The 72,089-nt window shown below is 36.3% G+C and overlaps 1 pseudogene; it reads left to right on the top strand.

Annotated features, from left to right (window-relative positions):
• The first annotated feature begins 45,423 nt into the window (after positions 1 to 45,423).
• LOC101392372 (FACT complex subunit SSRP1 pseudogene) lies at positions 45,424 to 47,614 on the top strand (annotated as a pseudogene).
• The last annotated feature ends 24,475 nt before the right edge of the window (positions 47,615 to 72,089 follow it).

Below are 72,089 nucleotides of genomic sequence, written 5' to 3'. Positions count from 1 at the left end.
GCAACAACATGGTTTAACAGTCTAACCCATATAGATGGGTTAACAATCTTAATATTTAAAGAAGAAAAAAAAACATAAAGATCAAGAAGAAAATATAGATGAGTATTTATCTGATCTCGAGGTGTGGAATCACTTAAGCATAGAAGCTAAGGAAGATACAATAAAGGCAAAAGCAGAATATTTTAACAACATAAAAAGTAGAAACCTCTGAATCAGAAAAAAAAAAAAACAAAAAGAACATTAATAGGAAATGAGAAATTAGAAAAGCATTACAACACATGTGGTAGACTAGTGGACACAGTCCTAACTAATAAAGAACTACAAATACATAAACAGACAAACACACCAACAAGATTATACACAAAAGACAGGAGCAGACAACTTTAAAAAAAAAAAGAAATATAAATAGTCATTCAACACATCAAACAAGGTTCAATTCCATTTTTAATCTAATAAATATACATTAAAGTGAAATAACATTTCTCACTTTCTCTTAGGAAAATCTAAAAAGTAAATGATAATACTCGGTGTTGTTTGGGTAAAGCAGACATTGTCATGCTTCATGCCGGAGTATAAATTAAAGCATTTTGAAAAGATAAGTTGCCAATATGAATCAAGATCCTTAAAAATGTCTGTGCACCTAAGTTCAGCAATTCCATGTCTGAGAATTAATCATATGGAATTAATTTAGAGATACACACTAAGATTTATGTATAAGGACAGTCATAAGAACTTTATTTATAATAGGAAAAATAAAAACTCAATATATAAGATGAGCTGAATAAATTACAATACATATATTAAATGCAATATCCTACAACCATTATAAATCATATGTTCAAAGAATATTTAGTGACATGCAAAATACCCGTAAGAAAATCAGCACACAAAATGCATATACGCTGATTCAAATTTTGTTGTTATACACAGAAACACACAAACATAAACAAACACAGAAAAATACTATACTGAACTGTATCAGAATGTTAACACGGGTTAAGTATCAATCTTGGATTTAGTCGATTTAAATTTTCTTCTTTACCTGTTTCTGTATTTTCCAAAATATCTACAATGAACGCATATTGCTTTTCTAACTTGAAGACAATAATTTTATTAAATCCAATGTTTGATACCATAGCTTCACCAGCTATGTAAACGCAGTTAGGTCACTTTACCTACTTTTAAGGTCTTCATTTATGAAGAGACTACATCCTAGCTATACTTTTCAGAGGTAGATATACAATGTGTTTAACAGTTTAGAAAAAGTAATAAAAGGATTACACATATTTAAAGTTGCTTTTGTTATTTTATAAAATAAGAGGGCATTTGTTATTAATTTCTGATTCCTTTCTGAAAATTAGGGTCAAAAGTTCAAAAATGGTTTGGGCTAGATAGTCAATAGAATCGTTGTGGAAGGTTTATCTAACTCTAGTTCCACATTATGGATGCTGATGGCAAAATGTTGACATCCTCCACCAACTAGTAAACTCAACCAAGCTGAAAGAAAATGAGTGTCGGTATGAAAAAGAAATCTTTCTACAGGGTTCTAGATATTTGTGTTAATATGAAATATGAGTACCTCTACTAAGGAAAAGTTCAAATAGATTTCTGCATTGCTTGCACTGACGCATCATTTCTGAAACACTGGATCATGATTGATCCTGTTTCTCAGTCAGGAATCAGGGTATACTAATGTCTAATAAGGATGGTTGAGATCGCTTTTGAATTTTGTAATCTCTCATTGCTCTTTGCCAATTTCTAGCCAAGTGAAGGTTAAATTATTGTGTTGGTGATAAGAAAAGGGAGAGACAGGTGACGGATGTGTGGGATAAACGTGATATATGGAAATAGAAAGAGGAAGGTGGGATTGTTGTGCTTCAGAAGATCCACAGTTGCATTTAACTGGAAGAACAATAACGTTACAACAATAACAGCAAACAACATTTTTTATGCTACTGAATTTCAGTCACCTTGACAATAAGGACTCATATGCTGAAAATTATAAAACGTATCCCTTCATTATACTGTTCTAGCTTTTTTAAATTTAATATTTAAGCGAAGTTGTTAATATTTAAGGAAAAATATTTAATATTTCAAGTTTTTTAATATTTAAGGAAAAATATTAATCTCAGTGGTCATTTGTAATCTACCAAGAATCCTTTCACGTTTGAGGTCAGAGGGTTTACTATTGGGTAGAAAAAATTGAAAGCATAGAAATTTCTGATATTTACATTTTTAGGTAGGAAATTATAGAAACTAGGTTTCTGAAGTTTTGAAGATTCACCAAGCTTAGATTTCACAGAGGATTTAGAAATGTTAGAAACTCACCTTTGTTGAATATAGAGTCATATTCTATCTTTAATAAAAATTGGTGAAATGTTTTGCATGTTAGATGAAAGAATAAGCCATTTCACTTTTATCATCTTTGTGATAGTCTGTTATTCAGCCAGTAACTTAGAACAGCAGTAATTTCTAATGGCAGTAACTCACAGTGGTAGTTACAACCTTAACCCTACTTTGGTGCTCTAGTACAAGCTGGTCATCTTTGTTTTCAGAAAGATTAAGCAAGCCATGCTTTATTATTATAACATCAACCTCAAAGTGTACTTCTTTGATGAACATATTTGAAAAAACAGGAAAAAATGTCACGTTCTGTTGTTCCATAGAATAACCTTCTCCCCTTTAAATCACTATATTTCTTTATGTTTCTTCTAGAAGTTGAGAAAAAGCTCCCACCAGGAGTGACCAACGTGATCAGAGTACCAATGTATTTTCAAGAAAAGCAACAGAAAGTTGGTGGAACTCCTCCTATTCAGAAGCTCTCCTCTCAGCCGCCTTCTCCCTCCATTTTAGTGAAGGAAAACGAATTCTCCTCTCAGGGTTACCATAGGCTGCTTCTCTCATCCACAGGTTGGAGACTTAAATTCAACACAATATATTTGCACAGAGTTACATACAGTATGTATAAAATTTTGTTACTCTTGTACTCAGCCTTCTTTTAAGAATGTAAGCATATTTGTGCTACAGATACCTATGTCTTTTCTTACATGTAAGGGTGGTAGAGGCTTCCAGGTGTGTCCACCACTTGTATTTGGACACCTGAGGGGACTTGGTATTGCAATGGCAAGTTCAGAGAAAATTTGGTGAGCAGTTAATCAATGTGATGATAACGATATTCAATGATAATGAAAGGACTTTTTATTACTTGTGATTATTGAGATTGACGGTTGAGAGACAATCAGTAATGTTGGAAAGAATACGGACCTTGGAGCCAAGTAGTACCTTCATTTAATCTCAGCTCTAATTTACAGGCTCTGTGAGAAGATGCACATTACTTAACCACTCTGATCCTCAGTGTCTTCATCAGTAAATAGCTATGTTTTGGGGGCAGGGGTTAAATGTGATAAAGTATGATAGAGTGATGCATATGTAACATATATGCAATAAGTGGGAGTGGGTTTTTTTAATACTTCCTTAAAATACACTAGAAATTATTTAACAGTCTATACTTCCTGTCCATTGAAGATGTGTAACCTTCCTATCAAAAGTACTCAAAGCATGAGGTGATTTTTAAGCAAAGGTATCTGAATGTTCAAGATCTAAATAATAATTAAAATATATAATTGTTACTTCATTTCTGCATTTTTCTTATTGGTAGGCTGAAACTCATTATTTCTTTCTTACTCACTTCTTTAACATCTCTCTTTGCCTCTAGACTGTAAGCTTCATGAGGTTAGGGACCCGCTCTGTTCTGCTCCTCATTGCTTTCCCACTGCCTAACACACAGTAGGCTTTCGATAAATATGTGCTGATTGAATGAATAAAAACTAATGAACCTCCTTTAAGAGATAGTGAATGACGAATGTGATGAAGGTACAGCCAGCCCCCCTGGCCTTACTGACACACTAACAGCTCCGTAGAGAGGAATGGAGCTCCAAGCAGAACACAGTCCTCCATACCACTTAATCTCTGCCGTCCACTAAATCCCTATTATCGTTGGTACAAATAATATACTAAATTAAATTCATTTTGCATTTATAAATGGCTTTGTTACTTTATTGCAGAGCTGGGAAAAGAATAAGAAAATATTCTTGTCTATAAAAGAGGTCATGGGAAATGCCCAATATTTTGTTTGGCTGCACTTGAGACCTCTGTAATGAGCCCATTGGAGGTATTGGCAGTGTCCTGTGCAAGAACAAATCAGATTTTCCCGCTCTACCTAAACGTTAGGCGGCCAGCGAGTGGGAAACCTGAGGAAGGAGTAGTTGAGCTTTATATTTTACTATCTGCCACTTCTTTTGAACAACCTGGGTGGTGCTTGGGGCCTCGCACTGTTCCCAGAAGCACTGCCCCTGCCAAGCAGAATTTGCACCTTCACAAGTGCTGATTGCCTGTGATAGAAAGATACAGGTCCCGCTTGGAAGCAGGTTTCTGGGAAGGATATTACATCTCCAGTCTGGTTGTGGGGAGGACCCAAGGAAAGAGGACTATTTGGTAACAGTAGGTAGCAGATACTAATTTGATTCTTTTCTCATTACATGTGTTCAATCTACCACTTATTTTGAAGACTTAAGTTCCCTAGACACAGATCATAGAAAAATAATAAAATATGAAAGCAGTGGAGTTTCTTGTTTTCTTCTTCTTCTTCTTTCTCTCTCTTTTTTCTGTTTTACAGAGTATTATAAAAAGTTTGGTTTTCTGGCTAACGGCAGCAAACGTACAAAGCTTTCTTCGTTAGGGTTTGCTATTTAAACCATCAGCTCATTCTGCGAGAACATCAAACATATGTCTACCAGATGCTGGGAACAGCACGGTCCTAAGGACCTGACTCAAGTGAACAATAATCTGTGGACAGCGGGTGTGAACCTGAGCTGGGCCAACACCTCATCAGACCGAATGGCTAATTGATTTCAAAATTAGACTTGGTATTTCTGAACAATAATCTTAAAAGGCAGCAATAAAATACATCAGGATCCTTTGAGCTAGCCAAGCTTTCATCCAAATGGCTTATTACAAAGAGCTGGCACACCTGAACTTTGGCACAGTCAAATAAATCCAAAAACAGCAAATGGAAACCACATTTGGCACTGGAGGTTTGTCAGGAGAAGTTTGTATTCATGAGGAAACATGATTTTTGGTTTTGAAAATAATTTTTGTGTTAGTAGGCAGGAAGCAATTCATTGAATGTGCTTTACTTTGACACCTGTGATTTATGTAATAAATATGCATAATAGGTATTTGAAGGCTTTGGGGTGTCACATAATCTTTGGAACACCAGGAGCAGCCAGGGTGCAGCAAGGGTTAGAGTAGTTCCATTAGCGATAACTTAATCGCATGTGTAGGCCTACCCCTTTGAACTCTGAATAGCTGTTTTGTGGCATCAGGGTCCAAAAGGGTTTAAATCTGACTGCACTGCAGTGACAATAAATTATACCAACTATTTTAGAAATGCTTGGAATCTTATCTTGCCTTCAGAGTGAGCAAACTAAGATTACAATCCCTGGTTTAAAAGATGGCATAAATTCTGAGAACAAACACCTAAGATTTACACGATGTCAATGGTGTATGTATTTCAGTACTCTTCCTCTGCGGCATTTTATGAGTACTTCTACAGATACAAATTGATAGGACCATTTAAAAAAGAGAAAAAATAGAAAGGAGGCAAACAATAACATATGTCTGGGTGGATAAATGAATTACAGAATTGATTAATGCACAATCCATGTCAAAATGCAATTCTTATTTTAATTATCTGGCTATTTAAGGAGAACAGCTTTTGGCATTTTCTTTACACTTCTTATCCAAATAATTGACTCAATTTTTTTAAATTAAATCTATGTAAAGGCAGTCTGCTTAACTGGAAGGATTTGTGAAGCCTTTTCACTTACTTGCTAGATTCCATCCAAAGATAACAAAATGTTTCATGGAAGGAGTAGGGAGAACAAAAAATGTTAAGGAAAGGAAACTGCCTCGCCAGCATTGGTTTAACTCAGAAGTCATACAGCAAAGAATTATCGCGAGAACAAGGAGGGAAGAGAGTGACACTGGAGAATTGATCTCCAATTGAAAACGTTTTTCCCTTCATTGCTCTCTCCCTTTTCTAGGGCAGTATCTCTCTGATTGTTCAAAAAGAAAGCTGACAACCTAAGAGCAATTGTGATTCTGACGTTTTAACTAAGAAGTCACTCCCACCCACAGCCTGGGCTGAGGTCATTAGAGGCTGACTGCCACTTGGGAATAATTAGTAGTCAGAGATCTGAAGAAAGAAAGTCAGATATGAGTTCTATTCTCTGATGATCTTGGGCACATCTTCCTTTCTGGACTTCAGTTTCCTCATTTTTAAATGGTGAGAATTGGACTATATGATCTCTAAGGACTATTTCAGTTCTAAAATATTATAAAGCTATAAAATAGTTCCTTCCAAGTTGTGATAAGCTTGGTGCATGCATTGCTTGAAAGAAAACAAAAGAATAGAAGTATTTAGGGTGTGATATTTAATGAACTAAATTAGGACAGTTTTCAGCATAATGAATAGAGAACTAATCGACAAAAACTTTGATGAGAAAATACTATTTGAAGTGGAAACAATTTTTAGAACTAAGTAGATGGAAAAATCACTTCTTAACTCTACTAGTGCAGGGTAATCACAAAATTCTCCAAAATAAAATTAGTTTCTGGGAGCGCATCCCTCAGATCATATTCTCTATTTATCTAGTTAGCCAGCATATTTAGTGTTTCTTTTATAAAAACAAACGAATGCTCAAGATAAACAAGTTCTCTAGAGAATTACTAATGCAGAGTGTTGAATTCTGGAGAGTTTTAGAGACAATGAAGACTAACTACTCGGTATTCTATTTACTTATTGTGTCAGTATAAAATAAAAGAGTAAACCATGTATTTAGTTTCAAAATGTTATTGACTCTTTGTAATCCAAAACAGTGCTTAAACTAGTAAAACTCTTTTATGTTCTACACTCAAATCCAAAATTCTTAGGGTTTACCTTTCAATACACACGCAGTAATTAAAATTTATATTAAGATGACTGTGTTATCTATACCTTTAAATAATTTTATCTGGAATCTTAACTAAGGTATTTTAGAGGATAACTATTTTTATTTTGTTGCATATGCCTTTTGTCTCATTTACATAATTTTCCAGTTTTTGTAAGATGGCATTAATAATGACAATAATATTTAACAAATGTATTCTAGTGTGCCAAGTGTTTTAAATGCAGTAACTCATTTAAATTTCACGATAAACTTGCAAGGTGGCTACTGTTGTATCTATTTTACTGATGAAGAAAACAAGTTTAAAGAGGTTAAGTAACTTGCCCTAGTTAACACAGTAACTGACCATTACTTACCAGTTTCTGTTGTCTACAATAGTCACCATTGATGAGTGACTATTGAGTGCAATCAATTCATTTATTCATTCGTTCTGCAAATATTCATTGATGGCCTACTAAATGGCAATCACTAGACATAGAGGACAGGACGGCAGTGAATTTATTCTAGGGTGGGGGATCCGGAAATAAATAAGTAAATATGTAAATAAACAAGATTATTACAGTTAGAAGATAAGTGCTATGAGGGCCACTGTGTAAAGGCATACCAAGTTGTGGCTGAGTATTGTTTAAGAAAATAAAGCAGAATGATGCAATGGAAAGTGACTGGGGAGTGATTTTAGATTAAGTAGTCAGAGGGGGCTTCTTGGAGGAGGTAGCATTTGAGCTGCGATTTAAATGACAAAAGCATCCAGCCTTGGAAAGATCTTGGGCAAGGGCACCAGATAGAGCAAACAGCTAGTACAAAAACTTTGAGGCAGGAACAAGTTTTCTGAGGACAAGAAACGTAAAGAACGCCAATTGGAGCTCAGTGAACGGGGGAGGGGAGGCAAGACGAGTGCAGAGAAGGGGGGACTGGACCATGTGTGGCCTTCATGTAAACCTACCTTTTAAACTATTGTCATTAACATCTGTTTTAGTGACCTAAAGCAGAAGTTTGTGAACTTTTCTGACTCAGAATGCTTGGAGATTTCAGGGGGAAAAAAAAGCTATGGGCCATCTCCCTGGAAAAACGCACATATTCAAAGAAATGTGCACACTATTTCAGGAATTAATTGGGTTCATGTTCCCCCAAGAGCTTATATATGGTCTCATGGATTTAGGGTTAAGAAAAATCACCAAAATTATTTAACAGTGAGCTAAATGAATTGTGGTAATTAAATCATAATTATAATCCCCACCTAAGTAGACAGTTTTTCCCCTAAAAATTATATAGTCCAGACCATAACGTACTCTGCCCTACACAAGGCTAAGTTTCCAGTTTCAACCTCAGGGTTGTATTTATTTATTTTTTTTTTGCAGATCCATAATCTCCTGTCTGCAATTCTGACATGCAAAAGCCAAATTCTTAAAGCTGAAAAAATTAATTTAATAAATCAATTACCAGCAAAATTTGACCTGAACTGATAGGTTATTTATGATTTATGTTAATTCGTACCACTCATATGTTTTGTGGCAGAGATAATAATGTGTTGGATTAGAGAGTGATGCCTCGGCCTCCACTGGTTATGTTAATAGATAGATAGATGGTAGATGGACAGATAGATAGATAGATAGCTACATCAAAAAAAAAAAAAAATCAAAATTCTGAACCACATGAGGCCTTGAGATTTGGGGGTAAGAAAACATGGACCTGTATAACTTCTCTTCCTTCTGACAACTTTCTTGAGTATTTTACACATCTTCCCTTTGTATTTGAGATACCAAACATAAGTCAGCATACAGGGCTCCAACCACATACATCCAGCTGGTATTCTGACAGGTTTTAGCTGACAGCCTAGTGTTTCCTCAGTGCAGACCACCTCAGGAGTAGGAAGACCACAGGACACTGTGAATGTTCTCCCCCAGCGAAGAAAAGAAACACCTGTACCAAATTAATTTGTGCTTATCCAGTGTGAAGTTCACAGGGTCCCTCAGCCTTTCTTATCTATGAAGGGTGGTCTGTTGACTTAGCTGCTGTGTGAAACAAGCCCATGCCCTGGCCTCTTTAGGGGCTTTTCCAGGAATTATTCCTAACATGTTCCCAAGCTTGTTTCTTTCTTTGTCTTCTCCATTCTTACTTAACCTTTATTTATATAGTGTAGTTTTGTGTTTTCGAGGCATTTTACCATCGTTAAATTGCTAATACATCCCACATTGTCTTAAAGTAGGCATTATTCTCCTGGTGCTGTGGAGAGAACCAAAGATGGGTTAAGTAATTTGCTCAAGGAATCTGAATGTGAGTCAGTGGTTAGGCCTCAATTAGAACTCAGAGTTTCGTACACACTGTTCTTTTCTCAGGTCTCTAGGGCACCATGTTATTATCCGGGAAATGTTCCCATAGACCAAACTAATTATCCCTAAATGTGATGCTTCTGCCTAACATATAAACACTTCTGGGAGCAGAAGAAAAAGGAAGAACTGTAAAGAAATAGATTTCCTAATTTTCCATAATGTATTAATGTATTGAGTATAATGAATGTATTAATTCATTCAATCTTTGTAAAATCATTTTCCCATTACTTTAATATATTTTAACATGGCCATTGGAAACCTAAAGCAAACTGTACTTTAAGAAATAAAATATTAGATTAAAACTTTTGTTGAGGTACATTCATTTATTTATTTTACTTTACGTTCTCAATTGAAAAGTTAAGATTCATTGTTGCAGGTAGTGCAAAACCAGAAAAGAATGAATCTTTTATCAAAGTTTCTAGCGAAGATCAGCCAAAATTAAAATATTTCTTTTAATCCAATCCATATTTTTTCAAATATGAAAATATAACATATGACCCAATAAGGAAAGGAGAGCAAATTAGGAGGAATTATACTTCTCTAGCTTTCCCCAATTCTTTCTCCCTCCTACATTGTCTTGTGGACACCCCTTAATTAGCTTTTTTCTTCCCGTGCTCCTCCCTGGGTCCCTATAACTGACCTATTTCCGTTTACATGCAGGTTGCATCCAGGTTTTTCTTAACCTGTACCTCAGCCCCTTAGGTTATTGTAGGATCTGCTATTGTGCACATAAATTTCCATCTGTATATGTTTCATGGCTCCAGAAGTCCAATTTGACAACTCAATTCTGTATTACACTGCCTCACTTCTCCATCAATGCCAGGGACAACTCTCTTGAGTCTTTGGACCAACTCCTTTTTCAGATATCTTTTACAGAAAAGTAACACATTTCTACTCATAAAATGTTACTTTGCTCACATTTCCTACTCTCTTAGAAGCCCAGTAATAGCTCCATCTCTCTGTGGGATTCCCCAGATCACCACCAACATGATTGCCCAGTGTTCATCATTCAGACAGCATCACTGCCATTCCGAAAAACCTTTCAATGGCTCTCAAGATTATAGCTCTCACAAATGGGCTATATAAACCATTCCATTCATTCCTCAAACACCACATTTATGTATACCCTGAAACGATTCAAGGTGTGCCTCCTTCTCCTGTCATGGCCCAGTTTGTTGGTCTCTGGGGATTTGGCAGAATTCCCTCTGAACATTCCCTAGCTTTCCACTTACACATGTAATAGCCTCTTCCATTCTGTTCTACACATTGTAATTTTCTTCCTTTAATCTTAAACTCTTCTCATTCCATCAAGAAGTCTTTCCTTATTAACACTACATGCCCCAAATCTCTCCATTTACCAGTTGTGTATTACTACTGTTTTCATACTTTAGCTTTTTAAATTCTCATTTGGCAAATTCTTCTTGTTATTCTCACATCTGTCTTGCCTTTTCTCAAAGAACACCATCTTTATAGATTGGTACCTATTCAATCTCAAATAGGTAATGCCAATTCTGCGCCATGCCCTTAATTATCTTTTGGCTATTCAACATACATATATTTTTTAAAAAAACAGAGATACTTAAAATTAATGTACCTTTTTCTACTAGAAAAAAAAAACTCAGTGTGCTATAGTGGAGGTCAGTAAAATATAGGATTTCAAAAGGCAGTTGCCAGAGCCAGACTGTCTTGGATTATATTCCAGTCCAAACCATGGTTATCAGCTCTACGCACTCAAGTAACTTAACATTTCTGTGCCTCAGTTCCTCATTGATTACACTGAAATAATCATAGTGCCTACCTCTTAAGATGGGTGTGAGATTTTAATAAGAAAACATACTTAAAGAATTTAATATAGTCTGGTGCATAGTAAGGGCTCAATAAAATGTAACTTGTTTATTTAAAATTAGATTGAGTTCATTATGTGACTTTCAACTTGCTGACTATAGGGGGAGGGGGTATGGAGAGCAGACTGAAAAAGAACATACTACCAGTTTCAAATAAGTTGTAATATAAAATATTTAGTGTGGTTAGGTATTAAAGTTACAACTTTAAATATACTGCATCTATCCTACCAAGAAATTTCATATTTTTAATCATTCAGGTAGTATAGTGAGCATTTGTCTAGAGACAATCTATGCACACGGATATAGGAATTTTCCTATGTGTTCTCAGTATTGAATAAATGTAAATGTGAATGTTCTCTGATCTAGTCCTCTCTGCCAATCCAAATAGAAAGTCCTACAATATAGTGTTGTCACCCAACTCTAACGTTAGCCCTAAAACTTCATTCACAACAATGTCTTCATCTGTCTCCCAGCAGCCAGATATATGTCCAAATTTTCCCAAAATTTATAATCAGTGGAATTATAATAAATGAACCCAGAAATATAACTCCCTAGTACCACTCTTGCCCATGGCAAATCATTAAGCAATATTCAGTAAATTTAATTGAATAATGTTTTGCTCTAAATATAAAATGAAAACCAACATGGCCTGGTTCAAATTTGTGAAAACAATAGTTATAGCAGCTATACATACACTTACATAACTGGATAAAATAAGCCTTGTAAACTCCTAATAAATTTGGAGTGATTTTACTAGTTTGAGAGCTGAGAGTTATTTTCTTAGTAAGAAGATCAGGAAAGGCTGCCCATCAAGATTGCAAGGTGGGTTCACACTCTGAAGCATCTCCTGCTCATGGGATACACACCAATAACAGAAAATATAGAAATTAAAACTTAAAAGGATAAAGTAGGACTCAAAAGCACAATGATCATCCATAGTGGATTAAAAACAGCGCCAAAGCACAAAACTATGAGTCAGGCTGAGGCATGGCCTAGCAGCAAGCAGGAGAAGGTGGGAGAGGACACGGTCTGAAATGTGCTTGAAAGCGGGGTTCAGGTGTAGCTTTCCTGCCCTTGAGTGGAAGCTCAAATAAGCCACTCAGGGGCCAAGACTGACGGGAAGATGTGGAACCAGGGGGGCCTTGATAATGCTGGTGCTGCGGGTGACTAGGACTGGAACCAAGGCCTCCCTACCACCACCTTGGAAGTTTAGGGATATTATACCCCTAACATCACTAACGGTTGAGGGCACTAAACTCACAATATAAGGCAGGAGCGTATACTCTATAAAGGCAGCCACATATCTATTAGAAAAGGTGAGAAGGGCAGGGAAAGAGAGAGAGAGAAAGCATTGAAAATTTGCCTTCATTTTCAAAATTCCAAAACACATGAAGAAGTCTTATGATTGGAAAGACAGCTGACAAACAGAATACGAATTCACATCACATGAAATTAAAATAATATAACATCCTGTAAAAATGTTTTAAGAATACTTAAGCTTCCCAAATAGATACGTGAAAGTACAACACACATGAAAATTTGTGAAAGAAAAACAGGCAGAGAAAAAGAAGAAGGAAAGAAAAAAAGAGAAGAAAAAAGAAGGGATTAAAAAGGTCAAATAGATTTGAAAATCAAAATCATAAAAATAAAAAAATAGTAATTGAAATGACTCAAAGGAATAGATACATGCTAGACTGGACACAGTAAAAGAATTAGATAGGACTTAAGTATTTTCATAGAAATTGGTACAGAGATATAGAAAATGTAAAAATGCATAAATACACGTTTAATAGAAAAGTTAAGTGATATGGAGAATAGATTGAGAGCTCCAATCACCGCTTATTAGAAGTTCTAAGAGTAGAATGGAGTAAGTGGTAGATAAGCAATATTTTAAGTGATGGCGTCTGAAAATTTTCCAAATTGGATACATAGAAGAAATAATGAATTGTCTGATTGAAAATGTACTTAAACTCTGAGCATGATAAATAAAAATAATAATTATACTAAGACATATAATAGTGTAAATATAGAACCAAAAGGATAAAGACAAAAATCCTAAAAAGCTATCACAGAGCAAAAACATTATGTTAGAGGGAAAACGAAAAACAAAAAGTATGTCAGCATCAATAGATGCCAGAAGGCAACAGAGTAATATTTTTAAAGTGCAGAGGAAAAAATAGTTCTTAAACTAAAAATGATTATCCTGGTGATCTGTCCTTGAATGACAAACATAAAAATAAAATAAATAAAAAGACAACATAAAAATATTTTCAGAAATAGGATAAGGGAATTTATCCTCCACAAAGCTCTTCCTTAAATGCAGCAAACAGCAAAATAAAAAAGTAAAACATCGAAGGAAGGAATAAATAAGAAATACTTTGAATTGTTTAACTTCTTTAAAAAGTTTATTGTTTTGCATGCATTTCAGAATGTAACAATAAAAATGCAATCAATATCTTCTAAACCAGGAAAAAATAATTGTTTAACTCTATCAGTCAAGCATAAGGCAGGTGCTGTGGACTAAATTTTGTTCCTCCAATATTCATATGTTGAAGTTCTAACCCCTAGTACTTCAAAATGTTATTGTATTTGGAGATAGAGTCTTCAAAGAAGCGATAAAGTTAAAATGAAGCCATTAGGGTGGGCCCTAATCCAATCTAACTGGTGTCCTTATAAGAACAGGAAATTTCAACACAAAAGACAGACACGAGGGATGTTGCACGCACAGAGAAAAGACCACATGAGGACAGAGGGAGACTGCAGCCTCCTGTAAGTCAAGGAGAGAGGCCTCAGAAGAAACCAAACCAGCAAACTACTTGATCTTGAATTTCTAGCCTCCAGAACTGTGAGAAAATTAATTTTGTTGTTTAAACCACCTAGTCTGGTATTCTTGTTATGGCATTCCTAGTGAGCTGATACAGCAGGAAAGGAGAGAGGAAAAGAGGCAAATGAAATCATTGATAAACATAAATCAAATTGATAATTTGATATAAGTTGATAAAATAAGTTGATATAATGAAATTAATATAAGAAGTTGGCAATAATGTTGATATAAAGAAATCTAAATATATAAGTAATTCATGTAAATTAACCTGACCTACTAATGGAGATTATCAGATAGATTTTTTAAATCCAATGTATGATGGTTACAAAACACACACACATACAGGCACATACACAGCTATATCTAAAACAAAACTACATAGAAAATTTGAAAATTTGGTGATGAAAAAATATACCATGCAAATATTAGCTAAATGAATTTAATACAATATTAATATCAGACAAAATAGGCATAAAATGAAAAAAATCATTCCTATGAATAAATAATGGCACTCCATGATTACAAAAGGAAAAAATTCATCAAAAAGATATAATCATCAAAAATATATTTCTACCCAAGGAAAACTGGACACAATTGTGAGGAGAAGTTGACAAATTCACAGTTATAGTGAAAGGTTTTAGCACACTTATACAGTAAACAGAGAAAACAAGACATAAAAGGTTTAAACAATGAAATTTTAAAGACTCTTGAAACCAATAGATAGAAAAAGGATATTTATTTTCAGCAATTTGAAACACTTACAAAAAAGAGTCACATACCTATTTTGAAAAGAAAGATTCAACAAATTTCAAAGAATTAATATCGTGCATAATATATTTTTAGCCCAAAAAGTAATTAAATTAGAAATTAACTATAAAGCACTAGTTTAAAATTAAGCCATATGGTTGGAAACTAAAAAGTAATCATAAATAATTCATTAGTTGAAGAGGAAATTGTAATAAAATTTTAATTTGTTTAGAACTTTATAACAAAAAAAATTTACACAGCAAAATTTCTGGAATATAACTAAAGCAATATTATAGGTGAATGTATAGCTTTAAATGCATTTGATAAAAGCAAAAATTTGATTTAAATAAATGAATAAAATATTCAACTTAATAAATTAGGGAGAAAAACAACACAGAAAACTAGAACAAAAAGTGATAAAAAGTTTATTACTAGTAAACCAATAACCATCAATAAATTTCAATGGGTAGTCAAATATGTAATTCACCCAAATGACACCAGGCATAAACACTGAGATAGGCAGGAAGCTAGAAACCAGCTGGGAGCAAGGTCACTGCACCAGGTGCAACGTCCTAATTACGCGGCTCTTCGGATGTGCAACACTCCCCCCTGACCCTGACCAAGAGTAGCCCCGAGCCTCATCATACCCTAATTTGCATTGCAGTTTTGACCCCTCTTGTGGGGGATCACCGCCATGAAAGTTCTGGAGATGCCTATGTAAGGGAAAAATCTCCCCCTCCTGAGGTGGGGGTGGAGACAATGCCCCGACTGGTCCACATTCCAAGACCCTCACCCGCCCCCAGGACCTCACTTTCCAAAGCCACCGACCACCACAACTTCAGGGCAGCTGCTCACCTCGAACTTGCCTTCCCCTTCATTGAGGGTGTACTTTCGCTTTGCTAATAAATCCTCCTCTGTCAAAACTTCTGCTGTGTGTCCGCTGTCAAATTCTTTTCTGTCTGTGGACCAAAAACCTGTGACCTCACTGCACTGATCTGACCGCTGCCAGTGACAAACACTAAGTCAATTTTACCAAAATTTTATGGGATAGAAAAATCTCATCTCATATAATCTATTTCAGGAAAAGAAAAAGAAAAATAGAAAGGAGAATCAACCAGTCTTTTTATGAAGCTAATATAACATGGATCCCAAACCAGAGGGGAGCACAAGAAACAACATTGCAGATCAATTTCATTTATAAACATAGATGCAAAAATGAATAAATTTTAGTACATAAAGTTCAATGGCATAGTAAAATGCATGATAACTAAAGAGAGTTTATTCCAGAAATTGTAACTTCTGTTCTACATCATAAAATCTACATATCTATCTGTCTACCTACCATCTATCTATCTATCTACTTCAATATATACAGACAAAGTAATTTTGTAAAATTCAACATTCATTAATGATTTTTTAAAGTTCTAAACCAGAATAGAGGAGCAGTTCCCTAATATGACAAAGTCAATCTATCTAAAAACTACATCAGAATGTATTTCCAAGATGATAGCATAAGAAATGTGATAACCACTCACCCAAGCAAAAACCATTTACCTGCTGAAGATTATAAAACACATTTAAAGTCTCTGGAAATTTGCCTAAGGACATATAGTAAATGAAGAAACATCTGTTCAAGAAAATCTACTGAGTCTCAGTAAGAACAGTGAGCATCTGTTGCATTTAAGCAACGACCCACTCATATCCCCTCTTCCCAACTCAGTGTGAAGGAAATTGTATTCCAGGCATGTGCAGCCAAGAAGGCAGGGCTCCTTTTCCACCTCGTTCCCCATCTAGGAATATGGTTTCACCCTGGCAGAGGGCAGACCACAGCACTTCTCATCTCCAGCCCTCAGTTCCATTATTGCAGAAGTGCTATTCCAGGCAGGCACAAACAAGAGAACCTGTCTCCTTTCCTCAACTCAACTCCCACTCATAGAGAAGAAGTTCTACACCAGGGGCAGTGGACTGAGAATACTGAGCCTTAAATTCTTCTTCCCAAGCTCACTTATAGCGTGAAGATTCCATACCAAGAGGAGCAAATTGAGAAGATCAATGTCTACTGTCCCCCCCAGAGTTCTGCTTATAGACCAGAGACATCACTCTGGGAAAAGTGTGCCACTGTCTTAGCTGCAATTCCAGTGTAGTGGCACAAAAGTTGTGCCTAGAAGGACAGACAGATTAAGAGAACAAAGAACACCACAACTCTGCTTAAGGAGACTGACTGTATTTGGAACAGAGTAGGGGAAGTCCATGCATAAGGGTATTGTGGAAAACAACGGAGATCTTCGTGGAAAGCAGTTAAGAGGTGGCTGGTAGCTCCATGAGAGAAACAAACTAAAATGTAGATGAACTAGAAGTTTAACAGAAAGAACCAGAGAAAGATAGAGCTAAGAAGAGAATTCCTGGAGTTCGAACAAACCTTAAAGACAACCCTGTAGAGAGGACCAAATTTATTGGATCAGACTATGGAGCAATTTATGCCTCAGGGTATTACAAAAACAGTAGAGGAATCAGCCATCAGTGAGTGGAGGTTAACAACAACTTGTGATATTGACAGCAGTAATCAGCTAACAGAAATCAGGGATAGAGGCAAAGAGAGCCCTGCTAAAAACCATTGTAATCCAAGGATAATTGTACACCTGTCAAGGCTGTACCCTCTGAAGAGTGTCATCAGAGGCTGCCCAGACAAGGGGAAATAGATTTCACTAAAATAGCCCACCCAAGTCACAAGACGAATAAACAAGAAAACAACAAAAATAACAAGCCTCAGAATGAGAGAAGGGAATCAGTATCTACAGTTGCTGTGACATATCATCTAAAATGTCCAGTTTTCAATAAAATATTATGAGATGTGCAAAGGAACAGGCAAGTGTGGCCCATACATAGGGAAAAAAACAGGCAAGAGAAATTGTCTTTGAGAGAGCCCAGATTTCAGACAAAGATTTCAAAGAAGCATTAGAGACATGTTTTAAAAGTTAAAGGAGAGCCGGCCCTGTGGCCTAGTGGTTCAATGCAAAACCTCAATCAAAACCCCAGCAAGTTATTTTGTGGATATCAAAAAACTGATTCTAAAGTTTGTATGGAAAGGCAAGACCCAGAATAGCCAACACAACATTGAAGGAGAAGAACAAAGTTGGAGTACTGACACTATCTGACTTCAAGGTACATTAATCAAGACAGTATGGTACTGGTTAAAGAACAGACAAATAGATCAATGGAACAGAATAGACCCGCATAAATAGAGTCAACTATCTTTGACAAAGGAGCAAAGACAGTACAATGGAATAAGGTCGTCTTCTTCAGAAATAGTGCTGGAACAACTGGACATTCACAGGAAAAAAAATGAAGCTAGACACAGACCTTAGGCCCTTCACAAAAATTAACCAAAAATGGATCACAGACCTAAGTGTAAAACACAAAACTATAAAATTAGAAGATAACATAGGAGAAAATCTCGATGAGCTTGGATATGGCAATGACTTTTTAGATACAACACCAAAGACACAATCCATGTAAGAAAAATCTGACAAGCTGGACTTCATTAAAATTAAAAACTTCTGCTCTGTGAAAGACAACGTCAAGAGAATGAGAAGCCAAGACACAGACTGGGTAAAATATTTGCAAAAAACATATCCAATAAAGAACTGTTATCCAAAATAGGCAAAAAAGTTCTTAAAACTCAACAATAAGAAAACAAACAACTCAATTGAAAAATGGGCCAAAGACTAACAGACACTTCACCAGAGACATACATATGGCAAATAAGCATATAAAACCATGCTCTACACCCTACGTCATCAGGGAAATGCAAAGTAAAACAAGGTACCACTACACACCTGTTAGAATGGCCAAATCTGGAACCCTGACAACACCAAATTCTGGTGAGGATGTGGAGTGACAGGAGCTATCATTTGTTGCTGGTGGAATGCTAATCATTTTGAAAAGTAATTTGGTTGCTTCTTACAAAACTAAACATACTCTTATTATACAATTCAGTAATTGCACTCCTTAGCACAGGCATATCTCACTTTATTGTTTGCAGATACTGTATTTTTCACAAATTGAAAGTTTGTGGCAACCCTGCATTGAGCAATTCTGTTGGCACAATTTTTCCAACAGCATTTGCTCGTTTTGTGTCTCTGTGTCACATTCGGTAATTCTCATAACATTAGAAAGTTTTTCATTATTATTATATTTGTTATGGTGATCTGTGATCAGTGATCTTTAACGTTACTATTGTAATTGTTTTGGGGCACCATGAACCATGTCCATATAAGACAGTGAACTTAATCAATAAATGTTGTGTGTTCTGACTGCTCCGCTGACCAGCCATTCCCCCATCTCTCTCCCTCTTCTCAGGCCTCCTTATTCCCTGAGAAACAGCAATATTGAAATTAGGCTAATTAATAACCCTACAATGGCCTCTAAGAGTTCAAATAAAAGGAAGAGTCGCGTGTCTCTTGCTTTAAATCAAAAGCTAGAAATGATTAAGCTTAGTGAGTAAGCCATGTTGAAAGCCAAGATAGGCTGAAAGCTAAGCCTCTTGCACCAAATAATTAGTCAAGTTGTTAATGCAAAGGGAAAGTTCTTGAAGGACATTAAACGTGCTACTCCAGTGAACACACAAATGATAAGAAAGCAAAACAGCCTTACTGCCAATATGAAGAAAGTTTTAGTGGTCTACATAGAAGATCAAACCAGCCACAACATTCCCTTAAGCCAAAGCCTAATCCAGAGCAAGGCCCTAACTCTCTTCAATTCTATGAAGGCTGAGAGAGGTGAGGAAGCTGCAGAAGAAAAGTTTGAAGCTAGCAGAGGTTGGCTCATGAGGTTTAAGAAAAGAAGTCAGCTCCATCACATAAAACTGCAAGATGAAGCAGCAAGTGTTGATGTAGAAGCTGCAGGAAGGTATCCAGAAGATCTAGCCAAGATAGTTAATGAAGGTGACTACGCTAGACGACAGATTTTAAATGTAGATGAAACAGCCTTATATTGGAAGAAGATGCCATCTAGGACTTTCATAGCTGGAGAAGAGAAGTTCCAAAGCTTCAAAGAACAGCCTGACTCTCTTGTTAGGGGCTAATGCAGCTGATGGCTTTAAGTTGAAGCCATTTACCATTCAGAAAATCCTAGGGCCCTTAAGAATTACGCTAAATCTACTCTGCCTATGATCTGGAAATGGAACAACAAAACCTGGATGACAGCACGTATGTTTACAAGATGGTTTACCGGATATTTTAAGCCCACTGTTGAGACCTACTGCTCAAAAAAAAAAGATCCCTTTCAAAATATAGCTGCTCACTGACAGTGTGCCTGGTCACTCAAGAGCTCTGAAGGAGATGTATAGCAAGATTAATGTTGTTTTCTTGCCTGCTAACACAACATCCATTCTGCAGCACATGGATCAAGGGTTAATTTCGACTTTCAAGTCTTATTATTTAAGAAATACATTTTGAGATTAACAAACACTTAATTATAAAACCAAAGATCAAGGCAAAGTAAGCACCATGTTAAACACAAACTCACAACACAAGAAGGAATAAGATGTGACAACAATAACATAGAAGGGGAAGAGGAAAGGGATTGAATTGACATAGTCTAAGGGAAGAAGAGGCCATCAAAAAAGGGACTACCACATCAACGAGATTTTTTATACAAACCTCATGGTAACCACTAACCAAATAATCAGAACAGAATCACACACAATAAATAAAGAGAAAACTAAGAGAACCCCCATACAGAACTACCAAACTGCATTGGTAGTCCAAAACACATGGGACGAGAAACAAAAGAAATGCAAAAGAACCAGAAAAAGAGTGATAAAATAACAACAATAATCCCCCATATGTCAATAATTACCCTAAATGTAAATGGACTGAACTCTCTAATCAGAGTGGTGGGATAGATTAAAAAACAAGACCCAACAATAATCTGCCTCCAGGAAACACATCTAAGCTCTAAAGACAAGCACAGGCTCAGAGTGAAAGGATGGAAGACAATACTCCAAGCTAATGGCAAACAAAAGAAAGCAGGTGTTGCCGTACTCATATCAGACGAAGTTGACTTCAAGATAAAACAGGTAGTGAGAGACAAAGAGGGGCAATATATAATGATAAAAGGGACATTCCACCAAGAAGACATATTACTTTTAAATATATATGCACCCAGTACAGGAGCACCAAGGTACATAAAACAACTATTAACAAACCTAAAAGGAGATATTAACAATGACACAATAATAGTAGGGGATCTTAACACCTCACTCTCATGAATGGACAGATCATCCAGACAGAAAATAAATAAGGAAATAATGGACCTAAACGAAAAATGAGATGAGATGGACTTAATAGACATATACAGAGCACTCCATCCAAACACAGCAGATTACACATTCTCAAGCACTCATGGAACATTCTCAAGAATAGACCATATGTTGGGAAACAAGGCATGCTTATATAAATTTAAGAAGATTCAAATCATAACAAGCATCTTTTCAGACCATAATGCCATGAAGTTAGAAATCAACTACAAGGAAAAAACCGGGAAAGTGACAAAGCTGTGGAAACTTAACAACATGCTACTAAACCACCAATGGATCATTGATGAAATTAAAGGAGAAATCAAAGCATATCTGGAGACAAATGAAAATGAAAATACACTGTACCAGCTCGTAGGGGATGCAGCAAAATGGTCCTGAGAGGGAAACTCATAGCAATACAGGTCCACATTAACAAACAAGAAAAAGCCCAAATAAGCAACCTGAAACTACACCTAACAGAATTAGAAAAAGAGGAACAAACAAAGCCTAAAGTCAGCAGAAGGAGGGAAATAATAAAAATCAGAGCAGAAATAAACGAAATTGAAATTTAAAAAATAGTAGAAAGGACCAATGAAACAAAGAGCTGGTTCTTTGAGAAGATAAAATTGACAAACCCTTAGCCAGACTCACCAAGAAAAAAAGAGAGAAGGCTCAAATAAATAAAATTAGAAATGAAAAAGGAGAAATTACAACAGATACCACAGAAATACTAAAGATTATAAGAGAATACTATGAAAAACTATATGCCAACAAATTGGACAATCTAGAAGAAATGGATAAATTCCTAGACTTATACAACCTCCCAAAACTGAATCAAGAAGAAATAGAGAACCTGAATAGACCAATCACAAGTAAAGAGATTGAAACAGTAATCAAAAACCTCCCCCAAAATAAAAGTCCAGGACCAGATGGCTTCTCTGGAGAATTTTGCCAAACATTCAAAGAAGACTTAATACCTATCCTTCTCAAACTATTCCAAAAAATAGAGGAAGATGGAACACTTCCCAACACATTCTACAAGGCCAACATCACCCTGATACCAAAGCCAGGCAAAGACAATACTAAGAAGGAAAACTACAGACCAATATCCCTGATGAACATAGATGCAAAAATCCTCAACAAAATATTGGCAAACCAAATACAGCAATACATTAAAAAGATCATACACCATGATCAAGTGGGATTTATACCAGGGACACAGGGATGATTCAACATCAGCAAATCAATCAATGTGATACACCACATTAAAAAAACAAGGAATAAAAACCATATGATCATCTCAATAGATGCAGAGAAGGCTTTTGACAAGATCCAACATCCATTTATGATAAAAACTCTCAACAAAATGGGTATAGAAGGAAAGTACCTTAACATAATAAAGGCCATATATGACAAACCCACAGCCAACATCATAATGGAGAAAAACTGAAAGGGACCCCTCTGAAAGCAGGGACAAAACAAGGGTGCCCACTCTCGCCACTCTTATTCAACACAGTATTGGAGGTTCTTGCCGAGCAATTAGGCAAGAAAAAGGAATAAAAGGAATCCAAATAGGCAATGAAGAAGCGAAACTCTCACTGTTTGCAGATGACATGATCTTATATATAGAAAACCCTAAAGAATCCATTGGAAAACTATTAGAAATAATCACTACAGCCAAGTGGCAGGATACAAAATCAACTTACAAAAATCAGTTGCATTTCTATATACCAACAACGAACTAACAGAAAGAGAACTCAAGAAGACAATCCCATTTACAATTGCAACAAAAAGAATAAAATATCTAGGAGTTAATTTAACCAAGGAACCGAAAGACCCATACAATGAAAACTATAAGACATTATTAAGCGAAATCAATGATGACATAAAGAAATGGAAAAATATTCCATGCACTTGGATTGGAAGAATAAACATAGTTAAAATGTCCATACTACCTAAAGCAATCTACAGATTCAATGCAATCCCAATCAGAATCCTAAGCACATTCTTCACAGAAATAGAACAAAGAACACTAGCATTCATATGGGGCAACAAAAGACCCCGTATAGCTAAAGCAATCCTGAAAAAAAAGAACAAGGGGCCGTCCCTGAGGCGTAGCAGTTAAGCGCACGCACTCTGCTGCTGGCGGCCCGGGTTCAGATCCCGGGCGTGCAGCGATGCACCGCTTGTCAGGCCGTGCTGTGGCGGCGTCCCATAGAAAGTGGAGGAAGATGGGCATGGATGTTAGCCCAGGGCCAGTCTTCTTCAGCAAAAAGAGGAGGATTGGCATGGATGTTAGCTCAGGGCTGATCTTTCTCACCAAAAAAAAAAAAGAAAAGACAAGGCTGGAGGCATCGCAATCCCTGACTTCACAGCATACTACATAGTGATAGTAATTAAAACAGCATGATACTGGTACAAAAACAAACACACAGATCAATGGAACAGAATTAAAAGTCCCGAAATAAAACCTCATATCTATGGGCAGCTAATCTTTGACAAAGGAGCTAAGGACATACAGTGGAGAAAGGAAAGTCTCTTCAATAAATGGTGCTGGGAAAACTGGACAGTCACTTGCAAAAGAATGAAAGTAGACTACCTTCTTTTGCCATACACAAAAATTAACTCAAAACAGATCAAAGATCTGAAGGTGAGACCTGAAACTATAAAACTGCTGTAGGTAAATATACATAGTACGCTACTCACCATCAGCCATAAAGGGATCTTCTTGAATTCCATGTCTACTCAGACAAGGGAAACAAAAGAAAAAATAAACAAGTGGGATTTCATCAGACTAAAGATCTTCTACAAGGCAAATGAAACCAGGATCCAAATGAATAGGGAACCCATCAGCTGGGAAAAAATATTTGCAAACCATGTATCTGACAAGGGATTAATCTCCGTCATATATAAAGAACTCACACAACTGAATAACAAAAAAAACAAACAACCCAGTCAAAAAATGGGCAGAGGAAATGAATAGACGCTTCTCCAAAGAAGATATACAGATGGCCAATAGGCACATGAAAAGATGCTCACCATCACTAGTCATCAGGGAAATGCAAATCAAAACCACATTAAGATATCACCTTACACCCATTAGAATGGCTATAATCACCAAGACAAAAAGCAGCAAATGCTGGAGAGGCTGTGGAGATAAATGGGAACCCTAATCCACTGCTGGTGGGAACGCAAACTGGTGCAGCCTTTATGGAAAACAGTATGCAGATTCCTCAAAAAATTAAAAATAGAAATACCTTATGATCCAGCTATCCCACTACTGGGTATCTACCCAACGAACCTGAAATCAACAATCCAAAGAGGCTTGTGAACCCCTGCGCTCATTGCAGCATTATTCACTATAGCCAAGACATGGAAGCAACCCAAGAGTCCCTTGACTGATGATTGGATCAAGAAGATGTGGTATATATATATATCTATCATGGAATACTACTCAGCCATAAAGAAAGACAAAATCGTCCCATTTGCAACAACATGGATGGACCTGGAAGGTATTATGTTAAGTGAAATAAGCCAGAAAGAGAAAGACAAACAGTGCCTGATTTCACTCATTGTGGAAGATAAACCAACACACGCACAGATAGAACTGTTTAGTGGTTACCAGGGGCTAAGGGGGTGGGGGCTGGGCACAAGGGGTGGAGGGATGCACTGTTATCGTGACTGATAAACAATAATGTACAACAAAAATTTCACAAGAAAAAAAGAAAAAGAAACATTCTTACCTCTTAAGTCTTTTCTTATATTTCCGCTTTTTCGTTTCTTTATTGTATTTCTTTCTCCTTTTACAAAACCATTGATCTATCTGCAAAAGAATTGAGGTGGGGGAGGTGATTAATCCAGGAATAAGGATATTGGTTTATATGACTCATAGTACTACAAAAATAAATCTGTCAATAAAGAAATATGTTGTCAAAACAAAAAAAAAGAAATACATTTTGTAAAGCTATAGCTGCCATAGATAGTGATTCCTCTAACAGTTCTAGGCAAAACCAATTGAAAACTTTCTGGAAAGGATTCACCATTCTAGATGTCATTAAGAACATTCGTGATTCATGGGAAGAGGTCAAAGTATCAACATTAACAGGGGTTTGGAAGAAGTTGATTCCAACCCTCACGGATGACTATGAGGGGTTCATGACTTCAGTGGAAGAAGTAGCAGAAGATGTGGTGGAAATAGCAAGAGAACTGGAATTAGAAGTGGAGCCTGAAGATGTGACTGAATTGCTGCAATTTCATGATAAAACTTTAAGGGATGCGGGCCGGCCCTGTGGCGCAAGCCGTTAAATGCGCGCGCTCCACTGCAGTGGCCTGTGGTTCGCGGGTTCGGATCCGGGGCACACACCGACGCACCGCTTGTCAAGCCATGCTGTGGTGGCGTCCCGTATAAAGTAAAGGAAGATGGTCATGGATGTTAGCCCAGGGCCAGTCTTCCTCAGCAAAAAGAGGAGGATTGGCAGATGTTAGCTCAGGGCCGACCTTCCTCACAAAAAAAAAAAAAAAAAGAGTATATTATATAAAAAAAAAACACTTTAAGGGATGAGGAGTTGCTCTTTTGGATGAGCAAAGAAAGTGGTTTCTTGAGATGGAATCTACTTCTGTTGAAGATTGTTGAAAGGACAACAAAGAATTTAGAATACTACATAAACTTAGTTGATAAAGCAATGGCAAGTTTTGAAAGGATTGACTCCAATACTGAAAGAAGTTCTGCTGTGGGTAAAATGCTATCAAACACCATCACGTGGTACAGAGAAATTGTTTGTGAAAGGAAGATTCTTCATTGTTGTCTTTTTGTGTGTGTGTGTGTGAGGAAGATCAGCCCTGAGCTAACATCCATGCCAATCCTCCTCTTTTTGCTGAGGAAGATCGGCCATGGGCTAACATCCATGCCCATCTTCCTCCACTTTATATGGGACACCACCACAGCATGGCCTGACAAGTGGTGCGTTGACGCGCGCCCGGGATCTGAACCCGTGCCGCCAGTGTTCACACTTAACCACTACGCCTCGGGGGCCAGTCCCCATTGTCGTCTTTTTTAACAAATTGCCATAGTCATCCCAACTTTCAGCAACCACCACCCTGATCAGTCAGCAGGCATCAACACTGAGGCAAGACCCTCCACCAGCAAAAAGATTATCACTCACTAAAGGCTCAGGCGATGGTCAGCATTTTTAGCAATAAAGAATTTTTTAATTAAGGTATGTACATTGTTTTTTTAGACATAATGCTATTGCACAATTAACAGACTTCAGGATAGTGTAAACATAACTTTTATATGCACTGGGATATCAAAAAATTCACGTGACTCACTTTATTGCAGTATTCACTTTATTTCGGTGTTCTGGAACTGAACCCATAATATCTCTGAGGTATGCCTGAATTTGTCCAAAGGAGCTGAAAAGTTATATCCATACAAAAACCTGCACACAGATGTTTATAGCAGCCTTATTTATAATTGCCAAAACTTGGACCCAACCAAGATGCCCTTCAGTAGGTGAATAGATAAATAAACTGAAATATTATTCAGTGCTAAGAAGAAATGAGCTATCAAGCCAAGAAAAGACAAGGAAGAATTTTATATGTATATTACTAAGTGAAATAAGCCAGTCTGAAAAGCCTGTATGATTCCAACTATATGACATTCTGGAAAAGGCAAAAACTATGGAGACTGTAAAAAAAATTCAGAGGTTTCCAGGAGTTGTGAGTTGGAGTGTGGGAGGATGAATAGGCAGAGCACAGAGAATTCTTAAGGCAGTGAAAATACTTTGTATGATACTATAATGATGGATACATGTCATTAAACATTTTTCCAAACCCATTGAATGTACAACACCAAGAGTGAACCCTAAAGCTGTTAAAGATGACATGAGGGGAGCCATATTAAAATAGAGCTGAAACAGCCATTTCAAAGAAATTGCCTTGCACGTCTTGTTTCTTTATCCACCAAAATGGACCAAACCACCAACATTCCAAGAAGTCAGTAAGGACAAGAATATCCTGTTTGTAAGGACGGATGAAATTGGACTTTGCTGATGCCCGAATCACTAACCAACCAATGAAGAACAAGTCTAGCCTTTTGCCTGATGATCAAATCTCAAGCCAATCTACGAAGTACAAACCTAGCCTTACCTCATCTAGCACCAATGAACTCTTTTTTAATACAACTTACCTCATCTTCCTCCCTTTTTCCCACAAAAACCCTGAGCCCCTCTCCTATAATCAGGACACTATTTGAGTGTCTACCTGAATCTATTTTCCCTGAATTACAATTCTTTGATCTCAAAATAAATGCTTCTCTGACTCTCATTTTGCCTCTGTATATTTAGGTTAACAAGGTAAACTACGGACTTTGGGTGATTATGATGTGTCAATGTGGGTTTATCAATTGTAACAAATGTAGCACTCTGGTGGCGGATGTTGATAATGGGGGTGTTGTGCATGTTTGGGGGCAGGGAGTATATGGGAACTCTGTACTTTCCTTTCAAATTTGCTGTGAACCTAAAACTGTTCTAAAAATAAAAACTTTAAAAATGAAAAAAATAGGATACATAAGACAATTCTGAAGGAACAAAAAGATTGGCAGTATTGATCAACCAGATTTCAAGTTTTATAGTAAAGCTATTGTAATTAAGATAACATAGAATTTGTGCAATGGTGGATAGGCAAGTGTTACAGAATAGAGAGCTCATATGCAGAAAAATGCCACATAAAAATGGTAATATCACAAAGCATTCTGGAAGAGACTAGAAGGGAAACTGTTAGATAATTTCTTTTCTGTATGGTAAAATAAAACAAAATTAGATCCTTACCTCATACCTTACATAAAAATCATTCCCAAATGGATTAAAGACCTAAATATGGAGAGCAAAGCAATAATACTTTGAGAAGAAAATTATTGGATATCATCTTCATGATGGGGTAAGAATTTCTTAAAAAATCATGAGGAAAAAGACTGACGAATTTGACTAAATTAAATTATAAAAGTCCTTTTTAAAAAACAGACACTAGTAATAAAAATATAGGATTATATCTACGATTTTTGAATAGGGAGTGTGATATTGTGATATAAGAAATAGATATTTTGGTCTCTCTCCCCAGCTCCTGGCCAGAGCTCCTAAAACCCTTGTAATTTCCAAAATGATAAGAGCTATAGGAGCATCTTTTGTTATAGTATATGGTTTTTGTTACCAGTTCCTCAAATAGCTCTAATGATAAATGTGAGGGAGTGTCGTCTGTTATTAATAACAAGCCCCTTTCAACTACACCTGAATTTATGTTAATGAGGTGAATTTCGGAAAGCCCCTAAGGATGAGGGGCTGGTTTTTAGGGGAACCAACCATATGATTAGAGTTGGAACTTTCAGCCCCACCCCCAACCTCTGGGGGAGAGGGGCTGGAGGAGGATGGAATTACCAATGGCCAATGAATGATGTAATCACCATGCCTATGTAATGAAGTCTCCATAACCCTAACCAAAGGAATTCAGAGAGAGATCATGTTGGTAAACACACTGAGATGCTGAGAGTGTGGTGAACCCGGAGAGGATGTGAAAACTCTACACCCATTCCCATGTACCTTGCCCTATGTATCTCTTCCATTCAGCTGTTCCTGAATTGTATCCTTTATAATAAATCGGTAATGGTAAGTAAATCACTTTCCTGAATTCTACGAACCATTCTAGCATATTATCAGACCCAAGGAAGGGGTCATGGGAACCACTTATTTATAGCCTGTCAGTCAGAAATACCCCCCCAGAGGCCCAGACTTTTAATTGTTGTCAGAAGTGGGGGGCAGTCTTCTGGGACTGACCTCCCAACCTATGGGGTCTGTGCTAATACCAGACAGTTACTGTCAGAACTGAACTGTAGAATACCCAGTCAGTGTTTGGAAAATTGGAGAATTTGTTGGTGTAGGAACTTCCCACACACACACACATTTCGTGTCAGAAGTGGTGTGTGAGTAGAGAAAAACAGTGTTTTTCCTTTTAGGGAGATTTTCTAAACAAGACAGATACCCTCATACACAAACAAAGAGGAAACATGGATATATCTGTCTCCATTGAAAGTTAAAACTCTTTTTTCAAAAAAAATACCCTACGAAGAACGTAAAATGGCAATCCATAATGTAATGCATATGCATAACGGTGAATAACAAAGAAGGAGTTAGTAACTAAAACATAAAAAGAACTCCCAGGATAAAAAGACAAAGATCCCAGTAGAAAAATATGGAAATGGTATGAACAATAGAACAATAGAAGTCTAAGCCCAAATGGTTAATATTAACACATATTAAACTTCTGTTGTGATGAGAGAAAAACAAATTACAACCACAAGGGCATAATATTTCACACTCCATCAGATTTGCAAAACCTTGAAAAGTCTAACCACACCAAGCATTGATGAGAATATGGAGAAAACTACTCTCATTTGGAGAGGTATTTAGTGATATCTAGCAGAGTTATTAGTAGTATGTCCTACAGTCTAGTAGTTCTACTTCTAGATATGTATATATTCCAGAGAAACACACATATATATGTATAATGAAACATATCCAAGGTGTTTATTGCAGAACTGTTTATGATGGCAGCTTTTAGAAGCTTCGTAAATGTCCATCAATATAGGCATATGGGTAAGTAAATTTTGGTATATTTACAGAAGAAAAATCATACAGTAGATAAAACTTGAACTTCAAGTATCAATATAACTAAATCAAAAAAACATAATGTTGAGGGGAAATGACAAATTCAATATACCATTCATAAAAATACACAAAATCCTACCTTAAATTGTTGGTAAATGTATGTGAGAAAACTATAGACTCTAGCAGGGAATAATACCCAGCAACCTCAAGATAATGTTTAGTGCTAGGTGGTGGTAGGGAAAGAGGGAAGGGACTGTATCTGGAGAAGTACAGAGAAAGATGTTAACAGCTCTATGATATTTCATTTTCCTTAAACGTTTTTGAAGCAAATTTAACAATATGCTATACAATTTTATTGTTCGAGAATGAATTTATGATATTAACTATATTATCCTCTATAATTTTCTTTATTTTTGAGGTATTTCATCATAAGGATATTTAAAATGAAATTCAATCAAGAAACACAGTAATAGCAGATATGTGCAATATTGTCGTGGAAAGAGAATGGACTTTGGGATCTGATGCACAAGCTGTGTGTACTCGAGAAATTTTTTTAACCTCTCTGAACACTGGATTCTTCTTTTGTAAAATGACAGATAATAACATTTGCCTGCTGAGGTAGCTATGAGGATTAAATGAAGTGGCATAAGAACAGGTGCTAATAATAATGTTAATTATCTTATCCCACGAACAGATTTATTACTTTAATATAAACACATGTATAATTGCTTTTTGTCATGTCTGGTAATATTACTGAAAAAATCACTTCTGAGGTGCAGAATAGGTTTGGCTGTACAAAGAGTTTTATGTTTTTGTGGAACGGTGTGTTGACTCTAGAGACCTGAACCCCTTCTGTCTTTCTGTCCAGCCATCATTCGCATGTGATTTTTCTCTCCTCACTTCCCATCATAAGATGACTACTCCACCTCTAGTCATTATATTTTTTGTCCAGGTATGAAAATGGGAAAGAGCAAAGTCAGCTGCTCCTTTTGAAATAATTTTCTAAAAAGCCCTACTCAAAATTTCTGTTTACTTCCTATTGGCTAGGACTGTGTCCCATCACACCTGTAACAGCATGGGAGGCCAGGGAAGGTGGTCTTGTAGCTGGGCATGCCCCATTGAACAAAAGTGTACTCCTCTTAGGATGAAGATGGGGACAATGAATAGAATTGAGCTGGGAACCAGCAAGGACTGTTGCAGAGACTGTTGTTTTACGCATTCCACGAGGACCTCCATTTTGTGTCTAGGTTTGCTTTTCTAGTGTGACAGTTTCAGAATTCCTATCTAGAAATGATTTGAAGGTGACAATCTGACCGGAAATTAATTTCTTTAAGTAATTTTATTTAAGCCTATGTGCATAACAAGTACACTACTCTTATTTAAATATTTGGGGTATGGATATGGGGGTAGGGAAGTGGTTGATGGAGCTGACGAAAGGAGAATTCTGAAGTCCCCTAGAGACTATGGATTCTAATACTTATGCTTTTAACATCTCCAGACACAAACACTTAACATCATGTTTTCTTTGCTCGTGAAGTAAATCAGTGTAGTACAAAATCACAACTCTTGTTAATAATGTTTTTTCATGAGGGAGATTAACTAGATTTTAGCAGAATTGTGCTTTTCTTCTTTTAGCCTCTTTCTTTCTCTTCTCGTGGCCTTACAGGAAACTATTAGAACTAATATTTTTTAAAGAGAAAACAATATTCCTCCCAAGAGGGATGTTGCCTGAAGCAACCTCTTTTATATGGCGCTTCCTAAGGCAGTAAGCCCAGTCTTTTATAGACATGGTACAGCACAGGTGTGTTCGAGCTGCACTAATAAGCAGCATACACTTTTAGTTATATTCTCATTTATGGTGTCATCAGGGTCCAAGACAGCAGGAATATTACAAATTTAAGTCATAAAAAGAACAAGGGAAGATGCTGAGGCTCTTTTCAAAGTTAAGTGTCTTGGAATTACGATTAAAATCGTAACTTTGAAATATGACAGTGCACCCCATTAATAACAAATCATGCACCAGTGAAAATTACATGGAGAAAGAATGTTTTAAAGTCTATGGGAAAAGGGGATAAATAAAACAAGTTTTCCTGTAATGTCCATCTGGGCCAACCTTGACCGACCTCCATTCTAGATTCAAAGTTTGGCCCAATACACTGATATTTATATAAGTTCTGTTAGCACTGACTTTTAAATAGGGTAAAAAATAAAATGAAGTTAATGACTTACCTCGAGTCTTAGCTTCACTGGACACTGCAAACCAAGCTTCGGGCTCCTTAAAACTCTAATTGCCTCATCTACAAAAGTCAACCTCAAGTTGTATCTTGGTTTCATTTGGAAGGATTACTCCTATTATGATCAAAGGTGGTTATGAATGACTTTCCTTTGCGGAGTGATCTGAATCTTCAGAATCTCCCTGCAACTACAGACAATATCTGGGTTCATATGAAGTGTCTTGGGTAAGGACATATGATTGAGTTCCTTATGACTAACTCTTACTCACCTGGAGTAATGAAGACATGCAATTCACAGTCATACCCTTTTCTCTTGCACAAAACTTTGAAATTGCCATAGAGGCCAATATGTGCAAAAAGTGCAAATATGCTTCTACCTTTGATTTTTAGCCCTACGCCATCTGGTAGTGAGGATGAAGGAAGTAAAAGCGTAGTGACGAGCAAAAGTATCAGTCTTTTATGTCTAATGTAGTGTTTTGGGTGTGAAAAAGTGGGAGAAAATGGAAGATTATACATATACCATTCTGGACTGTTTAGTACCTTTCAATGGAGGCTGGTGACTCAGGAATTATAAAGTCAGTCACTAGGAAGTGGGATGAGATCAGACATTGGATCCCAAAGCCTGCTACTTACAGCAAAAGCAGAGTAAGAGAGAGGCTAGACACATAACAGTCAACAGGCAGAATTCACCAAACCCAAGCAGCGCAGGTGCAGCAATCACGGTCCTGGAGCACATTTAAGATTAGAGCTGACTACAGTTGATAAGGAGGAAAGGAAACTAAGAAACACAACTCCATTTGGAAGGGCACGGTTCTTTGTGGTGACTTCTTATGAAGGTATATTCCCTCCCCTGCCCCCAAACATCATGCTGCCTCTAGTAGGCAAGGGGTGGCATTTGATAATATTTCATCAGGTTGTCATCTTCCCACACACACACCTTTCTAATTTTGACGCATTTCACATAGTTGTCATACCCACTGTCTTCAGACAAGTCTATGTGCTTCAGACAAACCAAGCTGTGCTAATACATATGTCTGTAACTGATAAGGAATGAGGCACCTGGAAGACTTATGGCAGCTAAGGTCAGAAAAGAACTCTGTCCCTTCTCCTTCTCTCCTTGGAAATTGGTGCCCTTTCATCTTTCCATCTAAACACTTGTTCTTCCAAATTTTCTATTCTTGCCAAAGCAAAGATATTTCTTCCAGGTGCCAAATCTGTTATTTTTTACTCAACCCTCCCCTTTATCTTCTACATGGAATCTCATCATGTCGGCCAATCTCTGCTTGTGAATAGCTTTTGAATTTATGTTATTCTTTTCATTCTCACTATCACCACCTAGGCTAGACCTGATCACATCAAACTTGGATTATTTTAGTAGTTTCCTAATTTGATGTGCTGGTTCCAGCCTTTCCTCTCCCTCATCTATGATCCACACATCAGACTCCAGCTCTGGGATCCTTGAGATGTCTTATTACCTGTAATGTTAAGTCTAAACTCTTCCTGTAACGCTCAGTATCTGGCCATCTTCTCTACCCACCATATTCCCACTTCCCCTTTCTTACCTTACATCTCCGTATTGCCAGCTTTGCCATGTATTTTTACCACTTCTTCTAATCAATTTTCTTTGCTTAAAATGTCTCTTCCCTCCTCTCCAGCTATCCAAACGCTACTGATCCTTCCAAGTTTATGTCAAATTATCTCCATTAAGTCTTCTCTGAGAAATTTGGTCCCTTTAAATTCCATAGCCCTAACTGTCAATACCACACATTTAGGTATCTAGAAGATTATGTCTGGTTTGTGTTATTTAATGCTTGTTTTATAAATTCAAGTTTGGCTACTTAAACTGCTCTTGAGAGCAATGACTTTGTGATACATTTCTCCTATATTAAGCTTTCTCCCCTGCAGGGGCACACAATGGCACAACAGGCACATGATGGATGTTTAATATATATTTATAAAATTTGTCTGAAAACATAGATAAAAGAAAAAAAGTATATTAAGAAAGATTCTTGGAAAGTCAGCTAGGGATTTGGAGTGGTTTAAACACTTTATACACAAGAATTAATTTAAAGACACTAGGAATGAAATATTCTGCTCCCTCTGAGCTTTGGGCCAGCAGCAATGCTGGCACGTTCTCCTCTATTTTTTGGCCCTTCTACCACAGTTTCGGGGCTGCTTAATTGGCCTGCATTCCAACTTCATCATTGGAATGTAAGACATCACCTACACATTTAAATAAATAGTTAACTTTGACCTCTGGCTTTACCAAGCGGAACAGTGGTTTCCAAAAATGGGTCCCCACAGCTCTGCCATATCTTCGTGACTTGGGGAAGGTTCTGTTGTGATCTCCTCACATCTCTGTGTTGAGTTCACTTTCTCTTCCCCTGAAAATGACATTAAAGCAAGACAGTGGTAGAATCAAAACCCATGGGAAATGGAAGGATGGAGTAAATTTGATTTTAAACTGAGAAACAGTTTTCATTATAAATAACTAGCATACACAGTATCTTCAGTTAAACAAAATAACATGATTTTTGTTAAGCACCAAAGAAACAGGGAGCATGGGTGAAATTGTAGCTAGCTCTGGATCTGCTCAGCAGTTGGATGATCTACTTAGCAAACACTACTACAAAGGTAGGAAATATACCCAGAATACGAAATTTGTTAAATAACAACGTAGTGAAAATTCTCTTTGATTAGATCTTTCATATTCCATCTTCAGAGGTTGTGGCAAAATTCTTTAAAGTATGGAAACCACCTAAATTTTGTAAAGTTATAAAGGAAAGGAAAACTGATTTCACACTATATAAACAACACCGGGACTGAGATCATGGAAAACTGAATTGACATGCATTATCTACATGCAGAAATAGAATCTGGGAATAATCAAACAATTAATTTTGAATAATAGCATCTTATTTTTATCATTCTTTCTTAACACATGTGGTTTAGAAATTCAGTAATCAAACCATAATGGGTTGGAAATACCAAGTTAGCTCACCAAACGTATGTGTAGACAAGATTAGCATTCAATAACGTGCTGACTAATCTCACTCACCCTAAACATATTATTTTCAGATTTGATTTAAATAGCTAAGTTACCACTTTATCTCTTTCTTTGTCCAAGCCAATCTCTTCCCTCCCTTCCTTTTACAGTACCATCTTTTCTTCTTGCTCAATATTATCAAACCAAGCCACAAATCCAATTAAGCTGTCTTGATGCCAAAATCACTGCTCCTGGAGAAATGCATCATCCAGCACATGTAGGTAAGTGAATTAAAAAAGCATCCAGGCAGGTATCTGGTGAATGTCTCAGTTCATCCTTGCATAATAAACTATCTTCTCCTGCTCATTCATTTGTCAGTCACAGTAACTAAGGATTATTATTTGCTGAATGTACGTGACACCAGCAATTTGCAAAGTCTGTTGGCAAGAAAATCAGGTTAGAATGACAGAGTGAGAAATTAAGCAGAAGCCTGATGTAATTAGCTACAACAATCAGTGCTCTAATTTCTGATTTATTGTTTCCTGTTTTCCTGCTGCACTCCACTCTGTGTATACTGTATGTGCTTCATATAGGTCAAACAATTGCCTTATCAGTCCTGGCAACGCGAGAGGTCAGAGTTAACAATATTTATTTAAACATGCAGGATGCTTCCCGCTGCAATTAGGAAATAACTATTACTAATAGGTCCTTGGCACTACTTCCTCATTTATACAATTTTTTTTTTTGGAAAAAAAAAAAAGAAACAGAAGCAAGAAAGAATTTGGATTCATTTCTTACATCTGCACAAGAGTTGATTTAGCTCTCCCTCTAGGAGAATTTTTCTTCCTCTGTGATGTATGATTCTAAATGAGCCAAACAAATCATTATTGTTACAGTTGAATATTCATAAAAATATGGAAAATTATCCTTCCTGATAAATAGTGGAGTTTCATTTTCAAAGCACCGTTAAAAGGTTATTGTAGACCCCTCTTGCAAACTCTAGTCTATAGAGAATTTCCCTGTTTTCCATCATTCAACTACAAACATAAAATGGGGTTAGTCATTCTTTTCACATTGTAAGAAAGCATTCTTTAAAATTGCATGTAGGATCTATTAGGAAGAGGAAAACTATTCTTAAATTCAAAAAGAATTTTTAAAAAACTTCTGAAATAAAGCAATGAACTCCTATAAGATAAAAACACCACTGTACTTCACTCAAAATAATGTTAACAGTGCTGAAAAGATGAACATAACTCAATTCAGGGTAAATTCAAATGAAATTTGTATCACTGGCCATGCAAAGGAATATTTTATAGGTCCTTCTGAAAAACAAAGGAACTGCATATGACTAAATAAATATTTTTGTTTTTACTCTTAATTTTGAAATTTTATGTATCAAACTCTCCCAGAGCACTGCATACTATAATAAGGTAAAGTAGAACATACTTCCAAGGCCCTGGGGAATCCTCAGAATCTAGTCAGACTGTAGAGCAATATGAGAGTTAGAAGACATGTTAGATTGAGTGTCAGGAGATCTGGATTTTTTTTCAGGCCACTTCTCTCATTAAATAGCGGTCTTGAGCAAGTCATTTGACCTCTCAAGATCTCATTTCCCTCGTAGGTAAAATAGGAAGTTTGGATTTGATCTTTAACTCTTTTTTATAATAAAAAGTAGTATATATCAAGCACTTTAGCTCTGTGTAAGGAGCTACACTAAATATTTTAGATGCTCCATGTCTTTTTTTTTTTTTTTTTGCTATTAATAAAATTAAATTCGAGATAAAAACATCATAGTGGACAAAAGAGGGACATTATATACTTGTAAAACACACGAGGAGAAGGATAGTCTATTGTATTTGCCCATATTTCTCTCCTTCCACTGTTCTTTCTTCCTGATGTTCCATGATTCTTTCATTTATCATTTCCTTTTCATTTGAAGAACTTCCTTTAGCCATTCTTAAAGTGTAGGTCTGCTAGCGACAAATTCTTTTAGTTTCCATTTATATGAGGATGTCTAGATTTCCTCTTCTTCCTAAAGGATAGTTTCAGTGGATACATAATTCTCTGTCAACAGTTCTTTCCTTTCAAGATGACAGATGCTCTATGTCTTTTAATCCTCCCAATAGTCTGTGAAATAGGAACTCATTATCTCTACTTGACAGATGAGGAAACTGAGGCTTTGAAATTCAGTAACTTGCCTGAGGTTATGCAACTGGAGTGAGACCCAGGGATCATCCTAAACCGGGTTAATCTGTGCCCATCCAAGTGCTTAAGCTTTTTGTTCTACAGCCTTACCTCTTAAGATTTTAACATATTAAGATTCTAATGAAACATACAAAAAGATGAACATAATAGCATATCTTAAAGCAAAATGTAGAAATCTGCAAGGTCTCACTGAAATAGGATGGAATCCCTTACTGTGTGAGCATCCAATTGTATTTGTGTCTAAGAACAGTTTCATGAAAATGCCAATAAGCAATTCCAAACAAATACCATGCTACCAATCACTGAGTAGCTGCTGAGCACCTAGGATGTTCTCAATTCAGGATCTAAAATGCACTCTCTACTCTCAAGAGATTCATTATACAGTTGAAGGTATAATCCATGCTGTACATTCATTCATCATAAAATTTGGGGTACACACAAATACTGAAGAAATCCACCTGAAAGATTTCAAATCCCAAAGCTAGAGTAGTCAGGGAACATTTCATAGATGAAGTAAATGAGTATAATTGAATCAATGGAAGAGGGAAAGAAGAGCTTAACCGATAAAAAAAAAATGGCAGAAAAGTGTTGGTCAAGGAGTGAATAGGGACAGCAGAGTTTAAGAAAGTCTAGTCTAATCATGTTTAAATAGAAGCAGAAGTAAGATGTGTCTGTGTGTGTGTGTAAGTTTTTATAGGGGAAAGGAAGGGAGAGAAAGGAGGGATCTCATATTCAAAGAAGTTCCTTAGGCATCATTACAAGGTTCTATTTGTAATGGTTAAAACTTGAAAAGAAAAATGCCAGTAGAAAGAGAGAGGAAGGACACACATGAGAAATATTTTTTAAATAAATTTTAAAAGATTTTTATTTATTCACTCAATCATTTATTCATGTGATTAACCTTGATTATAACCTTATTATATCCAGGAACTCTTCTGCTGCCAAGGATATAAAGATGATTAAGGAAAATCCCTGCACTCAAGAAGCTTATAGTTACTGATGAAAATGGAGAAGCAGACACATAAACAGGTAACTACAATAGAGGGTAATGTGGTGAGGCCTGAGCAGAGAGTTCTGTGGGATTAGAGGACCACCCATGAGAGTTTCCTAATCAAAGCTGACATTCAAGGAGAGTGTCTTCAAGGGGATGTCCAAGCTAAGTCTTGAGGGATAAATAGGTAGTATCCAAGTGAAAGACTGAAGCAGGGGTATTCCAAGGCACAAGACAAGCATGCTAAAAGGTGAGATACACCACTGCATGTTTGGGGTTCTGAAAGAAGATTGGAATAGCTGAATAGGGTGGAATAGCTGGAATAGGGTGCTAGAGTATGGAGTGGGGAAGATAAGACTAGAGAAGAAAGCTGAGACAAAGTCTTAAAGAGTCTGGAAGAACCTGATATTTCTTCATCTGGAGATAATAGAGGGCAATAGAGGGAATATCATGACTGGATTCGAATCTAGGAAAGTCAGATTTTCTACACAGATGATCATGTCATCTGCAAACAAAGATGGTTTTATCTCTTACTTCCCTATCTGTATACATTTTATTTCCTTTTCTTGTCTTATTGCATTAGCTAGAACTTCCAACACAATGTTGAAGAGAAGTGGTGAGAGGGAACATCCTATCCTTGCCTTGTTCCTGATCTTAGTGGGAAAGCTTTGAGTTTCTTACCATTAAGTATGTTTGCTGTAGGTTTTTTGTACGTTTTCTGTATCAAGTTGAGGAAGTTCCCCTCTATTCCTAGCTTACTGAGAGTTTTTTTTTTTTTTTAATCATGAATGGATGTTGGATTTTGTCAAATGCTTTTTCTTCAACTATTGATATGATCATGTGATTTTTCTTTTTTAACTTGTTGATGTGATAGATTACATTAATTTATTTTTGAATGTTGAACCATCTTTGTATACCTGGGCTAAATCCCAGGGTGTCTTTGTCATGGTGTATAATACTTTTTATACATTGTTGGATTTTATTTGCTAATATTTTGTTGAGGATATTGCATATATGCTCATTAGAGAAATTGATCTGTAATTTTCTTTTCTTGTAATGTCTTTACCTGGTTTTGGTATTAGGGTAATGTTGGCATCATAAAATGAGTTAGGAAGTATTCTCTCTACTTCTATCCTCTGAAAGAGATTGTGGAGAAGAACTGGTATAATTTATTCCTAAAACGTTTGGTAGAATTCAAAAGCGAATCCATTTGGCCCAGTGGTCTCCATTTTGGGAGGTTATTAGTTATTGATTCAAATTTTTTAATAGGTATAGGCCTATTCAGATTTTCTATTTTTTTCGTGTGTGAGTTTCAGCATTTTGTGTCTTTCAAGGTCTATTTCATCTAGGTTATCAGTTATCAGTTTGTGGGCACAGAGTTGTTCATAGCATTCCTTGATTATCTGTTTAATGTCCAAGGTGTCTGTCCCTTCTTTAATTTCTCATATTAGTAATTTGTATCCTCTCTCTTTTTCTTAGTTAGCCTGGCTAGAGGCTTATCAATTTTATTGATCTTTTTGAAGAACCAGTGTTTGGTTTTGTTAATTTTCCTCTATTGATTTCCTATTTTCAATTTCATTGATTTCTGCTTATTATTTCTTTTCTTCTGCATACTCTAAGCTTAATTTGCTCTTCTTTTTCTAATTTTCTAAGGTACAAACTTAGATTATTAATTTTAGATCTTTCTTCTTTTCTAGTATGTGTATTCAATGCTATAAATTTCCTTCTAAGGACTCTTTTTGCTACATCCCACAAATTTTGATAAGTTGTGTTTTCATTTTCATTTAGTTCAAAATAGCTTTAAATTTCTCTTGACATTTCTTCTTTGACCTATATTTTATGTAGAAGTGTGTTGTTTAATCTCCACATATTTGGGGATTTTCTACTTATCTTTCTGTTATTTATCATCAGTTTAATTCCATTGTCATCTGAAAGCAGACATTGTATGATTTCTATGCTTTCAAATTTGTTAAAGTGTGTTTTATGGCCCAAAATGTGGTTTGTCTTGGTGAATGTTCCATGTGAGCTTGAGAAGAATGTCTATTCTGCTGCTTTTGGATGAAGTAGACTGTAGCTGTCCATCATAGCCAGTTGATTGATGGTGTTGTTTGAGTTCCAACTATGTCCTTATAGATTGTCTGCCTACTAGATCTGTCCATTTCTGATAGAAGGGTGTTGAAGTCTCCATTTATGATGTGGATTCATCTATGTCTCTTTGCAGTTCTATCAGTTTTTGCCTCATGTAGTTGGATGCTCTGTTGTTAGGCACACACATATTAAGAATTATTATGTCTTCTTGAAAAATTAACCCCTTTATCATTGTGTAATGTCCTTTTTTATCACTGATAATTTTCTTTGCTTTGAAATTTTGCTCTGTATGAAATTAATATATATTCTTTTCTTTAGATTAGAGTTATCATGGTATATTTTTCTTCATCAATTTACTTTTCATCTATATGTGTCCTTATATTTAAAGTGAGCTTCTTGTAGACAACATATATTTGGGTCCTGTTTTTGATCCACTCTGACAATCTCTGTCTAAATTGGAGAATTTAGACCATTGACGTTTAAGGTGATTATTGATAGTTGGGTTAATATCAACTGTTTTCCATTTGTTGCCCTTGTTCTTTATTGCTTTTTTGTCTTCCACTCTTTTTTTTGCCTTTTGTGGTTTTAATTGAGCATTTTACATGATTTAATTTTCTTTCCTTTCTTAGTATATCAGTTATACTTTCTAAAACATTTGAGTGGTTGTCTTAGAGTTTATAATATACATTTACCACTGATCCAATCCAAATCCACTTTCTAATAACGCTATACCACCTCATGGATAGTGTGAGTAACTTATAACAAAATAATCTTAATTCCTTGCTCCCATCCCTTGAATCATTGCTGTCATTCATTTCACTTATATACATACATAAGCATATATATATGATATATACCTAGGCATACATAATCAAATACATTGTTGCTGAAAGAAAAGAATCATATGACCATTTCAATGGACACAGAAAAAACATTTGAAAAAGTTCAACATCCTGATGATAAAAACACTTAACAAATTAGTCATAGAAGAAATATATCTCAACATAATAAAGACCACACATGACAAGCCCACAGCTAGCATCATACTCAACGGCAAAAGGTTGAAAGCTTTTCCTCTAAGATCAGGAATAAGAAAAGGGTGCTCACTCTCACCACTCTTATTCAACATAGTACTGGAAGTCCTAGCTAGAGGTCTCAGGTGAGAAAAAGAAATAAAAGATATCAGAATTAGAAAGGAAGAAGTAAAATTGTGTCTATCTGCAGATGACATGATTTTATATGTAGAAAATTCTAAAGACTCAACCAAAAATCTGTTATAACTAATCAATGAATTCAATAAAGTCGCAAGATACAAAATTAACATACAAAAATAAGTAGTGTTTCTATACACTAACAACAAATTTTCTGAAAAAGAAATTGATTCCATTTACAATAGCATCAAAAACAATAAAATACTTGGGAGTAAATTTAATCAAAGAGGTGAAAGATCTCTACTCTGAAAATTACAAGACATTGATGGAAGAAATAGAAGAATACACAAATAAATGGAAAAATATCCTGTGTTCATGGATTGGAAGAATTAATATTGTTAAAATCTCAATACTACCAAAAGCCGTCTATAGATTCAATGAAATCTCTATCAATGGCTTTTTTTTTTTAAAGCAATAGAAAAAACACCCCTAAAATTTATATGGAACTACAAAAGATCCCAAACAGTCAAAAAAATCTTAAGAAAGAACAAATCAGGAGACATCACACTTCCTGATTTCAAGCTATACTATGAAGCTATAGTAATTAAACAGCATGGTACTAGATATAAACAATCAAATAAACCAACGAACAGAATTGAGAGCTTAGAAATAAACCCAAGCAAATACAGTCAATTAATATTTGATAAGGGAGCCAAGAATACTCAATGGAGAAAAGATAGTCTCTTCAATAAATGGTGCTGGGAAACTTGGATATTCATATGTAAAAGAATAAAACTTGACCCCCATCTTACATTACTCACAAAAATTAACTCAAATTGGATTAAAGACATAAATGTAAGACATGAAGCCATGAAACTCCTAAAAGAAAACATAGGAAAAAATCTCCTTGACATGGGTCTTGGTAATGATTTTTTGGATTTGACACCTAAAGCACAAGCAACAAGATCAAAAATAAACAAGTGGGATTACATCAAACTAAAAAGCTTCTGCACAGCAAAAGAAACCATCAACAAAGTGAAAAGACAACCTATGAAATGGAAAAAATATTTGCCAAACATATATCTGATAAGGGGTTAATATCTAAAATATATAAAGAACTCATACAACTCAATAGAAAAAAAAATAATAATCCAATATAAAAATGGGCAAAGGACCTGAATAGACATTTTTCTGAAGAAGAGAGACAAATGGCCATGAAAAGATACTCAATATCACTAGTCATTGGGGAAATGCAAATTAAAAACGCAATGAGATATCACCTCACACCTGTTAGAACGACCATCATCGAAAAGGCAAGAGATAACAAATGGATGTGGAGAAAAGGGAACCCTTGTTCACTGTTGATGGGATTGTAAATTGGTACAGATACTATGGAAAAAAGTATGAAGTTTCCTCAAAAAGAGAACTATCATATGATCCAGCAATTCCACTTCTGGGAATATATCCAAAAGAAACAAAAACACTAACTTGAAAAAATATTTACATCCCCTATGTTCATAGCAGCATTATTTACAATAGCCAAGACATGGAAATAACCTAAGTGTCCACTGAAGGATTAATGAATAAAGAAGTTGTGGTATACATATACAATGGAATATTAGCCATAAAAAATGAGAAAATCCTACCATTTGCGACAATGGATGGACCTTGAAGGTATTATGTTAAGTGAAATAAGTCAGAAAAAGACAAATACTGTATAATCTCACTTGTATGTAGAATCTAAAAACCAAACCAAAGCAAAAAAACTCAAACTCATAGAAAAAGAGATCAGATTTGTGGTTACCAGAGGTGGGAGGTATGTGGGAAGAAGTGGAATTGAAGGAAGGTGGTCACGAGGTATAAACTTCTAGTTATAAGATAAAGGTACTAGGGATGTAATGTACAACATGATGACTGTAGCTAACCCAGCTGTACGATACACAGGAAAGTTGTTAAGAGAGTAGATCCTAAAAGCTCTCATCACAAAGAAAAATATTTTTCTTTTCTTTTTATTGTATCTATATGAGATGATGGATGTTAACTAAACCTATTGTAGGAATAATTTCATAATAAATGTAAATCAAACCTTCATGTTGTTCACCTTAAACTTATATAGTGATGTATGTCAAATATTTCTCAATAAAACTGGAAAAAAAACAAATACGTTGTTGCTATTATTATTTTGAACAAACTGTCATCTAATAAAGCAATTAAGAACAAGAAAAATAAGTTTTTAATTTTATCTTCACTTATTTCTTCTTCAACGCTCTTCCTTTCTTTATATAGGTCTGAGTTTCTAATCTATACAATTTCTCTCCTCTGTAAAGAACTTCGTTTAACATTTCTTGCAAGGCAAGTCTCCTGGCAACAAATTCCTTCAATTTTTGTTTGTGTGAGAGAGGCTTTAGTTCTCCCTCCCTTTTGAAGGATAATTTTGCAGGGTACAAAATTCAGGTTGGTGGTTATTTCACTCTCAACACTAAATATTTTACTCCACTCGCCTCTTACTTGCATGGTTTCTGAGGAGAAGTCAGATGTAATTCTTATCTTTGTTCCTCTATAGATAGGGTGTTTCTTTTCCTCTGTCTTCTTTCAGGATTTTTTCTTTATCTTTGATTTTCTGTGGTTTGAAAATTATATGCCTTGTGTACTTTTGTTTTTGTTTTTGTCTTGTTTTTTTGGTATTTATCATGCTTACTGTTCTCTGAGCTTCCTGGATCTGTGGTTTGGTGTCTGGCATTAACTTGGGGAAATTCTCAGTCATTACTGTTTTAAATATTTTTTGTTCCTTTCTCTCTTTTTTCTCCTTTTGGTATTTCCATTACACATATGCTACACCTTTTGTAGTTTTCCCACAGTCCTTGGATATTCTATTTTGTTTCTTTCAGTCTTTGTTCTTGTTGTTTTTTAGTTTTGGAGGTTTCTATGGAGATATCCTCAAGCTCAGAAATCCTTTTCTCAGCAATGTTCAGTCTAACAATAAGCCCATCAAAGGCATTTTTCATTTCTGTTACATTAGTTTCTTTTTTTTATCTCTAGCTTTTCTCTTTGGTTCTTTCTTAGGATTTCTGTCTCTCTGCTTATGTTGCCCATCTATTCTTACATGCTGTCTACTTTATCCGTTAGAGCCCTTAACATATTAATTACAGTTCTTTTAAATTCCTGGTCTGATTATTCGAACACCCCTGCCATGTCTGGTTCTGATGCTTGCTTGCTCTATCTTTTCAAATTGTGGGAGATTTTGCCTTTTGGTATGCCTTGTAATTTTTTCTTGATAGCCAGATATTATGTACTGGGTAATATAAACTGCTGTAAATAGGCCTTAAGTAATGTGGTGGTGGGGTGTAGGGGGAGAGGAGGTGTTCTATAGTTCTAGGAGTAGGTCTCAGTCATTTAGTAAGCCTATGCCTCTGGACTATGAATGTCACAAGTGTTTCTCAGTTTTTTTATCCCCTCTCTGGTGGGAAAGGATGGCTAGAGTGGGTTGGAGTTGAATATTTCCTTCTCCCATGTGGAAGGCTCGAGCTGACTGAAATTCAGTTTTCCCTTCCCCTAAGTCAGCTAGGCTCTGATAATACCTTGTTCCCATGGTGATTGCCACACATGACTATCTGCTTCAGTAAGCTGTGACTCCCTGTTTTTGCCTGTCTGTCCTGGTTTTGGTTGCCCTATGTCCTCATCTCTCCTTTGGATCCTAAAGGAGTCATTGATTTTCAGTCTGTTTAGCTTTTTATTTGTTATATTAAGATGGAATGGCTCCTTCCAAGCTCTTTATATGTGGATCCAGAAATAGGAAGTTCCTAGTTTTTTTATGTGGGTGATTGGATAAACATTGGTGTCATTTATAGAAACAATATTTATTATTAGTGAAGTATTATTGAATTTTATATAGGCACAGCTGTGACATAAACCTATACATGGTCCATACCAACCTGTACTATGAAAGGCATGCACTCATTAATTCTTTCATTTATTCCACAAAAATTTACTGAGTGCAAAATTGGTACTGTGTTAAGTGTTGAGAAAACAGTGGTGAACAAGTAAGACAAATTTTTGTTCTCATGGCAGAGACACTGGAGTTCAAGATGTCCATCAAGGGGTGAAAGTCTCTGTGAATGATGGTTGGCTGAGGTTCAGCCACCTGGGCATCATCTTCAAGAAGAGCAAGATGGGCAAAGTGGACAACATCCAGACTGGAGAGATAATGGAAGGCATTTGGAGCAGTGTAGCTCTGGGCCATAGACTTAAACTTCTTATGAAGAATATCTTGTCTACAACATGATGTCTTATAAGAATCTGAATTTGAGAAACTCTCTTATTTCTTCAAAACTCACTATTATTAAGCCAATGGAGAACATCATATCTGTGAAGTGCTGGAACTGGGGGACAGTGAAGTTCGATGGACTGCTGTTTTCCTTTGACACTGAAGACCAGCCGGCCTTTGAGATACCCCTCAGAAATATGTCCCAGTGCACTACAGGCAAGAATGAGGTGACACTGGAATTCCACCAGAATGTTGATGTCCACTTCTATGTACCTCCTGCCCTAGCGGATGTTGTGGACCAAGTTGAGGCCTTTGCCCAGTACATGCGGTCTAAGACGGTCATAATCCAGGCACTGGAGAAACATCTTCTGGGAGCTGCAATGTCTGATTTCTCATGGTTGTTAGCATATTTGGATCTACACCACCTTTCTGCACCTGCACGGCAAGACCTTTGACTATAAGATCCCCTACACCCCAGTACCTATTCTCTTTTTGCAGCCTCCCAAGGACCAGCACCAGATATTCTTTGTGATCATCCTGGATCCCCCCATCAAGCAGGACCAAACCTTGTACCACTTCCTGATCCTCCTTTTCTCCAAGGACAACGACATTTCCTTGCTTCCCAATAAAAACAAGGAAGAGATGGAGAAGCACTTTGACAGGCAGCTCATCAAGAACATGTTGGGATCCCTCCAAGAGATGGTAAGCCAAGTCATGAAAGCACTGGTGAACCACAAGATCACAATCCCAGGCAACTTCCAAGGGCACTTAGGGACCCAGTGCATCACTTGCTCCTACAAGGCGAGCTCAGGACTGCTGTACCTGCTGGAGTGGGGCTTCATTTAGGTTCACAAGCCACCCATGCAGATCTTCTCTGACGAGATCTCCTTCATCAACTTTGCCTATGGCACCACCACCACTTGCTCCTTTGACTTTGAGACCAAGCAGGGCACTCAGTAACCTGCAGTAGCATGAGAGAGGAGTATGAGAAACTGTTTGACTTTGTCAATGCAAAAAAGCTCAACATCAAATCTGAGTATTGAAAGAGAGGATGAACCAAAACTACAACGAATAGGTCTCTATCTCTGATGAGATGAGCATGATGTCTACTTGGAGTTGATAAAAGATGCCTACTTAGAGAATGCCACTAAAAACAGCAATGACTCAAGAGAGGAAACTGAGGTCCTTCAACTCAGGTGAAGAGAAGGAAGAAATTGCAGAGAAGTTTAACAGTAACGTCTCTGTGGGCTATTCTATAATGAGGGTGAGAGTGATTGGTATGAGAAGAAAAGGAAATAGCTCAAAAAGGCTGAGATGGCCAAGGATCACAAGGGTCTCAAGAAGCCTGTAGAGGTGGAGAAGGGCAAAGACCTCAATGCCCCCAAGAGGCACATGTCTGCATATGTGCTGTGGCTCAATACTAACTGAGAGAAGATCAAGTCAGCCCATCTTGGCATCAGTATCACAGATATTTCCAAGAAGGCAGACAAGATCTGGAAGGGAATGTCCAAAGAGAAGAAACAGGAGTGGGATTGCAAGGCTGAGGATACCAGAAGGGAATATGAAAAAACCATGAAAGAATACAAAGTGGGCCAGAGTGAATCTTCTAAGAGGGAAAAGTCAAAGAAAAAAAATAAAGGTAAAGATGGAACAGAAATCAACACCCTCTTGGGGCTTATTATCCAAGTCATTCTCAAGGCAGCTAAGTGAGAGCTTCAAGAGGACAGTTTATGTCACATTTTAGGAAAGACCAAAAGCAAAAGAAGAGAAGGCAGAGCAAGGACTCTGAGGAAGAGGAACTAGTCAGGACTACCCCAACTCAGAGGACTGGGTGTCAGGATACAAGGAGTAGAGAGGAGGAAAATTTTCTCTCCTTGCACTTGCCCCGTCACATCCCCAGTCTCCCCATCCATGTTTTGGTACCAGTTTCTCCCCATGTGAAATGTACTCCTTGGATTCTGTGCCATTCAACCAAGCTCTCCTTGTGATATGCATTTCACTGGGGCAGCAGGAAAGGTGTCCTCCTCTGCTGCTTCACATGGATGACTCTTTATAACTTAGGGGGAGATTAAATGAGAGACAGGACAATGTAGGATCCAAATCCTACTTTCCCAATCTTCATACGGCTGCTTCTTGTCCTGTTCAAGTTGTTGCAGCAGGGGTCATGTGAGGTCAGGGCTACAGCTTCTAACTGGGGCCTATTTCTACTTTTATTTTGTATTTCTGGTCTGTGAAAATCAACATTTAATAAAGGGAACTGACTTTTAGGCCAGAGGAGTAGGAAGGAGTGATCAATTTTGCCAAATGCTCCTGATTGGTGGAGAAAGATGATGGCAAAATAGAGGTTAGTGATGACCTTGACAAAAGCAGATTCACGAGCTTTGAGGTAACACATGTATGGATTTAAAATCAGGCTCCACCATGTAATAGCTTATGACTTTGGGCAAGAAATTTCAATCTTCTGAACCTCAAATTTCTGATGGCAATTCGGTTCTAGTGCCTATAGCCAGACTTGTCAGATGATTAACAAACCAGCAAATGGGAAAGATCTTGGCATAACTCAGTAAATAGTCTTTCTGTTCCTCTTTTCCCAAGACACCTAAAAATTGAAACTACTTTTAATTAACCAGTTTTATTAAAGCCAAATAAGGTCCAGGCATTGAAATTTAGAAAATAGATGCCAGAAATCTTGAAGCTACTCTTCCACTCGCAAACTTATTCAAGACAGCAAAGTTTAAACCTTATAATGGGAATAGTCATAAATTACTAAATAGTCACATAATAGCTAATAATTCTAATAAAGATTTGAAATTTCTATCACAAAGGAAATAACTAAAACATGTTTCTTATATTAAGACCTAAATTTTTTTTCTGAAATGAAAGAAGAGATCATGACAACGGGAGTATTAATAAAGTTAAAAGCATATTAACTTAAATTAAAATGGTAATGATGTCCCAGTAGGAACAAATATATTCTTTTTAGACTGCAGGAACAATTTCATGCAGAATCCCTGGGAAAAGAAATGCCATGCTTGTAACGGAATCTATTATTTTGCAACTAAATATTTTGGCTGGGTTAAGACAATTGCTGCACAAATATTCTGAAAGTTATGTGAATTTCTATCAAGTATTGAAACAGCCAAAACATTTTGTTACCTGGGAGTTTTTGTAGTACTCTCTAAATTGTGTCTTTAGATGAATGAAATTCCTTAATTTTAAAGTAGTCTGATTCGTCAATCTTTTCCTAAATGGTTAGTGCATTTTGTATCCTATTAAAACCTTTTTCTTACTTAGGCATTCATTCATTTAGTCAATAACACTACTTCAGTGTCCCTCTGGGTCAAAAATAGGATACAAAAATGAATCACGGATACAAGATAAGTCACAGTTCCTAAAGAACTCCTCACACAATTAGGGGAGGGTGCAGAGGTGTGGAAAAGACACTTAGCACAGACAAGTAAATAAACATTGAAAATCCAGTGTGATAAGTGCTATGACACAGACGTATATGAAATGCTAGGAGAGCAAAAAAGGGTGGTTAATTCACATTGTCGGGGACAGGGCTTATTTCAGAATTTAAAAAATATATTTCCAAGACACCGAAAGGCTGTGAAAGTAGTGTGTTCAGACTTATTGCTACATGAACCTAACTTTATGTCTGGTTTTATTAGCTATGAAAATTCAGGTAACTTTTAACCAGTCTGAGCTTTATCCTACCCAACAATGAAATAAGCATAATAATGCCTGCCTGGTGGGATAATTAAAAGTTTAATGAGATAATTTGTCAAAGGATTGACATACATCAGTCACTCAGTAAATGCTAATTCCCTTCATCTCTATTTTATCTTAAATTATTAAAACCATCTCAGTTTAGATGAATTACCAATTGATACCAGAAAGCTAAATATATGCCCGCATGCTCTCTAAGGCTTAAAATTATAGTAGTTGAGAAAATGTCAGTGTATCAGAGAATTCTAGTGCTCCCCCATCCTCTACCACTTCAATTTCTATCTGCTTCCTCCTCAGTAATTAAAAAATAATAACAATAAAAAGCTGGGCATATAGCCACTGAGAATGAGGACTAAATCTCTCATTCTCTCTAAGGTCAGTAGATGTGGTCAGACGCTAGAGTTCTGGTCAATGGCGTGTGAAAGGAAGTGTTGTAGGTAACTCTCAGGACCTTCCTTGATATCTGTCATTCTTGCCAATTCCTCCACTTATGCGCTTGATCCACCCCTCTTGCCTTCTCCAGGACTTCATCCCAATAATTCTCCCCCCGTCTCTCCTAAGTCATTGATACCTTTCCTTTCTACTAGATCAATTCATCAGCATACAAACAGGATGGTATTTCATCTATCTTGTAAGAGAATCTTCTCTTGGGCCCACTTACCTTGCCAGCTACCATCTAATTTTTTTTCTCCCCATTACAGAAAAATTCTCAGAAAACAAGACAAAACTCACTGTTTTCAATGCTTCTGCATTCTATCAAAACTACTCTTCTCAACCACACCACTGATTTCCATGTCGCTCAATCTGGTTGTTAATTTTCTGTCCTCCTCTAGACCAGTCAGTAGTATTTGACTCAGTTCCTCTCTCCCTCATCTAGGATGCTCTTTTTCTGCTTGTTCACTTGATTTTCTTTCCACCTCCTATAGAGTTCCTTTTCAATCTTTGTTCTTTCCTCTTTTCCATGATGTCTTAATGTTGAAGTACTCTGGGACTCAGATCTTAGTCCTCTTCTCCTCTACTTAGATTATCTTGGTGATCTCATCAAGTACCATGCCTTTAAATACCATTTATATGTTCACAAAACCCTTTTTCTTTTTAACCTGTCTTTCGGTGTATTTATGAATGCTTTTCTGTTGGATATATATCTAAGAAGAGAATTGCTGGGTCATTAAATATGACTAAGCTTAATTTTCATTAAGTATTATAGTACCAGTTTTCAAAATAGTTTTACCCATTTGTAGTCTGCTCCACGTCCTCACCAACACTTGGTATTATTAGTCTTTTTATTTATGGCATTCTAGTGGTATTGCATTTAGTATTTCCCTAATGATAAGGTAACCAAACACCTTTTTTGTGTTTATTGCCCATTTGGATATTTTATTTTGTAGAGTATTGGTTAAACTGCTTTACTCTTTTTTTTTTCTATTCTATTTTTAATGCCTACTTATTTCTTATTGTAGAAGTTCTTTATACATCATGGATATGAGTCCTTTGCCAGTTTTTATGAATTACAAATATCTTCTCCCATTCTGTGGCTTGAACTTTTATGTACTTAATAGTATCATTTGTGAAAGAGAATGTCCTGATTTTAGTGTAGTCCAGTTCATCAACCTTTGCCTATATGGTTAGTACTTTTGATGTTCTGTTTATGAAATTTTTGTTTACATAAGTTTATTAATATTTCACCTTTGTTATCTTTATTATTTTACCTCTTTCATTTAAAAATCTATTATCTACCTACAATTAATTTTTGTGAATGGTGTGAGATAAGGATTGAGTGATAATTTTGTTTTCTGTATTGGTGGTCAATTGATCTAGTACAGTTTACTGAAAACACAGTCTTCCTCCACAGCCCTGCAGTGTCAATTTCTCATAAATTAATTGTCTTTATCTTATGTGTGTGCACTTCTTAACTCTGTATTCTGTGCTGTTGGCATATTTGTATATGTCTGCCTAATTCTACACTGTCTTAATTATATTAACTTTAAAATAAGTTATATAAGAGAAATAAATCCTCAAACTGTAGTCTATTTTTTCAAGATCATCTTCGCTATTCATGTATCTTTGACTTTCCATGGAAATTTTAGAATCAGCTTGTCAAGTTCCACAGAAAAAAATTAACTACCTGATATTTTTATTAGGGCTGCATCAAAAATACAGATAGATTTGGGGAACTGACATCTTTATTATATTGAGGTTTCCAATTCATGAACATGTTACATCCTTCTTTATTTAATTTCTCTTAATAATGTTTTATAGTTTTCTATATCTTGCATATATTTTAGATTTATTCCTGGGTATTTAAAGGTTTGAGTTGCTATTATAAATAGTTTCTTTTTAAATTTCATTTTCTAATGTTTTGGCTAACAGTATATAAAAATAAATTTGATTTTGTCTATTACTTTTGTATCCAGCAACCTTGTTAAATTCATTATTAATTTTAATGGTTTACTTGTGGATGTTTTCTAATTTTCTACACACATAATGTCTTCTGTCATTAATAACAGTTTTATTTTTTTCATTCTTGATTCATTTGTTTTATTTTGTTGGTTTTTTTTTTTGTCTTATTGTACTAAAAACTCTAGTATGCTTCTGAGTAGAAGTGATAAAAGGCATCTTTTTCTTGTTTCTAATTTCAGTAAGTGTCCAATCTTCATCATTTAGTATAATATTTACTGTATATTTTTTAACTATCCTTTATGAGATTAACGAAGTTTCCATCTCATTCCTAGTTTTCTAAGATCTCTTCTTATGAATGGATGTTGAATTCTATCAAGTGCTTTTCTGTATCTACTATGATGAAGATACATATTTTTTTCTTTATTCTGTTAATGTGCTAATTTATATTGCATTACTTTTAGAATGTTAAAACAAACATATTCCTGGACTAAACTCAATTTAGTTGTGATGTATTATCCTTTTTATATCTTGTTGGATGTAGATTGATAATATTTTGTTAAGAAATTTTGCAACTGTGTTCATAAGAGATTGGCTTGTAATTTTCTGGGGTTTTTTTGTGATGTCTTGTTAGGATTTTGGTAACAAAATTAGGCTGGCTTCGTGAAAGGTTGGAAAATAATTTCTCTTTTTTTTTTTGAAGAATGTGTTGATATCGGTGTTACGTTTTTCTTAAATGCCTGGTAGAACTCACCAGTAAAATAACTAGTCCTGTATATTTTTTGTAAAGAAGTTTTTATTTATGGACTCAATTTCTATAACTGATATAGGACTATTCGGATTTTAAAATTTCTTGTTTTAGTTTTGATAAATTTTATTCTTCTAGTAAGCAGCCCATTTCATCCAAATTTTAAAGTTTATTGTAATAGAAATGTTTGTAATGTCCTCTTAGGATCATTATGTCTGTAGAATATGTAGTGATCATTCTTTTTCCACTCTGACATTAGTAATATGTCTTCTCTCTTTTTTCTCTTTTTCTTTTTTTTTTTTTTTTGTGAGGAAGACTTGCCCTGAACTAACATCCAGTGCCAATCTCCTCTTTTTTGCTGAGGAAGACTGACCCTGGGCTAACGTCCATGCCCATCTTCCTCTACTTTATATGGGACCCTGCCACAGCATGGCTTGACAAGCGGTACATTGGATCCGAACCCCAGGCCGCCGAAGCAGAGTGCACACATTTAACCACTGCGCCATTGGACTGGCCCCTCTTTTTTTTCTTTATCACTCTATTCAGGCATTTATTAATTTTAGTATTCTTTTCAAACAGAAATTATTTCATGGATTATTGTTCTTTTTATTATTTCTTACTTTCAGCTTTCTTTGGTTTTAATTTATTGTTCTCTTCACAACTTCTTGAGATAGATACTTGAGATAATTTATTATGTCTTTTTTGCCTAACATATAAATTGAAAACTAGACATTTCTGTCTCATTTTCCCACAAGGTATTTATATTTCACATCTTCATTGCTACTGACTTTTAAAATATTTTCTAATTTCCATTAGTTTTTTGACTCATGTATTTTTTAGAATTATATTGGGGATTGTATTGAAGGTTTTCTAGTTAATCTGTATTTATTTATTTTCGTGGGCAATTTTGGTAAATGTTACAAATACACTTGAAAAGAATATATATTCTGCAGTTATTGTGCACAGTGTTCTATATATTTAATTATATCAAGTAAGTTAATTGTGTTTATATCCTTATTGATTTTTTTCCTGCATGTTCTATCAATTACTAAGAGATGTGTGTTAAAATTTCCAAATATGATTGTGGATATTCTATTTGTCCTTTTAGTTATGTCAATTTTTGCTTTGTGTTTTTTCAAACTATGTAAGAAGTACATACAAATTTAGAATTCTTTACTTATTCTGCTGGATGGAGCATTTTATCATTACAATATGTCATTCTTTATCTCTAGCAATGTTTCTTGCCTAAAATCAATTTTGGTATTAGTTTAGATATACCATCTTTCCTTTGGTTAGTTTGCATTATGTGTGATTTCCCATCCCTTTACTTTGAACACCTTTTTCTCCTTATATTTAAGGTATATCTCTTATAAGTAGCACACAGCTGGGGTTCTATCCTCAACTATGCAGCTAGGATGATCCTTTTAATAGTTAAATCAGATTATGTCACTTCTCAGCTCTTACCTTGAAATGGTTGCCAATTTGAATAATCATAGACCTTACTATAACTTGCATGGTCCTACTTGATTGTCCCCTCCTTGCCTCTCTGATCTCATCTGCCATTTTCACTATATTCCATCACACTGGCCCCTTTGCTGTTCCCAAAACGTAAGTTCTCACATCTCAAGTCCCTTCTGTAGCTATTTCTTCTTCCTGGAGAACTCTTCCTCATATATTCTATTGGTTAACTTTCACCCTCTCAAGTCATTGCTCAAATCCCACTTTTTCAATGAGGTGAGGCCTACCATGACCAATCTATTTAAAACTACAACTTGCTCAGCTTCTGAATGGCTCTCTCAATCCTTGTTACTCTGCTATACTTTTTCCTTTCTGTTATTGAATTTTTCACCTTCTAACATAATTTATAACTTTCTTATTTTATGGTTTATCTTTATTTGTATTTACCTGCTGGAATACATGTGCCAAGAAGAAAGGAGTCTTTGTGTTTTTCATTGGTGTATTCCAAACATCTGGAACAACGCCTGACTCTCCATACATATTTGTTGAATGAATAAATGAATGAATGAATTACACCTTCCTCTTTCCACGCATTCTTGTAGATGTATGAGTGTGTAGATTCTTCTAAACAGTCTTGTAGAAGATGAATGAGATGTTTGTCTATTTTGAACTATAAGGATATATACCATATCCCAGGATATTAGTGTCCTGTGTCTGATGTAACAAATTACTACAAACTTGGTGACTTAAAACAACAAGAATTTATTTTCTCACAGTTCTGGAGGCCAGAAGACCAAAAACAGTATCATTGGACTCAAATCAAAGTGTCTGGAGCTACACTCCTTTTAAAGGCTCTAGAGGATAATCCATTCCTTAATTCAGAATTTAGCCTGGAATTCCTAGGTTTATGGCCACATTACTCCAATATCCAAGGCCAGCATCTTTAAATCTCTCTTTGCTCTGTCTTCATATTACCTTCTCCTCTATCTGTGTGTCAAATCTCTCTCTGTCTCCATTTATAAGGATACATGTGATGACATTTAGAATCCATCTAAATAATCCAAAATAATCTCCCCATCTCAAGATCCTTAATCACATCTTCAAACTCTTTTCCCAAATAAGGTAATATTTAAGGTTCCAGGTATAAGGAAGTGATATCTTTTGGGGCCATTATCAGTCTACTACACCTAGCGACGACGCTGTAGTGAGTATAGTTCCCTTAGAACTCCGTGGAACAGAGATGTCATGCCAGCCATAGAATTTTTACTTTGGGATATTAGGTTAAAGAGAAATAAATCTATTTTAACCCACTGTCATTTGGGTCCTTGTTAAATTCAACCAAATTGAATCCTAACTGATAAAAACTCATGAATCATTATTAATATTTTTTACATTGATCGGAACCTCTGTTATGAAATTTAAAAATGTTGTAACTTTATAATGAAGTTTGGTAAAAGTTTCTTAAAACCTGAAGTGCCTAGAGAATACAAAAAGTAATATAAAGAAATCTTTCTATAAAACTGTTTAGAATCACTGCTCTATATGAAAGCACATTAAAGAGCTAGACAATTATCTTCTTTACCTACTACATTTTCTCCAGAAGCCTAATAAAGAACAAACTACAACAGTTTAGACTGAGTCATAAAGACATGAATGTTTACAAGAAAGTGTATTGTAAACAAATACCATATTGAGAGAGATAAGATGGCGGTGTAGGCAGACTCTGAACTGACCTCCTCCCGCGGACACAGCCAATTTACAACTACTCGTGGAAAAATTACCCCTGAGACAGAACTGAAAACTGGATAAGAGGAACTCCGGCAACAACGGACAATCCTAACTGAGGTAGAAGAGGCAGAAACTCTCTTCTGGAGAGAAAAAACGCTGCCTTTACAAGCCGCCAGCCTCACGGCCGCCTGGGAGCAGCACACAGGTATGTAGCCTCCCTGGAGGCGCAGGGCCCTGAGCGGGGAGCGCCCCCACTGGGGGCATTTTGTGGACCCAGCACAATCGAGATGAGTGGCAGAATATCTGACTTTGCCTGCTACTAAAACATTGGGGAGCACCCCCAGAAAAGCTGGTTCACAAAGAAATAAAACCGGCTCTTAAAGGGCCCACGCACAAACTCACCCGTTCCAGAAAGCATCCTAAAATCACCAGAAAGAAAGGTGCACAGTGCTTTGGTGAAAAAGAGACTCACCTAATAGGCCCTGAGTGCATCTCGGTGAGAGGTGAGACCTCTCTAGGGACCGGGACATTGGCGCTGGCCATTGTTGTGGCCTGGTGTGGTCATGCTGACACAGACGCCATTGGAGTTCTCCCTGAGGCCTGCTAGCCCAGGTCTGCCCCACCCGCTAGAGCACCAATTTAATCCAGCTCAGCCAGGGCAGGCAGCCCACCCTAGAGACTGGCCCCACCCAACAACAAGCCCTCAGGCAACTTTTGGGCCTGCATAGATTGGTGACTGGATTCTCTGCAGCCTGGCAACTGAGCCGACTTCAGTGGGGCAGGGCATGCACAAGGAGCGGGTAGAGAGTGTGCGGTGGTGGTGGAGTGTGTGGGGCTCCCGCCATGGAGAGACTGGGTCCGCTTCGGGAGGTCAGGGCACACACACTGGGCAGGACTGTGTTGACTGTGTGTGTGGACCTGTGGGCTGCAGGGCTTGTCCGCTGCAGAAGACTTGTGCTTCTCAAAGACCAACATAGGGGGTTTGCCCCACATCCAAAGCCTGAAACAATTGGGTGCTCCCATGCCTGAGGCCAGCCCCACCCAGCTGCAATCCTCAGAGAACTGACAAAAGACCTAAAGGCTGGAGGCTTATAGCAATTGTAAGGCCCTGAGCCTAACAACCTGCCACGGTGGGGCCCTACTCACTTAAAAGAAATACTGCAACACAAATGTGGTATTAGAACTTGCAGCCAACTGTGCTGGGGCTCCCCACACCTGATAAAGAGACTGAAGGGCCCACAACAACTACAAGCAGCTGAGCATTACAACAGCTGGCCAGGAGCATAACTCGGCCTCCCTGGGCGCCTACAGGGAGAGCAAACAGGCCACAACAGAAGGACACATGTAGCCCACGTAGGGGTCACCCCTGGAACATTGAGAACTGAAGGAAGCACACTGCAGGCCTCCTAAGCCAACACTTACATAAGGTCACCTATCCAAGAGCAGGAGACATAGCTGACCTACCTAATACGTAGACACAAGCACAGGGAAAGAGGCAAAATGAGGAGGCAAAGGAATACATTCCAAGTAAGGGAACAGAACAAAACCCCAGAAAAGGAACTAAGTGAAACAGAAATGAGCAACCTACCTGACAGAGAGTTCAAACAAAGAGTGTTAAGGATGCTCACTGATCTGGGGAGAAGAATAGATGAACTCAGTGAGAATGTCAACAAAGAAATGGAAGATATAAAAAAGAACCAATCAGAAATGAAGAATATAATACTGGAAATGAAGAATTCACTAGAGGGACTCAAAAGCAGAGTAGAAGATACAGAAGAACGGACCTGTGAGCTGGACGAAAGACTGGAAGAAATTACCCAAGCTGAACAGGTAAAAGAGAAAAGAATTAAAAAGAGTGAGGACAATCTAAGGGACCTCTGGGACAACATCAAGCGCACTAACATCCGTGTTATAGGTGTCCCGGAAGGAGAAGAGTGAGACAAAGGGGCAGAGAATCTATTTGAAGAAATAATAGATGAAAACTTCCCTAACCTAAGGAAAGAAACAGACATCCAGGTACAGGAATCACAGAGAGCCCCAAACAAGATAAACCCAAAGAGGCCCACACCAAGACACAACATAATCAAAATGTCCAGAATTAAAGATAAAGAGAGAATCCTAAAAGCCGCATGAAAAAGTCAAGTTACATACAAAGGAAATCACATAAGGCTATCAGCTGACTTCTCAGCAGAAACCTTACAGGCTAGAAGAGAATGGCATGATATATTTAAAGTGCTAAAAGGAAAAAACTTACAGCCAACAATACTCTACCCAGCAAGGTTATCATTCAAAATGGAAGGAGAGATCAAAAATTTCCCAGACAAGCAAAAATTAAAGGAGTTTGTCACCAAGAAACCAGTGCTACAAGAAATGTTAAAGGGACTGATTTAAGGGGAAAAGAGAAGACCACAAATAGGAAAAATTATCTATTTCCATGATTAGAATGTAATGGATACAAATGCCCAAAAAAGAGGTTAGATATGATATCAAAAACATAAAAGGAGGGAGGAGGGGAGTTAAAGAGTAGAGCTTTCAGGCAAAGGTCAAACTAAAGAGACGATCAATTCTGTATAGAAGAAGAAAGGAACAGAGAAGGACTACTAAAACACTGAGAAAAAAAAAGTTAAAAAATGGCAGTAAGTACATACTTATCAATAGCTACTTTAAACATCAATGGACTAAATGCTCCAAGTAAAAGGCATAGGGTGGCTGATTGGATAAAAAAAACAAGACCCATATATATGCTGCATACAAGAGACACACTTCGGACCTAAAGACACTCACAAACTGAAAGTGAAGGGATGGAAAAAGATACTCCACGCAAATGGCAATGAAAAGAAAGCTTGGGTAGCAGTACTCATACCAGACAAAATAGACTTTACAACAAAAACTGTAAAAAGAGACAAAGAAGGGCATTACATAATGATCAAGGGAACAATCCAACAAGAGGATATAACACTTGTAAATATCTACGCACCCAATATAGGTGCACCTAAATATATAAGGCAATTAGTAACAGACATAAAAACAGAAATAGACAGTAACACAATAATAGTAGGGGACTTTAACACTCCACTTACACCAACGGATAGATCATCCAAACAGAAGATCAATAAGGAAACATTGGCCTTAAATGATACACTAGAACAGATGGACCTAGTAGATATATACAAAGCGTTCCATCCAAAAACCGAAGAATACACATTCTTTTCAAATGCTCATGGAACATTCTCCAGGATTGACCATATATTAGGCCACAAAACAAGTCTCCATAAATTTAAGAAGATTGAAATAATACCAAGCACCTTTTCTGACCACAACGGTATGAAACTAGAAATCAACTATAGGAAGAAAATCAGAAGAGCCACAAATACATGGAGATTAAACAAAATGCTACTGAACAACGACTGGGTCAACGAAGAAATCAAAGAAGAAATCAAAAAACATCTGGAGACAAATGAAAATGAAAATACGACATGCCAGAATTTATGGGATACAGCAAAAGTGGTTATAAGAGGGAAATTTACAGCAATACAGGCCTATCTCAACAAACAAGAAAAATCTCAAATATACAATCTAACAATGCACCTAAAGGAACTGGAAAAAGAAGAAGAAACAAAGCCCAAAATCAGTAGAAGAAGGGAAATAATAAAAATCAGAGCAGAAATAAATGAAATAGAGACTAAGAAAACAATAGAAAAAACTAATAAAACCAAGAGCTGGTTCTTTGAAAAGATCAACAAAATTGACAAACCTTTAGCTAGACTCACCAAGAAAAAAAGAGAGAAGGCTCAAATAAGTAAAATCAGAAATGAAAGAGGAGAAATTACAACAGACACCTCAGAAATACAAAAGATTATAAGAGAATACTATGAAAAGCTATATGCCAATGAATTCGACAATCTGGAAGAAATGGATAAATTCTTAGAATCATACAACCTTCCAAAACTGGATCAAGAAGAAGTAGAGAATTTGAATAGACCAATCACCAGTAAGGAGATCGAAACAGTAATCAAAAACCTCCCCAAAAATAAAAGTCCAGGACCAGACAACTTCCCTGCTGAATTATACCAAACATTCAAAGAAGACTTAATACCTATCCTTCTCAAACTCTTTCAAAAAATTGAGGAGGGAGGGAAGCTCCCTAACTCATTCTACGAAGCCAACATTACCCTGATACCAAAACCAGACAAGGACAACACAAAAAAAGAAAATTACAGGCCAATATCACTGATGAACATCGATGCGAAAATCCTCAACAAAATACTAGCAAATCGCATACAACAATACATTAAAAAGATTATACACCATGATCAAGTGGGATTTATTCCAGGTATGCAGGGATGGTTTGACATTCGCAAATCAATCAACATGATACACCACATTAATAAAATGAAGAATAAAAATCATGTGATCATCTCAATAGATACAAAGAAAGCATTTGACAAGATACAGCATCCATTGATGATAAAAACTGAATAAAATGGGTATAGAAGGAAAGTACCTCAACATAATAAAGACCATATACGAGAAACCCACAGCTAATATCATCCTCAATGGTGAAAAACTGAAAGCTATCCCTCTAAGAACAGGAACCAGACAAGGATTCTCACCGTCACCACTCATGTTTAACATAGTACTGGAAGTCCTAGCCAGAGCAATCAGGCAAGAGAAAGAAATAAAAGGGATCCAAATTGGAAAGGAAGAAGTGAAACTCTCACTATTTGCAGATGACATGATTTTATATATAGAAAACCCTAAAGAATTCACCAGAAAACTTTTAGAAGTAATAAACGAATATGGTAAAGCTGCAGGATACAAAATCAACATACAAAAATCAGTTGTATATCTATACACTAACAACGAAGTAGCAGAAAGAGAAATTAAGAATACCATCCCATGCAACAAAAAGAATAAAATACCTAGGAATAAACCTAACCAAAGAGGTGAAAGAGCTGTACACGGAAAACTATAAAACATTTCTGAAAGAAATTGAAGAAGACACAAAGAAATGGAAAGATATTCCATGCTCTTGGATTGGAAGAATTAACATAGTTAAGATGTCCATACTTCCTAAAGCCATCTATAGATTCAATGCAATCCCTATCAAAGTTCCAACAACATTTTTCACAGAAATAGAGCAAAGAATCCTTAAATTTATATGGAACAACAAAAGACCCCAAATAACTAGGGGGAATCCTGAGAAAAAAGAACAAAGCTGGAGATATCACACTCCCTGATTTCAAAATACACTACAAAGCTATAGTAACCAAAACAGCATGGTACTGGCACAAAAACAGACACACAGATCAATGGAATAGAATCGAGAGCCCAGAAATAAACCCACACATCTATGGACAGCTAATCTTTGACAAAGGAGCCAAGAACATATAATGGAGAAAAGAAAGTCTCTTCAACAAATGGTGTTGGGAAAACTGGATAGCCACATGCAAAAAAATGAAAGTAGACCCTTACCTTACACCATACACAAAAATTAACTCCAAATGGATTAAAGACTTGAATGTAAGACCTGAAACTATGAAACTTCTAGAAGAAAACATAGGCAGTATGCTCTTCGACATTGGTCTTAGCAACATATTTTCAAGCACCATGTCTGACCGGGCAAGAGAAACAATAGAAAAAATAAACAAATGGGACTACATCAAACTAAAAAGCTTCTGCACAGCAAAGGAAACCATCAACAAAACGAAAAGATAAACTAACAACTGGGAGAAGATATTTGCAAACCATACATCTGATAAGGGCTTAATCTCCAAAATATATAAAGAACTCATGCATCTCAACAAGAAAAAAACTAACAACCCAATTAAAAAATGGGCAAAAGACCTGAACAGACATTTCTCCAAAGAAGATATACAGATGGCCAACAGACACATGAAAAGATGTTCAAAATCACTAACTATCAGGGAAATGCAAATCAAAACTACAATGAAATATGACCTCACGCCCGTCAGAATGGCTATAATTAACAAGACAGGAAACAACATGTGTTGGAGAGGATGTGGAGAGAAGGGAACTCTCATACACTGCTGGTGGGAGTGCAAACTGGTGCAGCCACTATGGAAAACAGTATGGAGATTCCTCAAAAAATCAAGGATAGAACTACCATGTGATCCAGCTATTCCACTGCTGAGTATTTATCCAAAGAACTTGAAAACACCAATGCATAAAGATACATGCACCCCTGTGTTCATTGCAGCATTATTCACAATAGCCAAGACTTGGAAGCAACCTAAGTGCCCATCAAGGGACAAATGAATAAAGAAGATGTGGTATATATACACAATGGAATACTACTCAGCCATAAGAAACGATGAAATCCAGCCATTTGTGACAACATGCATGGACATTGAGGGTATTATGCAAAGTGAAATAAGTCAGAGGGAGAATTCAGATCAAATACCATATGATTTCCTTCATTAAGTAGTAGATAATAACAACAATAAACAAACACATAGAGACAGAGATTGGATTGGTGGTCACCAGAGGGGAAGGGGGGAGGGAGGAGGGCGAAATATGATGTACACCTGAAATTTATACAATGTTATAAACCAATGTTACTGCAATAAACAAAAAATTTTTAAAAAACAAAAAAAAACACATCAGACCTGTAAAAAAATAAAAAATAAAAAGCTTTCAATTATTTTATGCTCAAGCAATGCTAATATAAAAAAACAAACAAATATCATATTTAATAAGTGCCAGTGAGGGGTGACTGAAAAGCCTAATTAAACGTTTTCTAAATAGAAAACTGCCTCTTTAGCCTAATAGTAAAAGTCGATATTTATTTTGACATGTTTGTCCAACAGTAAATTAATGAAACATTGGGCAATTCTAATTCTGCAAAAATAATCCCCAACAAACTTTCATAGATATCCTCAAGGGAAAGGTATTATTGGAGATTATAAACTAAAAAAGCTTTAGGAGATTAGAGCTGTGAAAAACAATTCATCAGGCTCTGGAATTCTAGTGGACATCCGTGTTTAGTCATTGCCCATATGTTGTATTATTAAGTAACGATGCTGGATAAAACATCTCAGGCCAAAATAAACTTATTCCTGATAGAGTTATATACTAAATGTTATCATGTTATAATTAAGCTACATTGGCTAACATTGCTTCCCAAATGATATTATAGACCATACATTTTATCAAGATGCCAAAAATTTTATGTTCTGGTTTTTTCTATAAATTATCTTCAGTTGGCTTATTCAGTAATTAATGCACCACAACCCAGTCAGCTGTCCAAGCCAAAATCCTTTTTTCCAGTCTTCTCCTCCACATCCAGTGGGGGAGTAAGTTCTACCTATTTAATATCTCCATCCATGTGTCTCCCCATTGCAACCACTTATGTCAACTGTGGAATTATTATTTCCCTTCCAGGTTCCATTAAGCTCCTAAATGATCTCCACACAATTATTGATGTCTCTATAATACATTCTCCTCGTTGCATCCAGAGCTATTTTCTAAAAGTGTAAATACATCATTCTTCTGCTGAAAACCATTTGGTGACCCACCAGATTCTTCAAGGCCACTCATAACAAGGCAGTACAATGGAACCATCAAGAACTTGGGCTCTAGAGCCAGACAACGTGGGTTCAAATCCTGGCTCTCCCACCTCCTAGCTGTGTGATTCTAGGAACTTACTTCATGTCTCTAGTTTTTTATTTCCCCTCTGTAAAATAATGAATGTAATAGTACTGTCACATTAGTATGGTCATAGGGATTAAAAGAAACGATGATTATAAAGCCCTTAGCCCAGTGGCTGGTACACAGTAAACACTCCATAAAAATGAGCTGCTGTTATGTCTCTAGTCCTGTGTTCTCCATAGTTAGAAGAAACTGCTGGCAGTTAGTTCTCAGAAGGTGTTCTTCTGTGTCTGGTTTCTGTCTTTAACCATGCTGCTTCCTCTCACCGGAATCCAGAGTCTTCTCTCTACAACCTCAACACCACTTTCCCTAATTGACTCCCACTTTTACCCTTAACAAATCAGGGAGATTGAACCTTCTCCTGGAAGCTTTTCCTCACCCACCCCGGTCTGGGTGGGGTCTGTCTGTGTATTCACAAATTAGCTCACACAGAGTTCATACTGCAGGACCTGATGTGCTAGGTCACAATTGCTTGTCTAGTTGTCTGTATCCCCACATGGATTATAAGAACTATAACTATACATCTCTGCATTCCAGTTGCTTAATACAGAACCTGTATAATGAAGCTTTATGTCACAGTGACGGACTGAAGATAGTGAAGGAGAAGGGGTGGGAATACAGGTTCTGTAAAGTTAGATGAATCTGGGGAAAAGGCATCATCAAAAGGATCTCAGTTGTCAGGTGGATCATCATAGGCAAATACTTAAGACCGGATCTTTTTCTGACAGAATAAACTCCAAACTAATCAGATCCAAATGTAGAATATGAAACCATACAACTAATAGAAGAAAACATGGGTAAACTCCTTTATAGCCTGAGAAGCAACAAAGGAAAAAGAATGATAATTTTGAATACGTACACACAGATTTTTGCATGCTAAAAATATAAGCAAAATCAAAAACATAATATATTTTTTAAAATCCTACTTATATCACAGGCAAAGATTTATTATTCCTAAGATACCAGTTTTAAAAATTGATAATTAAAATGAAAGAATAGAGCATTTTTCTTGTCTAGAGGATTTTCAGATGAAAGGACACAATGTTTGAGATTTGATTTTTTAAAAATTGAGGTTTCTCTTCCCACAAAAAGTTGGGGATAAATGAAATGACTGACAAAATAATAGCTATTGAAGCTATGTAATGGGTACATGGAGATTCATTCTACTGTTGTCTCTACTTTCGTTGTAAAAATTTCCATAATAAAAAAGTTTTTTGATGTGCATTGGAAGAAAAAAAATTCAATCACTTGCAAGTTTGGGCTAATTTGACTTCAACATTTGTTTATCAGTATTATAATTTCTTAGAACAGTATCAATATTCTAATCTTCACTTTGGATTGAAATTACTAGGTTCTGTAAAAAGCTAAGGAATTTTATCTATCATGTTTTGTCTCAGGAAGGGTCAGTTGGTCTGGGAGGGTATCACCTGAATTAGGGGCTGAGCTTCCTAAGTCTCAGCCTATGATAGAAGATATCAGAATGATTCCCAACCATTTCACTCATATCAGGCTGGGCTTCTGGCAGTCATCTAAGCCAAAACCTTAGTAGACCCTCGCAGGCCCAGGACCATACCTTTGAGCTGCCTTGGAGCCAATGCTGTTTCCAAGATTGGGAGTCAGTGGTGGGTTTCAAATCTTTTGGGCTGGCATTCAAATTGTTGTCTTATCTTTTGCTAAAACAGCATTAAAATGTCTTCGAGGGGCCAGCCCCATGGCTTAGCAGTTAAGCGCACGTGCTCCACTGCTGGTGGCCAGGGTTCGGATCCTGGACATGCACTGAGGTGTCACTTGTCAGGCCATGCTGTGGCGGTGTCCCATATAAAGTGGAGGAAGATAGGCACAGATGTTAGCCCAGGGCCAGTCTTCCTCAGCAAAAAAAAAGAGGAGGATTGGCATAGATGTTAGCTCAGGGCCGATCTTCCTCACACACACAAAAAAAATAAATAAATAAAATGTCTTTGAAAGATTAGAGGTTTATTTAAAACCTATAATAAAAGAAAGATAACTTGCCAACAAGTAATATAAAACAATTAACAAATGATCCTACATTTTGTGTAGATATACTATAAATACAAATGTATAATTATGTATATATCTTTATCTTTTCCTCTCCTTTCTCCATAACTGCAACTAAAGCTTTCTGACCATTTCTCTACCTCCTACTGCTTCCCAATAAAGTCTGCTCTGCACTTGATTGCAAAATTAATTTCTAAGAACTTTATCACTGTATTCTCTTTTTGAAAACCATTTAATAGTTCATCAATATCTATAGATTAAAATTCACACTCAGGAATTCACTGCTGTCCACTCCAGGCAAATTGGGATGCTTATGGTCCCACCTCTGTGCCTATAAACCTCCCTCAAATGTCTTCTCCCTCGCCTATGTCATTCTCACTACTAACCTCTAGTTTAAGTGCAGTCTCTTCTGAACTGGTGGTTTGGTGCTTGTTATATAATATTTGACATTTGTAAAAGTAAATGTCTTATGTCCCTCTCTAGATTTTTTAGATTTCCTCTATGTATCCCTTGAGCCAGCATTATAATAAGGAGTGGGTGCTCAACAATACCTGGATTCTTAGAACTGAAGCTATAGAATTTCATGTTAGAAATATAATTGTTGGAGAACAATTCAATGAATACATCATTGCAGGCTACTAAATGGTTCTTTAAGTGGCACAAAATGTGTGAAAGCATTCAGTGTATCAAAAGAACCAGATTATCAGTCATTGAACATGTATAACAATTTTTCTACTCATCACTATAAATTTCAGGTTTTCATTTCATCTTAATGCTATTTTCAGAGTTCAGAGTTATTCCTTCAGATTCTCCTTTCAAGTGATTCATATCTGTCTCTTGCATTTTATCCCAACTTTTCCATTGTCCCCATTCCCTAGTTAAGCTTCTGATCACTTCCTTTCTAAACTGGAATATTTAACTACTAATGGAAACCTCTTCTTCCTATACACGAATAATTTCAACAGTCAGCAAGGAGCACGCCCACCCCCCAAGACAAGCATCTACCATGAACCACTGTTAACTGATCAGAGTGAGACAATTCTTCAAGTTCAGAAAAAAACTTCATTTTGAGAATCATGGGTCCAGTCGGTTTTCCCCAAAATTTTCCCCAAAATGACCTTTCCAAAAAATCCCTGTAATCAAATTTCTCCCTGCTCATACACCTTCAATAGTGTATCATTCTCATAGAATAAATTGCAAGCTCCTCAGAATTTCAAATTACCTGACACATTCACCTGTCACGTTTGCATCTTTCAAGTTAGTCTACTTCTATCCACAAAACATTCCAAGCTTACCTGCCTCTGGGCCTCTTCTCACCTGACTCTTTACCCAAAAAGCCTCGCGGCACAGCTTCTTATGATTTTATTCTTTCTATCCCCACCTTGACACTAAAATTCTTGGACAGTAGAAACCACATCTTAAAGTTGTTTTTCTCCCTCAGGGTTCTTAGCACAGTGTTGTAATACGTAGTAAAAAATCGGATTAACAAAAGACTTCCTCACTTGATTCAGTTTAGCAATTTACTTTATTCAGGTGCCAAAAGATAAGGAGACTAAACAAGATAACCTGTTAGGTTTCTTATTCTGGATTCCCACACTCAGTCTTCCACATGTCTGGGACTAGAGTTAGAACTGTAGCTCACAGGGGCCCATTTGTTTGTAAATGCATTTAAAAATCTCTGTGCGACCACTGAGCAGCACATTGCATGACTCATTTTCAGAAAAGTTAAATTTTCATACTTACGCAATTTCTCTGATAAGTCTAAAAAGTTATTTTTATTCATTTTATAAATAAATAAATCTAACGATTACTTTTTAGATGAGTCAAGTTCATGATGGTACACAACCTCTAGGAATTTGTGAGTATGTGGAAGAAAATTTCTACAATAAGTGGTAATTGCTTATTTCCCTTGTAATTTCAGACGTGACATTTGCTAGAAAGGCATAATAAAATTTGTTAAGCTAAGATTCAATTCAAGTTAGCAAGCCCACTGCATTTTTCTCTTAAAATTTTGAAGTTTCTGATAGTGATCATACCTTAAAAATCAATATCATTTAAAAAGATATGCTTAGGAAGTATTTCTGAATGTATCTATCTATCTATCTGTTCATCCATCCAATCTTTCTCTCTCTCTCTCCCTGACCTCTCACCTAGGTTTACTACAGGAAAATATAAAACTGTGAATAAAAGCGTTGCTCAATCAGAATTGCAAAGCAAAATTAAGTACACTCTGATGCTGATCATCTAATATCTGCACCCAGCTACACACACTACAACAAAAACTAAATTCTATATCATAAATAAATAAATAAATAACCTGCTCTAAGCATGATCTGTTAATGTCTGAGGGTTTGACTTTCTTAAACATTAAAAAAAACTATATCCTATTAATAGCTACACTTATGGAAAGAAATCAAAGCGAAAGACACCCCTTTGCTTCTTTAAGTGCACCAAAATCCACATATTGTTGCCAAAATAGGCACGTGCTGATTTTTCCAGGGGTCATTGAAGAGGGCAGAGTAACTGCAAGACATTATCGCTAATTTGCTGCCAGTGAATGTGTGGTACAAACCAGAATTTCAGTTTGACCCTTGATTTTATAATTTAATACCAATATTACTTACATTATTAGTTTTACTGGTAAATCAGGAGCAAGTTGTTGGAGTCCAGCTGTGACCCCAGGGCAAGAACTTTGTGCCTGCTGTCACCTTCTGACAGTTTGGGCTGTTAATTACCTCAATCAACTAGAACACAAGCACCTCTCTGTCTGCCAGCTGGCAGACTCAGCTTCAGAAACTGGCAGCTTGGGAAGATTTAAAACCTGTAAAAAGGGCTGCTATGTAAACAGTTTATTGTATAATATTCGATGACCACACTACACTCGCATCAGTAATCAAAGGTAGGGTCTGCTATTGTGCCTTGATAGGTTAGCAAAGAAGAAAGTTAAAAATAGCTTTTGTTTATATCTTCTTTATCCAGAAGAATGAAACTAGGGATTTCGGTTCCGAGGCATTATGTTAGTGCCTTGGAGGAAAGTCAGTCATTTAGTTCTGCTGAAATAAATGTGGATCCAAACAAAATGAAAGATAAGAAAGCAGTTGTGTTTACTTTGCAGAAATCACAAAATAGGAGGAAAAGCTTAAAGCTTTCTACTAGGTAGGGATGCTGTATGGGCATTTACCCTAAAAGGGAATCTGTACCCACACACATGGGTGTAAATTGTGTAAGCACTGTGTGAGGTAGCTGATTATGCTTGCTATTCTATTCTGACCAAAACAAATTTCCTAACATTCTATGACATTTTCCAAAAGCATGCTCAAACTTTTGAGATTGTATCTGATATTTCACAATCTCCATTCTAAACTCCATAGAAAATTTTTTAAATGTTAATTTGATTAGACCATCAAATGATAAATCAAAACACTAAATGATCCTTAATTCTATAGATTCTATTTGAACATTAAAATTCAGAGAGTCTGCCCTTTGCTGATTTAATAGGTTGTTTCATGAGCCAAGTGGCCTAAGTTCAGGTCATGATCAAAATCTAAATTATTTATTTGTTTTAAAGGAATAAAAACAAGCATAATACACTGTGATGAAATAACGCTAAGTAATTTTAAGCAAAGAAATGAAACCAAATTAGCATATATCTGCCTTTGGTTGATTTCTCTGAGGCATTTCTTCATAAATCTTTCCAGAAGAAACAGTATCCTTCTTCATATTTTCCTTAGAACCTCTTTTCATATAAATTATCAGGCCTATTTAGAATTAACTATTTTTATTCAGACACACACACACACACACACACACACACTCCAAACATTCTACAGGTAAGAATTATAAAGATGCCTGTATTGCAAAAAGACCTGAAAATCCCACATCTGAGTAAGAGTAGTTCCTATAGGTTTGTAATCTTTGCCTTGCCTTCCAGAGAAGCAAAGCTTACATCCACTTCTTCCTCAGTCTTTTCACCCTCCCTGAAGCATCTTTTACTACTGTTGATAATACTAGATAACATTGATTGCTTACTACATGCCACACAATGTGAGAAGCACTTTAAGGGTATTATTTCTCATTTATTCTTTACAACAGCCTTATGAGATAGGTTATCAGATTGCCTTCACTCTACAGATGGAGGTTATATAACTTACTCAGAGTCATGCAGTCTGCAAATGTTAAAGCAGAGATTCAATAGGAAATTTTTCTGACTCTTGGCTCTAGACTCTTCCTCACTCTACTACACCACCTCCCACCATCAGCACTTTCTTGAAACTCTTGAAAGACAATCACATCTCTGTGCTTTCTTGGCTCTCCTCTTTCTCTCTGCCAGAACTTTATCAGCTTTCTATTTTTTTCTCTACATACAGGGAGGATTTCCCCCACTCCCAGGACTTCTTTCCATCCGCTGTTCTCATTTATTTCAGTGGCTTTGACATTTACTAGTATGCATGTAGCTACAAAGTCTTCACCAATTTTCTTGAGTCCCAGAACCCTCTATTGGGCTGTGGTGAAGCTCCCCTCTACAGCAAACCTGCCCTTTCACTTGTAATTGCATCTTAGTTCATGGCATTACTGTCCACCCACACTCAGGATTATCTTTTATCTCTTTATTCACCACCCATTCAGGTAAAAAAAATTTAAGAATCCTACTTTTGAAAAAAATCTTTTTTTCCTTAGGCCCATAGCATGACTAATTTGAGTCCCCACTATTACTCACTACAGCGTTGCAGCAGCCTCCTAACTGCCTTCGTTGCTTCTTGTCTCCATCCTCTCTAATCAGTCCCACATTGTGCCACCAGAAACATCCTTTTAAACACAGAACAGTTCTTAGAATTCCCCTTCTCAAAACCCCTCAACAGCCTCCCAATATACACAGACCAATACCCAAGCTCCTCAGCACAGTAAACTCCTTGGCTTAGTTCTGGCTTATCATAATCCAGCTTAATTTCTACTTCAATACCTCAAGATGCACACTCTGCCATTCCCTAATCATGCCCCACCCTTGTCTCCTCTTGGCTATGTTTGTGCTGTCCTTTCTTTGTGGGCTTCTTCTTCCTCTTTCATCTTAATCCCTCTTGATCCACCTCTGGTTTTCTTCTATGAAACTTCTCATGGTCCCACTAAAAATTCATTTCTGTTTCTTTTATTTAAGAAATATTTATTGAATACTTACCATATGCCTGACACTATACTAAGATCTCGATCCTTAAAAATAAAAGGCAGTGTCCCTCAAGGAGTCTATCACTGTCTAATGGAGAAGATAAACAAATAAATATGCAATTAAAATGACATATGGTTTTCATGAAAGACACAAACTAACAAGTTCATTCAAGAAAATATAACCTTAATAGTGCTATGATTATTTAAAAACAAAAATAATAATAAGAAGAAGATTGCTTCACTAGTAACTCTAAACAAACATTTAAGGAAGAAATGACACTAATTATACACAAACTCTTCCAGAAATCAAAGATTCCACCATTATACTGATATTAAAACCAGATAAAGACCTTACAAAAAATAAAAGCAAACACCAGTATCTCTCATTAATATAGATGCAAAATCCTATATAACATTTTAGCAAATCAATTCAAGAAATATATAAAAAAGAATAATATATCATGACAAAGTAGGGTTGATCCCAGAAATGTGAGGTTTGTTTCAACATTTCAAAATTATAAATGTAATTTGTTATATTAGACTACAGAAGAAAAACAATTTTATCATCTTAGTAAGTGTAGAAAAATCATTTGACAAAATTCAAAGTCATTAGTGCATGATAGAAACTTCCAGGAAAGTATAAATAAAGGGAAACTTCTTCAACTTGATAAACGGCATCAACAAAAATCCTACAGCTAATACCATATTTAATGGTAAAAGAACAAATGCTTTCCCCTGAATCTTGGGATCAAGACAAGAATGTCTAATCTCAGAACTTCTATTCAATATTGTACTGAGGATATTAGCCAGTACAATAAGGTAAGAAAAAGAAAATAAAAGGCATACAAATCAGAAAGGAAGAAATAATTGCATCCTTACTTGCAGATGATATGATCATTGAGGTAGAAAATCCTAATGAATCTACAAAAACAAGACTAGAAACAATAAGTGACTTTCAGCAAGTCATGAGATATAAGGTTAATATACAAAAATCTATTGATTTCTTTTTTTATTGAGATAACATTGGTTATAACATTATATAAATTTCAGGTGAATATCATTACATTTTGATATCTGTGTAGACTACATCATGTTCACCACCCAAAGACTAATTACCATCCATCACTGTACACATGTGCCCTTTTACTCTTTTCACCGTCCCCCTTCCCCCCCTCCTGTCTGGTAACCACCAATCTAATCTCTGTATCTATGTGTTTGTTTGTTGTTGTTGTTATTTTTATCTTCCACATTTGAGTGAAATCATACAGTATTTGGCTTTCTCTATCTGACCTATTTCTCTTAGCATAATAGCCAAATAGGACTACATCAAACTAAAAAGCTTCTGCAGAGTGAAGGAAACCATTAACAAAATGGAAAGACAACCTAACAATTGGAAGAAGATATTTGCAAATCATATATCAGATGAGGGGTTAATATCCAAAAAATATAAAGAACTCATACAACTCAACAACGAAAAAATAAACAACCCCATTAAAAAATGGGCAAAGGATCTGAAAGACGTTTTTCCAAAGAAGATATACAGATGGCCAAGAGGC

Source organism: Ceratotherium simum, chromosome 12 (genome assembly GCF_057802395.1).
Source record: "Ceratotherium simum simum isolate JZ-2026a chromosome 12, ASM5780239v1, whole genome shotgun sequence".
Lineage (NCBI taxonomy): Eukaryota > Metazoa > Chordata > Mammalia > Perissodactyla > Rhinocerotidae > Ceratotherium > Ceratotherium simum.
This window is presented reverse-complemented; position numbering and strand designations above follow the sequence as displayed.